The 64,025-nt window shown below is 35.6% G+C and overlaps 9 protein-coding genes and 2 pseudogenes across 10 annotated transcripts; 8 read left to right on the top strand and 3 right to left on the bottom strand.

The window, feature by feature from the left end:
• Positions 1–7,923: 7,923 nt before the first annotated feature.
• On the top strand, positions 7,924–11,287 carry LOC145603474 (IQ domain-containing protein IQM2-like). The gene is made up of 8 exons (XM_081659384.1): positions 7,924–8,028; positions 8,452–9,057; positions 9,160–9,225; positions 9,304–9,392; positions 9,505–9,592; positions 9,705–9,941; positions 10,035–10,136; positions 10,247–11,287. The coding sequence occupies exons 2-8, from the start codon at positions 8,518–8,520 to the stop codon at positions 11,009–11,011; spliced, it is 1,887 nt and encodes a 628-aa protein (XP_081515510.1). The 5' UTR covers positions 7,924–8,028; positions 8,452–8,517; the 3' UTR covers positions 11,012–11,287.
• Positions 11,288–15,991: 4,704 nt separating this feature from the next.
• On the top strand, positions 15,992–19,558 carry LOC145603471 (G-type lectin S-receptor-like serine/threonine-protein kinase SD3-1). The gene is made up of 2 exons (XM_081659381.1): positions 15,992–19,315; positions 19,421–19,558. Exon 1 carries the CDS (start codon positions 16,117–16,119, stop codon positions 18,604–18,606), a length of 2,490 nt encoding a protein of 829 aa, XP_081515507.1. The 5' UTR covers positions 15,992–16,116; the 3' UTR covers positions 18,607–19,315; positions 19,421–19,558.
• LOC145603477 (protochlorophyllide-dependent translocon component 52, chloroplastic-like) lies at positions 19,368–22,709 on the top strand. The gene is made up of 7 exons (XM_081659389.1): positions 19,368–19,917; positions 20,060–20,247; positions 20,338–20,428; positions 20,523–20,699; positions 21,192–21,383; positions 21,678–21,865; positions 22,297–22,709. The coding sequence occupies exons 1-7, from the start codon at positions 19,390–19,392 to the stop codon at positions 22,550–22,552; spliced, it is 1,620 nt and encodes a 539-aa protein (XP_081515515.1). The 5' UTR covers positions 19,368–19,389; the 3' UTR covers positions 22,553–22,709.
• Positions 22,710–23,201: 492 nt separating this feature from the next.
• Positions 23,202–26,010, top strand: LOC145603476 (protochlorophyllide-dependent translocon component 52, chloroplastic-like). Its single transcript, XM_081659388.1, has 7 exons — positions 23,202–23,836; positions 23,988–24,175; positions 24,415–24,504; positions 24,656–24,842; positions 25,078–25,278; positions 25,378–25,568; positions 25,659–26,010. Exons 1-7 carry the CDS (start codon positions 23,291–23,293, stop codon positions 25,912–25,914), a joined length of 1,659 nt encoding a protein of 552 aa, XP_081515514.1. The 5' UTR covers positions 23,202–23,290; the 3' UTR covers positions 25,915–26,010.
• Positions 26,011–26,267: 257 nt separating this feature from the next.
• Positions 26,268–28,810, top strand: LOC145603475 (protochlorophyllide-dependent translocon component 52, chloroplastic-like). 2 transcript variants are annotated; one of them, XM_081659386.1, is made up of 6 exons: positions 26,268–26,881; positions 27,047–27,234; positions 27,418–27,688; positions 27,769–27,969; positions 28,065–28,255; positions 28,350–28,810. In XM_081659386.1, exons 1-6 carry the CDS (start codon positions 26,309–26,311, stop codon positions 28,603–28,605), a joined length of 1,680 nt encoding a protein of 559 aa, XP_081515512.1. In that variant the 5' UTR covers positions 26,268–26,308; the 3' UTR covers positions 28,606–28,810. The 2 variants fall into 2 exon arrangements, with proteins under 2 accessions (XP_081515512.1, XP_081515511.1); XM_081659385.1 differs by having other exon boundaries at positions 27,766–27,969.
• Positions 28,811–29,364: 554 nt separating this feature from the next.
• On the bottom strand, positions 29,365–31,305 carry LOC145606168 (putative ETHYLENE INSENSITIVE 3-like 4 protein pseudogene; annotated as a pseudogene).
• Positions 31,306–31,970: 665 nt separating this feature from the next.
• LOC145605193 (UMP-CMP kinase 3-like) lies at positions 31,971–34,545 on the bottom strand. Its single transcript, XM_081661231.1, has 8 exons — positions 34,358–34,545; positions 33,989–34,099; positions 33,693–33,741; positions 33,469–33,586; positions 32,953–33,109; positions 32,622–32,702; positions 32,427–32,534; positions 31,971–32,332 (listed from the first exon to the last, which is right to left on the bottom strand). The coding sequence occupies exons 1-8, from the start codon at positions 34,400–34,402 to the stop codon at positions 32,216–32,218; spliced, it is 786 nt and encodes a 261-aa protein (XP_081517357.1). The 5' UTR covers positions 34,403–34,545; the 3' UTR covers positions 31,971–32,215.
• Positions 34,546–38,123: 3,578 nt separating this feature from the next.
• LOC145606167 (uncharacterized) lies at positions 38,124–39,072 on the top strand. Its single transcript, XM_081662218.1, has 2 exons — positions 38,124–38,884; positions 39,054–39,072. The coding sequence occupies exons 1-2, from the start codon at positions 38,124–38,126 to the stop codon at positions 39,070–39,072; spliced, it is 780 nt and encodes a 259-aa protein (XP_081518344.1).
• A 2,883-nt stretch (positions 39,073–41,955) lies between these two features.
• On the top strand, positions 41,956–51,778 carry LOC145603585 (uncharacterized). The gene is made up of 20 exons (XM_081659513.1): positions 41,956–43,335; positions 43,514–43,717; positions 43,948–44,052; positions 44,183–44,248; positions 44,327–44,491; positions 44,896–44,970; positions 45,059–45,213; positions 45,464–45,599; positions 45,673–45,742; positions 45,852–45,979; positions 46,061–46,117; positions 46,511–46,696; positions 46,803–46,895; positions 47,834–47,919; positions 48,221–48,287; positions 48,368–48,434; positions 48,533–48,669; positions 49,091–49,182; positions 49,270–49,336; positions 50,927–51,778. Exons 1-20 carry the CDS (start codon positions 42,082–42,084, stop codon positions 51,089–51,091), a joined length of 3,375 nt encoding a protein of 1,124 aa, XP_081515639.1. The 5' UTR covers positions 41,956–42,081; the 3' UTR covers positions 51,092–51,778.
• Positions 51,779–53,014: 1,236 nt separating this feature from the next.
• On the top strand, positions 53,015–54,171 carry LOC145606319 (ethylene-responsive transcription factor ERN1 pseudogene; annotated as a pseudogene).
• A 543-nt stretch (positions 54,172–54,714) lies between these two features.
• Positions 54,715–57,044, bottom strand: LOC145603450 (tubulin alpha-5 chain-like). Its single transcript, XM_081659361.1, has 5 exons — positions 56,502–57,044; positions 56,205–56,419; positions 55,930–56,129; positions 55,346–55,854; positions 54,715–55,261 (listed from the first exon to the last, which is right to left on the bottom strand). The coding sequence occupies exons 1-5, from the start codon at positions 56,612–56,614 to the stop codon at positions 54,949–54,951; spliced, it is 1,350 nt and encodes a 449-aa protein (XP_081515487.1). The 5' UTR covers positions 56,615–57,044; the 3' UTR covers positions 54,715–54,948.
• Positions 57,045–64,025: the final 6,981 nt, after the last annotated feature.

The raw sequence follows: 64,025 nt of genomic DNA, 5'->3' as shown, positions 1-64,025 counted from the left end.
GTGATAAGAGGGTGGAAAAAATGGCGTGATAGTGGCAAGGGAATTGGAGGCGATGCTTGTCAAAACATAGCGGCCATATGCCCATATATTATAGGATTTATAGAATTATAGTTGTACTTGTACAACACCTAGTAAGAAAAAATAGGACATTAACCTTTAATGGATGAAGCTAGCAAGGGAGTGTTACGTGATTTATCTAAAAAATAAAATAAAAACACACCTTTTTGTACAAACACAAAGTTTATTGCTAGAGACCTAGAGTAGTTGCACTAGTTTAACAACTTCATTTTGGTCTTAAACTATATACTGGCTCCATTTCATTTTTTCAACGGCACGTAATTCATTTTGATAATACCTTTTTTTTTTCATATACTCCATATTTAAGAAATTTTGTAAGACATTCACTAATAAAATAAGAAGAACATGTAGACAAGAAGAGAGTAATGTATATACTATACACATTATAAACAATATACTACTCGTACTCCGTATAATGGAGATCGTAGTTGACATTTTGACAAAGATACAAATAGAACAACTCATTATTATAGCCCCAAAGTAGACTATTATTATGTAGATTATAAACTTTAAAAAATTGATGAACTCTACAAAAACATTATGAATAATGGAAAGAAAGCCATTTAATTTTCTGTATTGCTAAGAATTATGGAGATGAATAATAATGGTGCTAATTAGGAGACTAAAGATGAAGATAATTAAAAAAAAAAAAAAACATATGGCATTTGACATGCTGCTCCCTGGTTTGGTCGCATGAAGATTAATTAAGATGCAAGTAGTACATGCATGCAGAATACGGAATAGTCCGTATGTATTAATATCTGACAAACACCAAGGACGTACAACTAGTACTAATAAGTACTCCCTTAAAACATGCTTTGACTTTTTTCTTTTACGCTAATCATTTATTATACCAGTACCATCCTACCCTTGTGGGAACGCGATACCGTCTACAACACTAGCCAAATTATTTTACAATTAGATTCAAACACCTCTTTTTTTTTCTTCTTTTTATTAATATTTATAGAAGAAAAAAAAAAGTTATAAATCCACCTCCTATAATAGTAATTACAAGTACATCGACGTTATTTGTATGACTTATCAAATCAGATTATTAATTTGACCTTGTTTAGCAAATGTGTTTTGTTGGCTTTAGAATGTATACTTTTGCATATGTATGTCAATAATCAAATCATCAAGTGATAAAATTCAAACAATTTTCTCCAAATTATAGAGTATGGAGTAGTAATTAGCTAAACCTAATGAATAAACAAAGCTAAGTAAAGTAGGATTTTCCTACTAATATATAATGTAGGAACTATGAACAAGATTAAGCATAGGAGGGAACGTGGGTGAATTGTCCTAAGAAACGTGGCGAACATATAACCACAATTGTACGGTAACAATGTACCCTATTACATAATCCTCATCTACTACGGAGTACTTAGGGTCTTAGCTACTCTTGCATCAATAATTAATTTGAAATTAATTGCTCTAATTAAGTTAGGAGTCTTTATTTATGTGCATGGAGATCCGAGAGATGACAGTTGTACTTGACTGTGTTTTGTCTGATTTTCTTAATTAGGTTTTTCAATTTTTATCTTTATTTTTTTCCTCGAGAAATGAAAGTCTCTCTATTATTATTCCATTAATTAAGTATAAATGAGCAATGGCAAGGACAGCTAGTCCTTCATATGATTTGATGATCTCTCATGATTCATGATGGATGTAGGGACGATTTCGTACTATACGGTTTGACTTTCATCCTTTTTTCTCTCTTATTAGATCGACTTACTACTACGTTTTAGACAATCAAAATGCGCTGGTTTCATCATGCTTCTATTTCTTATATATGCACGTGCCAAATGCATGCATCTTACTGGCTCTTCCTAACTACTAATTAGGTTTAACACTATATACAAGTATTTGCCAATCATTAATCATATCATATCATATCATGCTTTAGTTTATATAGCTTAAGTTTAGTATATGTCTTAATTAATGGTTGTTAGAATCCTCATCCAACTTAATTAAATTAATTACATTAAGCCAAGTTAATGGTGCAATATTATTTAGCATATGATTGGAGATTTACCTTTTTTTTTAATATTACAGTTTTCTAGCTAGCTACTTTTTCTATTTGATTTTCTATCAACAATTTTAGATTGGTATGTTTTCCTAAACTTATATTATTGGCTTATCATGTGGTACTGGAATTTTAAATAGTATTGCGTGTTTATTTTAAATATAACCATTATGCCTCAACTTGGTCTTTGTATTGTCTATCTAGCTTAGCTTCAAACATTAATTTGATACAGTTCATTGCTCAATTTCGCAAATTACTAACTCATAATTGAAATAGAGGGTTATTGTAAAGCTTAATTAAACCAATTAAGATAGATGAAGAGTGTGCGTACACAAGCAGGTTATCGATCGATTGATTCAGATAATGCAGATGTATAAATGAGAATATAATGTACACCATAATTAATTAAAGTCTACAAATTGCAAACCAGTATATAGTACTAATACAGCTTTACCAATGAAAATCAACCACGTACATTAATTGGTGTATGTTGGCACTAAAATTAATTTACATGTTTACGTATATGACTATATCTTCATACATACATTTGTTATTTATATAAAATTGTGTCATAGTTATCATAGAAATTAAATCTTATTTAGCAAAGGTCGTATCTACGTAGTACTATATATAAAAACTTAGAATTACTCTAAAATAATAATTGATTAAGCAACATAACAATAAATAAATCCGGGTTACGTTGCAAGTTAAGATTCTGATATCTAAAAAGATCATAAAAACATAATTATAAAATGGATCTTATTCTTTGGTATATGCTGTGTTATGTATGATGGGAGCCAAAAGATTAAGTACATGTGTCAAGTTCTAGAAGCATAGACATAATACGCTGTATTACAATATATACTCCGTACATAATGAGTTTTATTGCATGCATTAAACCCAGGGCATCACGACACTTTGTGGTTGATAAACTCTGTCCAGTTTTAGTTCATCTCCTTTGCTATACGTTATTTTGAACGTACAAGTGTACTACTGACATCAAATTATATGCACCAGATTTTGTTCTATTTTGTGGAATATAACACCCTATTTTGCTTGCCTAATCTTGTTCCACAATGAGTAAGTTTAGGAGTTGAATTGATTAGATACATGCATGCCTATTGGCTATTGCAACTTAATTGATTATTTTATCTTATTCATTTTATAAAGTGATACCTATTACAAAGTTAGTAGAACTTTGGGTCAAAAAAGTTAGTAGAACTGGCTACCTTTTCAATATACTAGGGCAGCTAACGCGCGCGCGCATAGCTAGTCATATCTAGTTACTCTTTCGGCTTGGTCTTAAAATCACAAATTTAGTTATTGGCAAAATTAGTGACAAAAAAATATGTACACAACTATGTTTATGAGTATAAATATCCAAGACAGCTAACATTAATGCATGAAAGCAAATAGTACGTAATTAAATATTTCAGAGGGTATAATTGTCCAAACACCATTCATTAAAAAAACTTGTACATATTAATGAGGGTATATATGTAAATGCACATTTTAAAGGGTATAATTGGCATTACACTATTCATAAGAGTAAGTTTCTACTTTTTATAAGGTAGGGATATGTACTACTTGATACATAATGATCTTCGTAATATATGACACGATAATGTCATTATATTCCTGTGTATATTGTTGTGATGGCCAAATAGCTTAGCTAGTTAAAACTTTTGAGAGTATTACTCAAAACTTTCATTTATATTATTTGCCTATATGACTCTCAGATCTATAGTAGGGGAAGAATTCTTGCAATGGTTGCACAAACTCATCACCGTACCAACTTGGGACTTAAATGTAAATATAATTAAGTGCATGCGTTGTCTGTAATCTCTAATTGCGGCTTAATTATGATTATATACAATGCAAACACCCACAAAATTAGTTTCTATATATGTTACAATCTCATTAAACCTCTCATATTTTAGTACTACGTATTTTAATTGCTAGTACCCAATGTGGAAAAAAAAAACACAATAATGTAAGTAGATATTTGTATTACTATTTTTGAAAATATAATTAAAGAAAATAATGAATTTGTAGTTTGAGTGCATTTTAGTTGATGTCGTGGTTATGAAATAATGATTGGTGGGTGTCGGTTTATGTAATATATAATTGTATAGTTGAATTATTAAAGATTAAAATCATACATACACACTAATTAATCAATAAAAAAAAAGTATGAAATGAATGTCAAAGTAAGAGCTAAAAAAAATGTGATAAAAGAGTTTAGTAGACTAGTCGGAGTATAATAATGTGTGAAACAAGGCAAGGTGAAGAACTAAATCAAAGTCCTAGTAGTAGTAATAAGACTAATAACTAAGTACCTCTAAACTGTGGAATTCATATTACTTTCCGACCAAAAAATGGTTTCGACGGTGGTTTAATTTGTTTGGTTATAAAAAAAGAGATTGTACATTTGTACTGCACTACTTATCTGGCATTACGCGCTGGTATGGTCATGGTCATGGTCACCTCTCGTGCATGCAATGCGTACGTGTCATCACAGATCGATCACTAGTAAATGTAATAGTAATTGTAATTCACCTCCTTCTCATGGTACACTACGGATTTGTCCGTACTTGTACTATATTTTTGTATCTTTTACGAGTATAAATTAAGTACTTCTCATGTGATAATTATTTTTGATAGCCTATTATTCGTTCATGTCATATGTTTAAATTGTATATACGCTATCAATGTTGTTGAACCTATAGCTAAAGCCTAAAGATATACTATGTACATTGTTTATATGTAATTATCTTGATGACCTTAGATTTAAAAGTGTACATCGAGAGTATATACTGTTTTTATTTAAGTGCATTGACAATTGAGACACTTAAATAAAAATTGTGTGTTAAATTGAATTTTGTACATATATTTATACTCAACATATATATAACCAAGCTACCTTAGCTTAGTGGGAAAATAACTTTATGACTTTAATTTGATGTCACAAGCTTGAACTCCACTAGTTATATTTGTTTGGGAGTGAGAATCACGTATCTGCCCCTGTACTTTCAAGTGTTAACTTGAGTGAACTCACATATTTTACATTGAGCGATTAATTTGTGTAGTGATTTGTTAATTACATATTTATAAATTAATATTCATGTAGTTCGTTTAAAATATATAATATGGTTATGTATATAGCCTTATGAGTTTCGTAATTTCTAATTTTTTTTTTTTTTTTTTTTTTGTAATAAGTACTATATTTCCATTGAAGTTTTTGAAAGTTGCATAATTTATATATAAGAAAAATCACAATTATGAATATATATATATTTTTATATCTCTACTCATCACATAAAGGGCTTATTTTTTTTTCAATCTCTCTTAAAAAAATAAAGTACATCCCTATATGTTGCACTTATTATATTTTTTGACAGGGCACTTATTATAAGAAACAGAAGTATAAGAAACAAAAGAAAAAGTATATCAATACATTCCTAAAAACAACCGTGTTGCTTAGCTAATCTCCCAAACCCCTAAGTAAGTAGAAGCCTAATAAAGAAATCAATTAAATGAAACAACAATTTACGAAGTTTGAATGGTTCATTGTTGATATGAGTAGTTTAGAATACTTCGTATAAGGAGAGTGGGCCACAATGCGAACATACACCTACATTTAACACTTTACACTGTCCTTTTTGTTGCCATTAGCGCATCATCTACAACTTTGTTTAATAATTTAATTTTTGTTATAAAAGATATTAAAAAGAGTATATTCAATTTCTCAAAAAAAAAAAAAAAAGAGTATATTCAAGTCAACCTTTAGTACGGGTCACTATACTCAGGAACATTACAAGAAGTTTCAACAATAATCTCTTTTTGCCGCTTAACCGGAGTTTTCAACATTCTATCTAATCCACAATTAATTTAGAGCTTGTTTGGCATCGTTTTTGTTTTTCAGTTTTCTGCTTTTTTTTAAAAACAAAACCAAAAACAGGAAACATAAAAAAGGTATTTCTACTTTTCTGTTGTCAGTTTTCAAAATTACCACAAGTTCAATAAATTAGATAATTTTTTTATTCATTATATGAAATATATCATATGATTTTAAAAAACGAAAAACCAAAAAATAGAAAACCACAATAATACCAAACAAACCCTTACTAATTACTTTTGTGTACGTTCTCTTTTGTGTACGTTAGCTAATACCTCATCATCCAGTCAATTTTTTAATTAAGGAATATTAGTCTTTTTCTAAGTTAATGACCCCACGCTTAGAAGTTTGGATGATATTCTTCTATAATTTTGTTTAATTTTGCGTTGAATTTGTGAATTTTCTGCTGTAGTTAGTCTAGCTTAGTCATGTAACCCCAAAAACATTCATTAGAAAGTTTCTTTGTACGTGTAGTAACTTGCAAGTTAAGCTAATTAAGAAATCGTTTACTTGAATTGGTTTACCCCATAAGATATTAAATCCATGACATAAGGGGTTATGAAATGGTCAAATATAATATTTTATATACTTAATTTTTTTTTTTTTTTTTTTCTAAATTGACCACTAAATTCATGCTACAAATGACTTGTATTTACTTGAGTATGATGTTACACAAGGTCAACATGAGACTTGGTAAATTTTTAATTTCTATTTTCAAGTTTGGATTTCACAAGTCAAGTACATACCATCTATCCAAATAGAGAATGTAATCTAACTATGAATTGTGCGTAGAAGTAAAAGGAGAACGTTATTCATAAGATGAGGCTTATCTCCTATACTCTTCACCTCAATTAAATAATATTTAATTATTCTTATTTTACGATTTTATAAGATTAGAAATTTTATTTACATGGGAGTTGAAGTTATTTTATGATTTATATTTTTTATCAAATAAAAGAAACTAGAGAATCAAAATATGGTGGTGTTTACTTTGTGGGCTAGACCATACATTTGAATATGGTGAATTGGGCTTTACCACATTCTAATGGTTGAATGGAGCATTCTGTAAATATCAAAATCACGAACTGATGCGGCAGGTCTCACTCTTGCATTGCATTATACATTTATACTAGTAATACATGCATTGATGGGAAGTACATTAACACTCCACAGTCCACATAATAATAAGAAATTGGAAGAAGGTACTCCGTACAAGACTGGAGCAAAATTTACTGCTCAGTACAGCCGTGACAAATGACTTGAGTCCCAAATATATAGGTCCAAACAAACAAACCCTTATTAATTACACTAGGATCTACTTATTGGATCTAGCTGGCTCTTTCATTTTTTTAATTTAAAATTTCAATCCTTAGTTCTGACTGAGAGGCTCTAGCTTTTGTCTTTTGAGTCTTTCTACTAGTATATAAACAATAGAGTAATTTTGTGGGGATGTAGAGGGATCCATTAAGATAAATAATATAGACGAGATTGAGTCACAATTTTTGAATATCACATCTACACATTAACTACTTAATTTATATCGCATTCATAATTTATCATTATATCTCCCAAACGTGTACGTATTAAAAGATTTAGATCGAAAAATGAAGTTACTGCAAAAGTTGATGAGGCAAAGGTACTAAAAATGAGAAATACAAGAATATAAGAAGTACACCGACAAATGAAAAATTAGGAAAATAAAGAAAGAAAGAAGAATACACAAAACACTAGTTTGAAAAAATGGGTGCGTCAAAAAAAAAAAGTGTAGGGGTTGTTTCATTTGTATGTTTAAGTTGAGAAGTTTAAAGTCTGCTCCACGTGGTTGCTGACTGCCCTCTTTCTATTGAGCCTCCCAATTCCCAAATCCCCCCACTATATATACTTGTGCTACCCACCTCTTTTATTTTGCGTTCTTAATTTTCACACAACTTAACTTGGGCTTATACCCATTTCCATTCTTTCTACCAGAACTCAAAAACACTCAACCAAATTCAATTATTTGTTACTATACCTTTTTCATTTCCAGGTAAATCTTCAATCTTTTCTTCATTCCAATTAGTCTGTCTTGAATAATAATAGTCTATACATTTTCCTGATCCATTTCTTGTGTTGTGTTTGAATTTCTGGATCCATTTTCCTGTATTTTAATGGTTAATAGTGGGTTTGTTTGAGTAATTGCATTCCCTTTGCCAGAATGAAAATAAAATATAGAATGTACAAGTCATGGGGTCATGGCTGGTGGCTTTTTGACTGCATATACTCCTAACTATATTCACCCTCAAATCTGTACTCTACTTTGTAGGTCCCCGTAAAAGGTTTCATCTAAATTATTATACAGAGTAGTCAATTTTTGAATGAAATAGGAATTATGAATAATGGAATATAGCATTGCATATTGCAACAACAATCTGAAACTGATTCTGATTCATTGAATCCGAAATATGTGCAGGAATTAATACTGATATATTGTAAAAAAAAATCAAGTGTGGATTGGAACATAAGAAATAACTGTCGGATGGGCATATCATTTTCACTTTCATGTCCGTTTGCCACTGACGACGATATCGAAAGCATCATTGTCAAATCTGTGAGTTTGGGTGATGATCAAGTCAAGACCCCTGAAAGGTCTATTAGTTTCAAAGGTGGAGATGATTCCGAACCTCTGCTTCTTAAGAAATCATTTGGTTCTGGAAAAATGATTATTGAAGGTTCTTTTAGCTTCAAACAAAGAAAATCTGATACATTGATCTCAGTCATTCCTAATTCTCCTTTAAAGGAATCCCAACTGCTCAAATCGAATGATGTGTATCCACAATCACCAGTTGCTCATCATATCGGTAGTCCCAAAGACGAGGCTGCTGTCAAGTTGCAGAAAGTCTATAAAAGCTTTCGCACCAGGAGGAAGCTTGCAGATTGTGCTGTCCTTGTGGAGCAAAGCTGGTGGAAGCTGTTAGATTTTGCAGAGCTCAAGCGTAGTTCTATTTCCTTTTTCGATGTTGAACACCATGAGACTGCCATCTCGCGCTGGTCTAGAGCAAAAACTAGAGCTGCCAAGGTACTAACATCAACTTTTGTAATTTTTTATTTTTTACCGCGCTTGTATATATGTTTATTTCTTCTTGAATAAAAACTCACACTGTTTCTTTTGAAACTGCAGGTTGGTAAAGGTTTGTTAAAGAATAGCAAAGCTCAGAAGCTAGCTTTACAACATTGGTTAGAAGCGGTAAGTCTAATGCTACTGATTACTTCCTACTCTTTAATATTGGTATCTTGATACTAAATTAGTGCTTTTATGTAACAGATTGACCCTCGACATCGTTATGGACATAATCTGCATTTCTATTATTCCAAATGGCTTGAATCTCAGAGCAGAGAACCCTTCTTTTATTGGTAAGTTTGATTTGAATACTTTGCATATTTACTGAATTAGCATAATTAATTAGCTGCACTATTCCATGATAAAATAATCGTTTTCTGATAGATGTCGTATTGTTTGGTACAGGCTTGATATTGGGGAAGGGAGAGAGGTCAGTACAGAGAGATGCTCAAGGATAAAACTTCAGCAGCAGTGCATCAAATATCTTGGCCCGGTAAGCAATATGTCTGCACCCTTAGCTTTCTTTTAATTTGTTATACTAAGTTTTTAGTAGTAAAGTATATGATTATATAGGGGCAGTATCCTTACTGAATTTGTTATTTCAGATGGAAAGAAAGGCCTATGAAGTTATCATTGAGAACGGGAAATTCGTCCACAAACAAAGTGGGGAACTTCTTGACACCTCATCTGATCCCAATGCCAAATGGATATTTGTGCTGAGTACATCCAAGAACTTGTATGTTGGAAAGAAGAAGAAAGGCACATTTCAGCACTCTAGCTTCCTCGCTGGAGGTGCTACATTGGCTGCTGGGAGATTAGTCTTGGAGAATGGCATGTTAAAGGTAACACTCATAATCTAAATGTACTTTGTAAACATTTCATATTATCTGTTAAACATGGTTACTGATGGCCATAGCCTCTTTGCTCTTGAACAGGCAGTATGGCCTCACAGCGGTCACTATAGGCCGACTCCAGAAAACTTTCAAGAATTTCTATCCTTCCTTAGTGAATATGATGTGGATCTTACAGATGTTAAGGTAATGGCTCTATTGTTTGCAATTTTGATTTTATCTCATTAAGGAAATGCGAATTAAAAAAAATAATCAAATATCATGTGTATTAATATGTTCTCTATTTGTCTGTTCAGTTTGATCCAGTAGACGAGGATGAGCAAAAACTAGTGAAGCAAAGAAGCAGTCTCCACTGGAGAAACAACTCTGAAGAAGAACTGGTTGCGGAAAATACAGTTGAAATGAACAATGTCAATCTGGATAGCAGTACTGCAGCAACATCTGATGTATTAGAACAGGAAACTGCAGTTGCAATTGCTCATCCCAGTCGAAATCATTCTGTCCGCTTCAATAGAAAATTAACCAATCTTGAAATACCTAGAAGAGATGAATTGATCCTAACCATGCAGAGTGAACATCTGGCCACAAAACCTAGTGTACATAATCAAATTGAGGACAATGGTTATGATTCAGCCACGGAAGAAGGATCAGCCTCTGACCAGGATGACCAAGTGGAATCACAAGGCATTTTGGTCGAAGAAAAAGAGGAGGAAGAAGAAGTTATCCCAGCAGAATCAATCCTGCAGAGAATCAATTCTCATAAAGGAATGAAGTCATATCAGCTCGGGAAGCAACTGTCTTGTAGATGGACGACAGGAGCAGGGCCTCGGATTGGGTGTGTGAGGGATTACCCATCAGGCCTTCAGTCCCGAGCTCTAGAGCAAGTGAATTTGTCTCCAAGGAGTGCTTGTTCACTAACAAAATCATTGTTCTCTCCTGGTTGTGGAACCGGATCATTTCCAAAGGCATCAACACCGATACCCATAGTATCACGAAGAGGTCTTGGGCACTGCCAAATGCAGTTGTCACCCCTGTGCAAAGGAGGAAAACGTACATTGTAGCTGTTACTAGAGAATTAGGAGGTAGCACTGACCAACCAATATTCTTTGTTCTTTATTCTTTATTCTTTCTGTACCTTGTGTATAGAATTGAAGATAGTAGATTGATAACATCATTAGGCATTCTTTTCATTTTTTACCTTGAGTTATACACATTATAGTTCATCTTATGAACCCAATGACAAGTTTTGTAGATTTCATTGGGTTTATACCATACTTATACAGATGGAGAATGTAAAAAATTGAAAAGAATATACAAAACAAAAGATTATTTTCTCAGTTATCTTGGTTTTCTTGAGCTGGTACTAAAAAAAAAAAAAATCAAATGCCATTCAATTTCAGCTTCTGTTGCCTTGACATTTTGCCAATTCCATTGTAAAAATCAGGGTTATATTGTATTGATTGATTCTGTAACTCAACTACATTGCAAAATATTACAGTAAAATGATAACAATTGAAGCACAACATTTCGGTATGGCCAGTTAGTTTAGGGGTGACTTGTTATGTTGTTGCGTAAATTATATACTTGTATTATAATCAGGAGTGACATACTAAGTTGTTTAGGTGTGACTTGGGGCACGTCTCACCATAAGACTTAAAGTGACCATAGTTATTACTATAGCAGGTGAAGTGTGAAAACAAGCTGGAGAAACTAATATGAGGAACGCGGATAGACCTGGTCTATTTGATGAATTGTTAATTGATAAATTTGCTGGGTTTGGTTTGGTTATACTACTTTACTTTACCAGAGATACTAGTTGCTAAAGACTGAATAATTTTTGGTCCTTCTACTCTGTGTCTACTGCCTTTTCTTCTGTCATACAACTTGATTTATTTGTATATTTCCATACATTAATTATTATTTCATCATATAATTAACTCAGTCAACCAAACCCTTGTGGACTGGTGGTTGGTGTCTTGGTGAATGTTAGGGGTAAAGAGCAAAGTTTACGAAAACGAGTACTCGAAAACCCATAATTATTGTAATCTGAGTATTAAGGTTGTGTTAGTAAGTAATCAAGTTGATTATAATAAATAGTAGTTTATAGAAAAGCGAGAAAAGGTACGTACTAATCATAGGGAAGTCCGGAGACAGAACATGGCAACGAGCAAGACAAAGGAAGAAGTGTTCACATTGAATGATACAACAAGTAGACATGTGAGAGTCTAGATATCTGATGAGCTACTACAATTCATGCATTTTGAGAATGTTACTCTCAAAACTATGTATGTTTTGTGTTTTTAGGTCTGCAGACATGAGTACGCTAACAAGTACAAGCAAAAACACCAGAAAACCAGAATCTTTATTCTGTTTTCGACTTAAAGCATGCATTACAACAACTTAACAAATATGTTTTTAAGTGGTTGCATTTATGTCAATTAGGTGATGCCATTTATTTATTTATAATTAAAAGATTATCAACAACAACTACTTCTGAAATTATCAATCATAATAATATGCATATCATCGGGTCAATTTGTGTGTGATGCCTTTAGTCAGCTCTGCATCAGATTTTGTTCTAATCACCTATGTAAGCATGATCAATAAATTTGTTATAATAAAGAGTATATTGATTTGATAATTAGGCAACACAGATTAGTTGTGTATGGTTTTAGGAAGTTTCCTTGTACTAATCAGAAAACTCGGATAAAAGAAAGAAATTTTTGTATTAGACCTACGGTTTCATGCATGTACAATAGCTCAAGCGAGCAAGTTACTTTTAAGGCATCACATATATGTAAGACATTAAGGAAGTTTTGGTGTGTCTAGGAATTACATATTTAAACTTATCTATATCTTGATTCTTAGTTAGGATCCTAGTGCGTGGTTTACTTATTCCCCAAGTACTAATATATACTAGTATAATACATTTCTGCAAGATAATCAAGTCAATATTATTTTCCAAAATTTTGTCATGGTCAAAAAGAAAAGGAACAACCTAAACTTGGGAGACACGGAGTAGAAATGTAGAATTTGGTGAAATAATAGTCAAATAAACACCAATTGATCTGAAATGCATGGCGAATTGAATGTCTTGTTCCAAACATGTGAGTGTGAGTGGTTGTTAATATTAAGTATTAAGTATTTTACCTGGTGAATTTGATAGAGCTGAGTTACTGGATTGCAGTCTGCAAGATATTATAGAATCAGCATATTACAGATTTACAGTAGTACGTATGTATCATGTATAATGTAAGTGATACCAAATAAAAGAAAGTTCTAAGAAACTCAGCTGCATCTTAATATGGGCAAAGGGTGATGGTCTCCAGATCTTGCAATTGCAAATATAGTTGTCACTAGCTTACTTAGACAGGATAAGATTCACTGACTACTTATTAGTGTGAGCCCAGGATTCAGTTTTCATTTTTTTTTTTTTAAATATTTTCTTCATATATTATTAAATTATGTACCAATTATTGTACTTAGATTATTGATAATGATTAGAATATACGAGTATGTACGTACTAAGATGACAAGTTAACCAAAATACTACGTACTAGCACCAAACAATTATACTGTAAATTAATACTATAAGTGGCTGGAATGATTTTGACGCCTCCACTAATTGAAAAATTAAGAAGAAAAGTATGATTCTTAGCTTCTAGGAAGCCATATGTCGTAGTTGTTGCAAAAAGAGGCATGAATATCTAGTTTTGTTACACAACCATCAAACTTGAGTAGAGAGCAGTGGCAATGTGACATTATTATTGGTTGTTGCTATGTCGGATAGTTTTGGCTTTTATTTTTCTTAATAATATTTGATTTTATTAGTTACGTAATCACAAGATAAGACAAGTAAAATGAGACGAAGAGAGTAGTTATAGTATAAAGATGTTAGATTTATGAATTCGAAGTTGACCAGAGATGGATGTTTTGATTAATGGTAGGGCATAGATGGTGTGTTGATTGAGTGGTGGAGATGTGGAATGGTGATGGTGTGGAACAAAATTCAAGAATCCTGAGTTGTAAATGCAAGTAAATCTTCAGTAATAAATATTTCTATTTGCGCATGTATCGTACGAGTATTTGCATAGCTCCATATATTACTGTAATCAATAATTTAAATATGATATCGAGGGGAAAGTGAAGATTATTGTTCCCCACCACGTACAACTTTTTTATGTGTGTGTGTTTGGAGTAATCATTTATTTAACTAAATTCAATACTTAAATCATGAATTCATCTGACTTTAATATTTCGAGGATTCATGTGTAAATCTTTACTTAGGATTCTTTCCCAGGTGTTTGTAGTTCTTGCACTACTGCCAAACCAAATTTGTTCACCAACATCCATCCATTCATTCATTTTTTTTAACTATAAATTGTCTTGAGATGCGTCAAAATCTTGGAAAATTATATGTACAGCTCATTTTATTTGTTTGTTTAATGTGAAGTCGATATTCCATTCATTTCAAAGGATCAAAGCAAGAGTGATTTGAGGAAGAAATACCATTAATTCTTTATCTAATTCATTTGTTTAATCCAATTCTTTTAAAAAATTCTTTATCTTATAATAATTCCTTACGATTGGAAACAAAAGCCATGTTAAAGTTAAACTCGAAGGCCCATAAAAGTTAGAAAGAAGCGTGGTCATGGTATTTACTATTTAGCACATGCAACCCTGATCCATAAAAGTTACTAGAAGGCCCAAAATCTTTCTATTGTAGTAACTTCATTTCTTCAAATAAATAGTTTTTCAACCAAAATATTACAGTATCACTTTATTGTGGAGCTAATAAGTTTGCTGACTGTATTTCTCATGTATACACATGCATCATACATTCATACACGCTACAATTAGAATTGAACATGCATATACTTATTAAACTTAATGTGCAATTTTTTTCCCCGTTCAAATATTATGTGCATATTTTTTTGGACAAAAGTGCTTTTTTTTTTTTGCAAGGAATTTAAATTTCAAGAGAAAATAATTATTTCTACTCAAAGACAAAACTTTGCACATGCATTAATCTCATAAAAATAAAAAAATGCATAAACATATTTCTCAGATATGTGGCATTTTGGCAGGGCCATAGGGTCCAAACTTTTGAACATGGGACAACATTGAAGGTCATAAATCATAATGCAAGTAGATCATTGCGTTTGAAATTGTTTTGGGTAGCAAGGTTAAGTAGTACTGTAGATGGGAAATCATGTGTTGTGAAATTATTAGATACCTTATCATATGAAGTTCTGTTGCTATTATTGTAATATGTACAGTCCACACAAATACATAGCTACATACACAAACACAATGACTTGCAAATACTTTCTTCCCTTCGTTATTAGTTACAACATGATCAATTTTACACTTTTAACATACTAGCTTTTATAGTATATATTTGTTTAATGTTTTATTACAAACAATCCATGTCCATTTTTCCGATCAATTCATTTTCACTCACAAATCTTTCGCTATGCATATAGATACATTAAATATACATGGAAATGATATAAGCCTATAACCATGTCGAGTATTGCCTGAATAAAATAAAGGTACATACCATATTGTGTTACTTACTTACTTGTATCATCAATCTTTTAACTAAAGAAGTTAAAATTAAAAAAAGAAAAAAAAATAGGCACATAACATTATCATTTCCCTGCCAAGCCATGTCTACTCAATTATTTGATAATTGTAGTTGAAGAAAGTGTACAAATGTTTGCTTTGGAGTTTTGTAGGTTTGATCAAGTATTTATTAGTGTTTTTGGTTAGTCTCAGACAAAACCCAAACTGGAATAAGGACGGCCCATACAGATCCAATTGCCACGTGATTAACAGGCCCATTTGTGGATTTTAAATTAGCCTTTAGATACATAATTAATACTTTATTTACTACAGCAATTAACAAAAGTACATAGGATTAAGATGAAAATCATAGTGTTTGAGAGCGACAATCCCTTAAAAAGTAGAGCACTAGTAACAAAATAAAGATAAAATAAAGGTTTTCAAAAAGCTCTCATTTTCTACCTCAAAAGGATGTCAACTTTGTTTGTTGCTCTGCTAACTCATTTCCCAGATATTCATTTCATTTCAAACTTCAAATGACAAAAATTAAACTGCTTCTTTTCCTTCCTTAATTTCTTGTCACTGTAAACTAAACAAAATGTTGGCAATCTGGGCAAATCAGCTCAACCATGGAACACCTGTTAAGCGTATTCAAGGTAAGAGCAACAAAGTTGAGTCATTTATTAGTTTATATGCTTCTGTGGCTCTATTTTTAGATGTATATATTTTGCTGGGTTTTACTATTTCTGGGTTTTGTGAGGAAGTGGGTACGGCTTCAGTACCTCTAGGTTTTGAGGTTTCTGGGTTTGATAAAACTGCTACTTGGGTTTCTCAAAATGGAGTTTTTGCATTTGGATTTTTAGAGGGTGGATATTTGACAAATATTAATGATGATAATAATGATGGAGTTTATGTTGGAATTAGGTATAACTTAGGCAACAAAGTAGCTAATTTACCTGTTTGGACTGTTGGTGGGGGTCTTAGGGTATCTGACAATTCTACATTCAGGGTTTCTGAGGATGGTAGGCTGGTATTATTTGAGAATACCAATGGTTTAATTCTTTGGAGCAGCAATACTTCCAAATTGGGTGTTCAAAAAGCCAGTCTTTTGGATAATGGTAATCTAGTCTTGCTGAACAGTCAGGATGAAGTGGTTTGGCAGAGTTTTAATAGCCCTATTAGTAGTCTACTTCCTGGCCAATATTTCCATTTTCCTCAATCTCTTAGAGCGCCTTCCACAAAATCGATATCGAGCTATTACAATTTAGTGATTCGCCCTTCTGGTGAGCTTGCTTTGGTGTGGGAGAGCAATGTGACTTATTGGAAGAGTGGTGGTGCTTTGAGCTCCCCCTCTCCTATTAGTACTAATGCAGCAAGATTTGATTCTGATGGTCTTTTGGGAGTCTTTGATGTTACTAACAAAAGCATTTGGTCTATAACAAGCAAAGATTTCCAAGACTCTTCTGTGAGTCTGAGGCATCTTAGAATTGATACTGATGGAAACTTGAGGATATACTCATGGTTCAATGAGCTTAAGACGTGGAAGGTGGGGTGGCAAGCAGTTGAAAACCAATGTGATGTGTTTGGCTCTTGTGGACTGTATAGCCTGTGTGGTTTCAATGCTAGCGGACCTGTTTGTAATTGCTTACATGAGGGTACCATAGACGGGGGTAGTGGCTCTACAGGTAGTGACTTGAGTATTTCTGGCTGCAAAAAGTTGGTGGATTTAAGTAACTGTAAAATGCGCACAAGCATGATGGTTTTGAAACACACAGCCCTTTATGGTCTTTATCCTCCACATGACTTTGATGTTATGTTAAACGAGGACAATTGCAAGGCGTATTGCTCTAATGATACTTCTTGCATAGCTGCAACCTCCAAAAATGATGGTTCAGGCCTTTGTACAGTTAAAAGAACTAGCTTTATTAGTGGGTACAATGATCCCTCTTTAGCTGCCGTCTCATTCTTGAAAGTTTGTTTGGTTCCTCAGGCAGTTTCAGCTCGAAATGCCAATCCTCAAGGTGAAGGAAAAGCGAATCCATTATTTTCCAGAAGAATCATTGCCCATGCAAGTGTTGGTAAATTTGTGACTGCTCTTGGTTTGATTGGGTTTGCTACTGCTTTGGTGACTCTCACATTGGAAATTCTTGTTTGGTTTGTTTATCATGGACGAAAAGATACTGCGATAACAAGAATTTCCTTTGACAAAGATGCTAAGAAGAACCCCCAATACAGTGCTCTGGTAAGGTTATCATTCGAAGAAATGAAGGAGCTGACTTCAGACTTTGCAATTCAACTTGGCCCCTCTATATTCCAAGGCATACTTCCCAACCAAAATCCCATTATTGTAAAATCACTGATTAATGTTGTTGTATCAGAGAAAGAATTTCGAGCAGCAGTTTCTATATTGGGTGGAACTCATCACCGGAATCTTGTTGCTGTAAAGGGTTTTTGTTGTGATCAGATGTATAAATATCTTATCTATGAGTTTGTACCATGTGGTTCTTTAGATAAGTGGTTATTTGATAGTGAGAGAAATACAAATGAGCTACATTTGCAGGAGAGGCTTGACATTGCTCTTGGTGTGGCTCGGGGTCTTGCCTATCTACATTTGGAGTGTCAAAGTTGTGTTGCTCATGGAAATTTGAAGCTGGAGAATGTTATGCTGGATCAAAATTTGGTGCCAAAGCTGATGGATTTTGGACTTCAGGGCATTTTTCAGGACGAAGCAAGCTCTTCGTCAGAGTCAGCATCTGAGAGGGACATATATAAGTTTGGATATATATTGCTTCAGATTGCAAGGATCAAGAGGGATCCTCCACAAAATGATGATGTTAACCATTTGATGAGCGAGATAGTGGAAACACAAAGATTGGAAGGACGGGAGTGGTATGAGAGCGTAGAAAGAGTAGTAAGGATAGCACTTTGGTGTGTGCAAACTCAACCATTTTTACGGCCTTCAATTGGTGAAGTTGTAAAGGTATTGGAAGGTACACTTTCTGTAGATAGACCTCCCTCAAATTTTGCCTTCAGATCGGGGCAACAGATAGAAGCGGAGGAGAACAATGAAATTCAAGAACTACCTTAGTTGAAGAGGCTGAATTTTTGCTAGGAGTCTGACTTTTTGTAGGCTTTTTTAGTCAAGGAAGTCTGGTGTCTTGGAGTTTGACATGTTTATTTTAACAAGATTGAACTTCAGTGAGCAACCATTACCATTAATTGTTTAACCAATGCAGTATTCTGTAAAGCTAAATGAATTTTGAATAGATGCATACTGTCATTTAGTAAAGTGAGTCTTTTTGTTTAAGCGCAAAAATGGAGTTGTATTTTCCATTATAAGTTAGTATTTTGATATTTCCTTGGAGTCTGACACTCCATCATGTATAATGTTTTTTTTTTTTAATTAAGCACTGTAAGCATTCCGCGATTAGGGAGTTAGCAGAGGTTACTAAACAATAACTGTCACAAAAGTTGTAACAAATTCACCAAAACAGAGTATCACACTAATGGAATCTAATTGTAATAACCACCTTGATTGTTGTTTGTTAAATAATTATAATAATGTGTTACTGCATTAGTAAAATTAGTTCAGTTAGTGAAAAATTGTTAAAGTTTCTTATTTATTTATTTTTTTTTTAAAAAAAAATAAAAATAAAAATTAGTATACTTAATCAGTTCACTAATGAAGTTTCTTGTTTTTTAAAAAATTTATTTTTTTAATACCCTTGAAACGTGTAATTGAGTGGCCTGTGTTCACTGAAAATGGGTGGAAGCAAAGCAGACAAGAGTTGAAGAAGGTGCGTATTAATTTGATTTTAATATAAATTAATTTTCTACTATGATAATTTCTTGAAAACTTGGGATTTGGAGGATGGCTTCTACCCTTAATTTGGTAACCACAGGTATCGTGAACCAAACCCAATTCGGAATCCCAGCATCATTATCAAAAGGGTCACCAATATTGAAGGTTTCATTACCAAAATTGAGTGATTCATCATCAAGATTCAAGCTTTACAGCGCCACATCTTCTTCAATCTCTGCAACACCAACAATTGAAGAAGAAGAAGAAGAAGAAGGCAAGAACCCAGTTGAATTTCAGAATGCAGAAGAAGGTAAATTCGATTGGTATTCAGAGTGGTATGCAATAGCCCCTGTATGTGATCTTGATAAGAGGGTCCCACATGGAAAGAGAGTCATTGGTCTTGATTTGGTTGTTTGGTGGGACCCAAATCACAAAGCCTGGAATGTGTTTGATGATTGTTGCCCACATAGGTTGGCTCCTTTGTCTCAAGGTAGGATTGATCAATGGGGAAGATTGCAGTGTGTCTATCATGGATGGTGTTTTAATGGTTCTGGTCAGTGCAACCTCATCCCTCAAGCTCCTTCTGACGGTCCTCCGGTTAACTTTCTTCCCCTTAATTAATTACTCGTAATCGTTGTTATTGTTATTATTATTATTATTATTGCACTTTTTTATTGATGAATTATGTATCTAGCAATATTAGTACGAGTAATTTGTTGATTGCTATAAAATTTTACAGGTTCACAGTTCCAAGAAAGCATGTGTAGCATCTTACCCTTGTACAGTCCAAAATGATATTCTTTGGTTTTGGCCAAATAGTGAACCTCAGTATAAAAACATTCTTACAAAGAAACAACCTCCTTATATTGCAGAACTTGATGATCCATCATATTCCAAGTCCATGGGAACTAGGGATATTTCTTACGGGTATGCATAATCGTAATGCCAATGCCAATTCGTGTCACGTAGAGCATTTAATTTTAATGGTGCTGATTTATGTTGTGCCTGCCTTGTCAGATATGAGGTTTTGGTTGAAAACCTTATGGATCCCGCTCATGTTCCTTATGCACACTATGGAATAATGCGAATTCCAACTGACAAAAACAGATAAGCACATCTATGCATCACATATATGTTTAGCTATATTATTCCTATACCTATGTATGTAGCTTCAGGGATTTACATTCAGGCTTATTTTCACACCCAAAGCAGATAGAGAAGGCGGGAGACCTTTGGACATCAATGTTCTAGAACTTAACAAAACTGGATTCCATGCTCAGCAAGAGAACGGCATCAGCAAGTTTATTCCACCATGTGTCTTTTTTGTTCTTCCAAAGTCAACAACAAATCAAGGCCAATCATCATCCAGTCCTGAAATGGTAATCAGTTGTTGTACCACTGATTGTTCGTTAGAGTTTTGCAGCTGACAAGTTTCTTTATTCCTTTCATCGCAAGGATATGGATTTTCATATAGTGCTACAGAGTACTATCTTAACTTAGGTATTGCTAGGGCTATGGTTAAGCAGTTAAAAGTAGCAAAACTGGATGCTGGAAGCCTGAAGCCATCTTTCACCACACACATAATTTTACAGCTTAATTTTGAATATCAGTCTTATCTTTCCTTTTTTTTTTTTTTTTTTTTTTGGTGTATTGTATATGATTATTTATGTGTCATTCATTACACGAACTAATTCATAGTGTCAGTATGAATCACCCTCTTGACCTGCCTTAACCCTAAAGGGCCTAAACTAGTTATATATAAATCTCCCTAAGCCCCCACTGACTGCAGAATACCAGTTGGATTTATATGCTTCACTCTAGTCTTCTATGATTTTTTTATGAAGTGTATTTTTCCATTTCCAATTCTCCAGAAGTCGGAAGGGAAGCAGAGAAGATTTCTTTTGATTTTTTTCTGCATTCCTGTCAGTCCTGGAAAAAGTCGATTCATATGGGCATTTCCTCGGAACTTTGCAGTCTGGATTGATCAGATTGTTCCAAGATGGGTGTTTCATATAGGGCAAAATCTTATACTGGATTCAGACTTGTATCTTTTGCATGTGGAGGTAATTTTTTCTTCCTTGCCTAAATGATATGTTGAAATGAAGTTGAGCTTCTCGGACTTGTTGAAATGTCTTTATTTGCTAGATAAACATTGTGGCATGCAAATAAAAAGAATGCTCTGAATCAATATTTTTGTGGTGCTTTTCTCCCATCTAACCTTACAGTTTCACAAAGTTGAGTCTGTTTTGTATGTAACCTGCATAAATCTTTTAGAAAATCTTTTCCTGCATTAATATGTTTCACGAAGTAGTGATCTCTTAGGAAATCTTTTCAATTGTCTGGTTCTTTTCCTGCAGGAGTACAAGATAATGGAAATTGGACCTACCAATTGGCAAAAAGCCTGCTTTGTTCCTACCAAATCAGATGCCCTTGTAGTTGCCTTCAGAAAATGGCTAAAGAAGTACTCTGGAGGTCAAGTTGATTGGAGACTGAAATTTGATGGATCACTCCCTCCAACACCTCCTCGTGAGCAGCTTATGGATAGGTGAGTAGTCGCATCGAGTGTGTTATTTAAACACTTAAACATATGATCTTTATTAGTTACACTTTCCCTGTTCCCTCTCCATTACAATTATGACTTGTGAAGGCCTTTGGATAATCTACTCAATCATATTTCACCATGGTTCACTTTGTCTGTGTTGTATACCTTGAATTATTGCATGAACACCTGCTTGCTGAGCCATAGCTTGACAGTTTTGGTGCTGGCAGATTTATACTTGAAGTATGCAAAATATCAACTTTGTTTTTTTTTTTTTTTTTTTTTTTTTTTTTGTTAGTCTCTTCCCCACACGGTGGTTGAATTGGGCCGCATGCCAAATTCATATTTGTCATCTTGCTAGCAGTCTTTGAAATAGATCCAAGGTGCCTATGCTGTCTTTAACAGTTTAATAGATATAGTTGCTGAAAATGTTTCAGGTACTGGACTCATGTGGTGAACTGCACCAGCTGTAGTGCTGCATATAAGGGGCTCAATATTGTTGAAACTATGCTTCAAATCATGTCTGTTGCTCTAATTGGGGTTGCTGCAGTGACCGGGCAGGGAGCATTAACCACTTTTCAGAGAAGTGCTCTATTATTGGCTGCATTGATATGTTTTTCAGTGTCAAAATGGTTGTCTCATTTCATATACAAGAATTTCCATTATCATGATTATAACCACGCTCTGAGATGAGCAGCCCTCAGGCCATTTGATGTAAGCTGTTGCTTGTAATTGGATGCTTTGTAGAGGGAATTTAGAATAACATATTTTTAACTTAGCTCTCCCATAAATGGCTGTTGAAATGCCTTATTGGTATATAAGTTTGAACATCAGGTGCTGAACTATTTTACTTGTTGAGCTCTTTCTTTCTAATATGTCTTTCGCAGAACCCCATTGCAACAGAAAATTCTGGAGCAAATGTCATAATGTCTTCTGATCTTCAATCACTGGTGATCAGTATAAGTACATCAAACTAGATGAATGCATGTGTTTTTTTTTTTGTTTCTTTTTTTGTTTTGAAAGGATGAATGCATATGTTAATGAAGATGAATGCAGTCAATTTCATGCTGTACAACAAACATAAAACAATCACAATGCTGACTTTGTACTTGAGCTTGTTTCCTCGAGTCACACGCCCAACTTCACCAAGCTTATTTGGTTGAATCAATTACAAAGTATTAAATAGCCTTGAGGAAGTGAGGAACACATGCTTCTTATTTACTTATATGAAATATTGAGGTGATGGGCCCAGGCTATTGTAACATTTTCTCTTAGCTTCATTCCAGCCACAAGTTGTACCATCAAAATTTTTGGTCCACTGATAAATTGAATTCCTACTTTCCTGGTACTCCTTGCACATTCTAAGATCACTCTGCTTAAGAAAGTGAGATTTTCGTCTCATCTTTTATCTTTTTCTACAAATATTAAGCCATGGCTCATCTCAGCCTGTTGTCAACAAGCATCCCAAACTTTACTGCTTCTCCAATCAATATTTCAAGTAGGAAAAGTACTTGTCAGTTGCTTTCGCCATCAGATTCTACTTGGCTTCCTTATCATCAGTACAACAGAATAAGTAACAAGTTCAGTATTACCACTAAGAGGTCCAAGACTGTATCTGCCTATAGCACTATTAAATCACCAGATCAACAGGAATTTGAGCTTGAAAATGAAGCTGCAATGAGATCAGGAGACAAGTTTAGATGGTACGATCAGTGGTGTCCAGTAATGCCGGTATGTGATTTGGATAAAAGGAAGCCTCATGGTAAAAGGGTGTTGGGTCTTGATGTGGTGGTTTGGTGGGATAGGACTAAATCTGAGTGGAAAGTTTTTGAAGATTTATGTCCTCATCGCTTGGCTCCTCTATCTCAAGGCCGCATTGATCAGTCTGGAAGGCTTCAGTGTGTGTACCATGGCTGGTGTTTTGATGCCTCTGGTCGTTGTAAACTTATACCACAAGCTCCTCCTGATGGCCCCCAGGTAATTTTACAACACTTATTTTTTTCCCCCTACAGAAAGTGTATATATGCCAATTTTTTATTTTATTTTTATTTTATTTATTTTTTATTTATTTTATTTTTTTTTATCATTTTAATATGCTACTACTAATTGAAGTGGAATATGCACGTAGGTACATTCATTCACAAAAGCATGTGTAGCTGTTTATCCAAGCACGGTGCAGAACGGCATTGTTTGGTTTTGGCCGAATTCTGATCCTGAATTTAAGGACGTTCTTCAGAAGAAAAAGCCTCCCTTTTTTCCTGAGCTTGATGATCCCTCTTACTCCCATTTAATATCTAACAGAGATATCAACTATGGGTACGATAAACAAATTGGCACTAAGATAACATGATCACATTTAGTATCAGTATGAGTTAAGACCGAGTTAATTATTGCTAAGACTTATAGGCACAAGTGTACAGCTCAGTGTTGTAACTTGTAAAACTTCTCCCTATTAATGAGTTTCTGGCAAATATTAAATTGTGCAAGTGCTATCTCACATTCTTACTCAGTTGTTCATGACTGTTATCATCAACACCCACTTATTTCACTTGCAGGTATGAATTTCTCATTGAAAATCTTATGGACCCTGCTCATGTTCCTTACGCACACTATGGTATACTGGAAGCAACACCTCCTGATCTCAGATAAGTATTCAGATATATTCTCCTTTTTATTCAGTGTAAAAATCCTTTTACTCTTCAATTTGTAGGCAATGCATTTTACTATAGTACTATTTTAGCAATTATTATCATATTATACTTGCCTAACACTGTATATGTACCTTTCTGTAAACAATGTTGATAAAGAAGGTGGGAAACCACTTAACATGGGAGTGAAACACTTGGACATCAATGGTTTCTCAACGAAGCTAGATTGGGGTGGAACGAGCAGGTTCTTTGCACCTTACGTTTATTATGTTTACCCAAATCCATCTCCTTACAATGGCAATGGACCTTTGTCATCAGTAGTAGTGGCTGACGAGGTAAATTTAATTCCCCCATTATGCTTGCCACTATTGTAATTAAAATCTCTTTCCATTTTACATTTTAAATAGTAAACACAGACAAATTGCTAGATCAGAGGAGATATAGAGAACAAGCCTTTTGGTATACTTAATTATCCAGTGTTAAGAGTTAGATGGCATTGGCATTACTCTCAGATATTGTGCTTAGCTTTGCATTACACATGATATTTCTGATATTGTGACTGGTTGTCAGGACTCATCACCGGCTGATCCATCCCATAAAAGAGCTATTCTGATATTTCTGTGTGTTCCCATCAGTCCAGGAAAAAGCCGATTGATATGGTCATTTCCAAGAAATTTTGAGGTTTGGATGGATCAAATCATCCCTAGATGGGTGTTCCATCTCAAGGAAAACTTGGTTCTTGATTCTGATCTGTATCTTCTTCACTTAGAGGTATTTAATTTTGCCACTTCTTAGATGTGGCCTTTCTAGCTGCACAATGTTTATCAGATATACTACTGTCGGTTCTCCTAAACTTTTCTCATCTGTTAGGAACGGAAAACAAAGGAGCTTGGCCCAATTAATTGGCATAAAGTTTGTTATGTACCAACAAAGGCAGATTCTCTTGTTGTCGCGTTTAGAAGGTGGTTCAACGAGTATTCAGAAGGTCAAGTGGATTGGGGTTCCAAATTCAATGGAGGTGCTCTTCCCCCAACTCCTCCACGGGAAGAGTTAATGGACAGGTAAACTAAAATATATGCATTATCTGGTTGCTGTTGATCAGGATAAATCAGTCAATGCAACAAATACATGGTACTAATGTTTTGTATCAGGTATTGGACTCATGTGGTGAACTGTTCGAGCTGTAATGCTGCGTATAAATGGTTGAATGTAGCAGAGTTAGCGCTGCAGGTGATGGCATTAGGCCTAATTGGCGTTGTTGGACTAACCAAGCAGGGTATGATGACCACGGTTCAGCGGAGTGGTGTGTTCCTGATGGCCATCCTGTGCTTTGCAACTTCAAAATGGTTGTCTGTTTTCATTTACAAAAATTTCCGCTATCATGATTATAACCATGCAGTTGAATGAGCATCTATCTTTGTAACAATATATGTAGAGTAATTATTGTATGAACGATTTAAATCTTTCAGTTTACTTGATAAATTTTAAAAAGTAGTTGTACAAGATTGTCAAATTTAACTAATTAATGAAAGCAGTCTTTAAGGGAAATTAAATAACGTAGTAAGAGGAAAAAAAAAAAGCAAAGAAGAAAACTAGTACTCCGTATTATTATGCTTGTCCTAGTTGTAAGTCATAATACAGAGTAGTATAATGTGTGAACACAATTGAAACACGTTTGGGAATGTGTGATATCAAGACATGGGCTGATGAGACCATTCAATTACTCTACACATGTGAAGCCACAAATTCATTGATTATCTTTGTTAGTTACAAAAGTGTATAATACAGAAAAGCAGCAACAATGGCTGCTCACTCCACAATTACAATACTGCCAACACGAATCCAAACACTCAATCAAAACCTCTGCTTCACCACAACAACAACAACAACAACTACTACTACTCGTCAGTTGGTTCCACCACTTGCAGATTCTACTTGCTTTTTATCTTGTACCAGCAATCATCGTCAATTCAGCAGGAGAAACAGGATAATTAATTACTCAAATGCTCCCAATAGTACCAGTACCCCTACACCTATGATATCCACCAACGATGAAGTCGAAGACGAGGTCGAGGCCGAGGTCGAGGAGGAGTTTGATTGGTATGCACAGTGGTATCCTGTCATGCCCGTCTCTGACTTAGATAAAAGGAAGCCCCATGCTAAAAGGGTCATTGGTCTTGATATTGTTGTTTGGTGGGATAAAACTCAATCTCAATGGAAGGTTTTTAATGATTTATGTCCTCATCGTTTGGCTCCTTTATCTGAAGGTCGTATTGATCAATGGGGAAGGCTTCAGTGTGTATATCATGGTTGGTGTTTTGATGCTTCCGGTCAATGTAAACTCATTCCCCAAGCTCCCACTGATGCCCCTCCGGTAACTTTACTATTAGATTCTATATACTTGTTCATATTACACTATTAATGCGACAATTTAGTATCTACTTGTATATGGTGAATATATATATTCTTTATATCAGACACTAGTCTATGTTACCATTAATCTATAACAGTCTGATTAAAGTGAAATAATAATGTGCAGGTGCACACATCAAAGAAAGCTTGTGTTGCTGTATATCCAACCACAGTTCAAAATAACATGGTTTGGTTTTGGCCAAATTCTGATCCCCAATTTAAGGACATTCTTCTCAAGAAAAAGCCTCCCTATTTACCAGAGCTTGATGATCCTTCTTACTCCGGTCTATTAGCTAACAGAGAGATCAATTATGGGTATTTAAACAAACCTTTTTTTTTTGGTCTGACATTTCAAGTGTATATATTCTTGCTCAATAATCTCAACTTGCTGTTGTGACTTTTGATATGTTTTTTTTTTTTTTTTTTAAATATTATTGTTCCTTAAAATTTTATGATTTATGTTTTTGACAGTTCATAGATTGTTTCTCTTGCTTGCAGGTATGAGGTTCTTACTGAAAATCTTATGGACCCGTCTCATGTTCCGTACGCACACTATGGTATACTGAAAACACCCGCTCCCAAAGTAAAGGCTGATAGAGAAGGCGGAAGACCTCTTAACTTGAGTGTAAAGGACATGGACATGAATGGATTCTCTACAAAACAAGACTGGGGTTCTGGCAAGTTCTTGGCACCTTGTATCTACTATGCTTATTCAGATCCACCTACTGACAATGCCAACCGATCAGTCTCATCAGCAGGGGATAATGAGGTAGGTTGTTTAAGATTAGGAATTCTTGCTAATATTATACAAGTATTAAGACATCGATCAAATTGGGTGACTCTTAGCAGGTTTCCTCTGTGGCAGTGTCATCCCAGAAAAAGATTACTCTCATATTCATCTGTATTCCCGTCAGTCCAGGCAAAAGCCGATTGATATGGTCATTTCCTAGGAATTTTGCTCTTTGGATGGACCGAATCATCCCAAGATGGGTCTTCCATCTAAATCAAAACTTGGTTTTTGATTCCGATCTTTATCTTCTTCACGTTCAGGTACACTTTCTTTGTAACTTTTCAAGGATTTACTTCAGTATACTGCTGTAATTTTGATGCTATCCTGCTACTAAGTTTTCCTCATCACCATATAGGAACGAAAAATAATGGAGTTTGGTCCAACCAATTGGCATAAAACCTGTTTTGTACCAACAAAGTCAGATGCTCTTGTTGTTGGGTATAGAAGGTGGTTGAATAAATATTCAAAAGGCCAAGTGAACTGGGGTTCCAAGTTCAATGGAGGAGCTCTTCCCCCAACCCCTCCACGCGAAGAGTTAATGGACAGGTGTGTATAGTTGTATACTACCGAGCTCAACTCTAAGCACGAGTGCCACTATATTACTAAATTGGCTAACAAGTGTGTGCAATTAATGTTTCAGGTACTGGACTCATGTAGTGAACTGTTCCAGCTGTAATGCAGCTTATAAAGGATTAAACATAGCTGAGACGGCGCTTCAGGTGATAGCTTTTGTTCTGATTGGGGTGGTGGGACTAACTAAGCAAGGAATGATGACCACTATTCAACGGAATGCTGCATTCACGGTGGCTATCCTATGCTTTGTAGCCTCAAAATGGTTGTCTCACTTCATTTACAAAAATTTTCACTTTCACGACTATAACCATGCTCTAAAATGAGCATTTAATATCATTACAGTACTGCTGCCAATACTATGTTACTGTATACATTGTACGGATTACTCTATAAGATGGATACAAATCGCAATGTAAGCGCTTGCTTTTTGTAACTGAATTTCAAACAACCACCGCAAGTAGTACTGCAAGTTAATATTGAGAGTGTACATTTGACAAACATATACTGTATATAAATTTTATTAGCTAATACTCCCTCCGTCCCATAATTACAGGCAAATAACTCTAAAAAGTACGGTTTTTAAGGAGGATGGAAAAAGTAGAGGAATTTTGTATGGAAAAACTAAAAAGTGTAGAATGTTGATAAAAAGTAGAGAATATTGTATGAAAAAGTTAAAAAGTAAGTAATGATTTTTTGGGTATATGTGTATTTTGTATGAAAAAGTGAAAAAGTAAGTAATGATTCTTTAGGTATGTGTGTAATTTGTATGGAAAAGGTAAAAAGTAAATAATGATTGGGGTGTTATTTTTAGTAATAGGAGGAACATTTTGGGACACCCAAAATAGTATATTTGCCTGTAATTATGGGACGGAGGGAGTATTATGTTATTACCAAATATCTGTTTGAATTCTCTTCCGTATATTGAAATGGAAACCCAAGAACACCAAACACTCACAAGTATATGTAAAAGAAGGGCTACAATATTATAATACTAGTAAATGGCATACTTAGTTTGAATCAAGAACAAAGCAGTGTGATATTAATTAAAAAGGATTTGCAGACGACAAAAAGGAAGATGGTCTTCAGTCTGTGTCATCATCTGGTTCTTGATATGGCAGATCCCAGATAGAAGTCTCTTGAGCATTTTCAAGGAGGGACAAGTTTTTTCTTTCAAGTTGAAAGGTGGCATCCAAATCCAGATGTGGAGCATCACCAATTTCCCAGTATCGTGTTTGTTCTTGTGGGTGACACTGCATGTAAGTTCTCTCGTGATCTTCAGCTGCTGCCAATGTGATATCAGCATTACTCATGACTTCTGATTCTTCACATGCTCGAAGAACATGGCCGTCCCAGGTCCAAGGAGAAAGAGGAAATGTTGAATCGCCACTTGAATCAGACATTTGAAAATCTAACGGTAAGGAGGCTGTTTTGTGTTGCAAGTTATGGCAACTGTCGTAATCTGCAATTAGACTTGCATAAGCAGATTCAAATCCTGGACTCATACTTGGTAAAAAATCACATTCGTCTCTTCTACTGTATTTGTCCATAAACCCCAATTCTGCTTCCTCACTTTGTAAGTTGTACACCATTTCTGTATCTTGATGATTGAGAGTACCTGCAGCCTTCCTCTTGTTGTGCTGAAGCTCGTTACTGCGCGCCAAACTCACTTGACCAGCTCTATCACCATCACCATCGCCTTCTTTATCTGTTATGTGGAGACATTGGTTGGTGAGCTGTAGGAGAGCCTCTTCTTGATCCACAACCTTAGACCAGGTAGCAGTATCCTTGGCAGTCATCTTAGCCTGAAGGCACTTAGACTTCTTCACCAGCCGCGTCATACGGTTCAAGTCAGTGGACATGTGCTTGATCACTGCAGATAAAACACTCACCTTCCAAGCCTTCTTAAGGTCATGGGGCTTCCTATAAGGAGGAGGGCCTTGCTCTACGGAGAGCAGGCCCTGCTCTCCCCACCAAACCTCGTCTCCTGTAGGCCACCAAGGAGGGGGTAAACCCCTCTCAAGAGGAAACCTTCTTTGAGCAGGGATACAGTGCTGCATAAGTGCAGATAAGAGGGAGCCTAGAGTGGTATCTTGAAGGTCCTGCAACATATGCAAAAAGGATGAGGAATTCTCATCATTAAGCACACCTGCTGCACAATCTGCAATGACAGGAATCAAGTGCTGCAACGCTTGGGGTGCGCTTTGGTCGAATTTGACAGTCTCCCTCCACCACTCCCGGAGGCTGTCAGATGACCCGGTCACAGGCTTCCCTTTCTCTGGGATGATACCATACACAAAGCCTTGTGCTTTGCAGACTTCCATGAGTTTAACCATGTACTTTAAGATGGCGTCTTGAGATCTCAGCATCTTCTTACGCCTCGATTTTTCTTCTCTGGCTGCAGCTGTGGTTGATTCGTTAATAATTTCACTCTCGCCAATTTCATCATCATCTATTGCTGCAACTGCCGCAGTGTCTGCTTCGGCCTCTGAGGCGTGCTTCTGTGATTTGAGCTTCTTCATACGCACCTGATCCTTCCACATCCGTTTCTTGAGATCAGCATAGCTAAGCTCTTCTGGTTCACTTTCTGACATCTCTCCGGAGCTCATTGGATACATTAAATCAGATATCTCTACCATTACTACTTGTGATTCTGTATGCACTACCTAACTAGTAGCTATATGAGTACTGTATTTAAGTAAAACACTCAATTGGCTTTATTGAGATTTCAAAGAAAAACAAAACAAGATACCCCAAGTAAAGTAAAGTAGTACTAGTAATATGGATTCAGTCTACCGTAAAAATAAAAAGAGCTTTCCTCCCGGATTCGGAACCGGGACCAAGAAGTGTGAAGAAATGAGCAACAGAAGAGGTGCAAAATTTGAGGGAAAAGCAAGGAGTCATTGAGGGGTTGAGTTAACAAAAAAGAGGCGAAATAGGGAAGATATATATATTAGTGAGAAAGAAGAAGATGAAAGCCCATAGTTTTGAGGATGAGCAGAGTCCACAGAAGCAGGGGTGTTTGTTTTGTTGGTGATTTAAGCGGACAGACATAACACCACAGACACAGACACAGACACAGACAGAAACATATATACAAAGTTTCAGTGCGCCGAGTAACACAACAAATCAAATTTCACAAGTCAGTGCTGACGCTAATCCTATGCATGCATTCTCATTACTCACTTTCCCTTTCCTATTCCTTCTCTGCATGACTTACACGTACTACTATCTCCTTCATTTCAGCTTCTCTTGCCATTTATTTTAAAATATCATGTCTTGGGAATTTATTGTATAACAAACATTATATTTTATTATATGCTGTAACCGAACAGGGTCTTACATTCTCCATATTTGATTACCACCTTTGTCCATTTTTGCATACCTTACTTCTTAAACATAAAACAGCTCACAAGTTTCTGACTTTCTGCCATTACCAATTACCGATTACCAAAAGCTGCCAAATATCTTTACTGTTGATACAACAAAATATTAGAAAAGTTAATGTCATTAAGATATATTATTGTGTAAGATCCAACTTCACATGAATAACCACAAGATTCAATTGAGGGAATGTCTTACATATGTGATTGTTTTCTTTATGACAAATGTATACTCAATCTTTTCTTACCAAAATTGTTCATACTTATTATACCTCACTTTATTTGCAGCTGATTCTGAACAACTTGAGCTCACACACATTCAGCTCATACTGTGAGCTGAATTTCCTTCATATTGATCGTTATATATGTTCATATAGCCGACATAAGACAGGAAATACAATGTACAAGTGCATATACGAAACTGTAATTTTCAGAAGAGAGCAAGTATTTCCTAAATTAAAGTCAGAGATACACTATATGTACAAGGGATAGGTTAAGTATACAAAACAAGATAAGAAAAATCAAATTTGTCCCCATCATTTTAGTACACTAATTATGCTGTTTGTACATATGCTCTCCCAGTCTCAGTCCCATGCTTCACTAACCCAAGCTCAGAAAATACATCCTCCACTGATCTGAACACCTCTTCAACGGGTCTCTCAGCATTAATCTGATATATAAACAGGAAGCAGACAAAAGTTATCAGTTATAACATAAAAGGTCATACTGGTATCTAAACAGCTTGCTGCTGTCAAGCAGTTTACCTTTCGGACCTTCCCCTTTTTGGCGAAGTAATCAATCACAGGCAGCGTGGATTCTTTGTAAACTTTTAGACGCTTCCTTATTGTGTCCATGTTATCATCCACCCTTCCCTATGTAAACAATCAAAAACACGTAATGCCTACTGCTGAGCATATAACAACAACTTGACACTTTCACAGACCATGGAAACATCATACCTGATTTCTATGCAGAACACGCCTGATCATCTCCTCTTCAGAACAATCAAACACTAATACAATAGTTGGCTGTATCCCCAACTGTATTGGTAATTTAAAAACTGAATCAGTACAGCTAACAACATTATGTAAGAAGTAGAGGCCCTGTAACTAAGAAGATCAATGAAATACTATAAAAATGCTAAACGATTTGCAGTTTAATGATCATGCAATTCGACAACAATGCATCACAATCAACCTCCAGTCTAATGATCAAGCAATGCAACCATGTATTACAATAAAGTAATCAACCTCCAGTCTAATGATCAAGCAATGCAACTAAGTACTGTACCATTTTCTCAGCAGCCACACGATTTTCTTCATTGCGAGGGAAGCCGTCAATAAGAAATTTTCTGTTTTCACTCCTCTGCATTGCCTGTTGCAGAAGGTTGGCAACAACCTCAGATGGCACCAATTTTCCTTCCTTCTTGAATTCCTGAATCATTTTTCTGGTGGGAAGGATCTCAAATGAAAATTATTACCATGAAGCAAAAGCACAGCAAAATTATGTACAATAAAAGCTAACAACCTCTAATCTATTGCAGAAAGACAAATTTCTTTACTATCATGAATATTGTTTCCATGAAGCATAAACACAGCAAAATAGTGTGTAATAAAAGTTAACAACCTCTAATCTATTGCAGAAAGACAAATTGCTTCACTATCATGAATATTTTTTGCCATGAAGCATTAACACAGCAAAATAATGTATAATACAAGTTAACAACCTTCAATCTACCGCAGAAAGACAAATTCTTTATTATTATTCCAAGAGCACGTAATATAATCAAATAACTAAGGCACTAACCCAGTTTCAGATCCACTCTTGACTTCAGTTTCTAGGAGTTCTCCAGCACTGAGATGAGTAAAACCAAAGTGTTGTACAATTTTAGAGCATTGGGTTCCCTTTCCACACCCAGGACCGCCTAGCAGTTAGGATTATATCAGCATCAACAAGTAAGTGACAGGAACACGAGCAGCACAGCCATAAACAACACACATACAAGGTCTTAATATTGAAAAAGAAGTTACCTAGAACATATACAATAATGTCACGGTTCTGTAGGTTTCCAATTGAATCCTGCCAACCATATTGATTGATGAAGAGAGGAGTTTATACTAAAATAAGGGCAGAATTCATGGTTAAGTCAAAGAAGAGCACATTAATCTATAGAGCACTACTGCAACTGGAGGCTAGGGTTTTCTTACTGTTATCCAGCAAGTTTAACACACATTCAAAACTTAAACTTGAAACCCTGATCAAGTAGAGTTTGCGAAAGTAGTTAAAAAGGAAGCAGCAAATGAAGGTGATCTGATACAACAAGTACCTGCTTGTGCTTGTGCTTGTGCTTCTGCTTCTGCTTCTGCTTCTGCTTCTTGTTGCTGTAGTGAGGAAAGCAGTGAATACAAGGTGAGCATTTCTTAGGACAATGAGACGCCTACACATATATGATTAGTAAAGAATAGATTAGCATGGAAACATGGAGCATAAAAGTGGGATGTACACTATAACTAGTTTAGTACAGCATATATAGGTGATTGATTGTTTGAAAAGAATCAAACATGGAGCATTAAAGAAGTTAGTGTAAGGGGCAACAAAAGGCAATAAGAATGGGGTTCCTAGTTGATCAAAGTTGCAATAAGAAATTAAAGTGAAAATTGGAAAGGGCAGAAGTGAGAAGGTGAAGAAGATGAACCTGGTTAGGAGGAGGAGGAGGAGGAGGAGGAGGATGAGATTCCATGCTAAACCACACCTGGAATAAATTAATTTAATTTGATGGGGGGATTAGATTAGATATTTAGATTAGATTAGATTAGATTAGATTAATGTGAAGATGAAGACAAAGATGACTTCCGGAAGCTGCCCCTTTTCCCTGGAATATATCAAGCAAAAATCTCTGCTTTCTCTTTCATTTTTATTCTCCCCAATTGCCAATTGCTGCTTATTCACCTTACTTTTTTTCCCCACCTACGCTACAGTTGTTCTTATTCCCCCATTCCTTGGAACATTTTATAAAACTTCCTGAATATATTTTCCAACTTTAAAGCATCTCTACTGTACTGTATTTTGTTTGTCCATCTAAACTTGCCTAATACGGATACGGAATTACGGAGCAATCTACTCCGTATTTGGTTATTTTTCATGAACAACCTCCCATTCTTATAAGAGTGAAAATTTTTAATTATAATTATGATTTATGAATAATTAATTTTTATCAATCTGAATTCATAAAGTAAATACTTCGTACATGTTTTGGAAAAAAAAATGATAGAAATTATGAAAAATTGAAATACCGTAATAATGTAATAATGTACTTTCGATATGAAATTAATCATACAATTGTAGTTTAAAATTTTAAGCTTTATCGATCAACTTTACCCGTCAGGCTTCAAGTTAGATTTTCAATACATTAACTCTTTTTTATTCCTAAATTGAATGATCTTGATATATAAAAGTAAAATAAGTACAAAATATAAAAGTTTAAAATTCCATTTATCTCCTTGACTACATCACTTTCTCCGACCAATTCAAGTGATTCAGATTCATACCACAACAGATCAAACACACACAAATATGGACAACCAATGATATGATTCTCTATCTATTATTACTCTATATTATTATATATACTAAAAGCAAATCTAAAACGACACTTGTCATTATCTTGTGGAAAATTTTCCCGCCTTTTTCACTTCTTTTATTTTTTTTTTATTATTTTTATATATATATTTTTTTTTGCAAAATCTTTAAGTAAACTATTTATATATTATGTATTTTCTTTCCAGTTTAATTATATTCCATATACACCTAAAAGAAATATTTCTAAATATCTGCTATATACTTTATATTGTGTAATATTATTGTCAAAAATATTTAACAATCGTGCATTGCACGGGATTTGAACCTAGTTCTTTAACTAAAAAGCTTATTTTTTTCTTTAATCACAATAGTTAATTTTGATCTATCGATCAAGGTGAATAGATCAGAAACGGTGAATAATAAATCGATAAATGCCTCATTAGTGAATGAAAGTTGAAAAGTAAACTAAAAAGTAAATTAGGGAGAAGAAATTCTTAATGGGTGGTTCCTGCAGGCGGATGCACGATCCGCATTGTGCATCCGCTGCGGAATGTACATTATGTTGTATCATAATGTACATGGTTGTAGAAAGAACATATTGTTCAATTCTAGAGTACATGGTTGTAGAAAGAACATACTGTTCAATTCTAATGTACACGTGTTATATTGAGCTTCTTTTTTGTAAAAATGCAAAAAGATAAATAGTAATTATTTTTTACCATGTAGTAATTTCAAATCATTTTAAACTATACTCTCTCTCTAGAATTTTTCTCTCTCTACAAGATTTCTCTCCCAAAAAAGAAAAATTGAAAACCACTTCAAGTTCATCAAACCTTAATAAAGAAAACGTTAATTTCAAACTTCTTGGTGCAAAATTGTTCAAGATGGCTGACGAAAACAAAAGGTAAGTACAATTTCGACATGCATAGTTGTTCAATTTGAGTTCGATTGGTAGTTTTTTTTGCAAATTCTTGGTGTAAATTTGTGATTTATGTGGTTTTGGTGTTGCAATGAGAAACTATATGAAGTTCTTGAAGAAAACCGACCAATTATTACATTTTAAATAGAGCTGTTCATGGGCGGGACGGCCCGCTAAGCCCGCCCAACCCGGCCCGTATAAAAGGCGAGCTTGGACAACCTTTTGAAAAAAATTGGATATTTGGGCGGGTTAGGCCCGGCCCGTTAATATAAATGGACGGGTATGGACAAGAAAATATATATTGCGGGCTAGCCCGCCCGGCCCGTTTACTAATTTAATAGTAAAAATATTATTTTAATAATTTTATTTAGTTACTAATTATGAATTTATGATAGACTTTGTGTATTTTAGAAAATAAATACAAAGAGACTATATTGAACTATAAGCTTTTATTAGTTACAATTACTTATTTTTATTTTATATTTAATCATTAACACTTATTAAATAAGTTTTTTCTTCCATTATATATCATACTTTCAACCTTTTTGTTAATTTCTATTATCATTTGTGAACAATAAATTTTAAGACAACTCTACCAAAATAATTTTAGCAAAGGTAAATAATAAAAAAGATGAATTAGTACTATAAAAATAAAAACAAAATTTAAGGCCCGTTAGCCCGCGGGCAAGCCCGACCCATTTAATAAGCGGGTATGGAGAAAGTATCAAGCCTGCATAAAAGGGTCCGGGTTTGCTATATAAAGCCCGTTGGACAAAAAAATAAGCATAACCCCGGCCCGCTACCCGCCCAAGCCCGCAAATGATCACCTCTAATTTTAAAAAAGAAAGCAAATAAATTAGCAAATTCAGTAAAAGTTGTAGATCTAAGTAATACAATGTACATTAAAATACAGTAAAATGTTCTTTTTCATATTTTATAAAGCGGATGAACATATTATAGAAACATAATGAACATATCTATATAGTTACAATGAAAAGAACATACTATTAAAATACAATGAACATATACCTTAAGTGAAAAGAACCTAAGATACTATTAAAATATAATGAACATATACCTAGAGTGAAAAGAACATGCGTGCTATTTAATAATGTTCTTTATCTTCATGTTATTTGATTGTCAGTATAATTAATTGTTTGTGACATAAAATTAATTGTTTATTTTAAAATGTTCTTTAAATTTTATTTTTAGATTATGGTGGTTGAATACAAATAATATTCATTACATTATATTATCATGTTCTTTATTAATATTACAGATGTTTTTTAGATATATATAAAGTACCAAAAGCTATATGTTCTTTACAAAATAACTATATGTTCATTACAAAACAATTATATGTGATATTCTTTATAAGATAAATATATGTTCTTTACAAAACAACTAAATGTTCTTTACTGGACAACTATATGTTCATTCCGCCTTTTTTTAAAACAAAACTGGATCGTGCATCCGCCTGTAGGGAGAAAATTTCAAGAAATTCTCGGACACAAAATTTAAAAGGTTTTAGTGACAAAAATTAACAATGTACTTGCAAAAAAAAGGCTGAGTAACAAAAATAAAAAATACAATGATACGGAGTAAGTGATTATTGTCGGCAAATCTCAATTTAGTACATGATTATCATAGATTTATAGTGATGGCTTAACTTCATCTATGGGACATTGGGACCCAAAAACTTGTACTTAACTCACACTCAATTGAGAGCTCAAGTTGTTTCATTTCTACTCAACAGCTTCGGAGAGGACCAAGATTTACAGACTTACTCAATTCTACAGCTAACTGTAAGTTTTCACCTTCAATCTCCATGATTTTCTCCCTCTAGATTCTAGATTCTAGATCCAAAATCCAATCTTTTAATGCTTTTTGCAATTTCAATTTGGTTTACAAACCCTAGATCAAATCAATTAAATTAGGGAGAAAGATTTGATCTTGAAAGAAAATGAAAGAGCCACTGAATTCAGCAGAACCCCCCATAGCCCAAAAGCTAATAAAGCAAATCAGCAATGTATGTTTCTCTGTATTTGTATTTGCAGTATTAATAATCACTGTTATTGCAATCACTTACCAACCCCCAGATCCATGGCTTCAATCTGCTCCTGCTCTTACTAACCTCTTCACTCAGGTTGAGAATGCCACTTTCAAAGATGACTCTTCCGTCCTTAAAACTGGCGAGGATTTCTCCCTTCCTCCTGCTCTTGCTCCTTCTTCTGTTTCGCAACCTATTACTGAGACTGTCATTGCTAATCATGAGCATAATCTTACTTCTAACGCCACCCTTGGTCCGGCAGCTTGTGCTGAGGACCTGAAAGACGGGGTTAATTGTTCTGATCCTCGTGTTTTGATCGCTATTGAGCGCTTTAATTTGAGGTTGTTTAAGTCCATTGTCTTCTTGGAGTATTCTACTCCTGTTAATGGTTCTAAGCCTAATCAGTGTGATGTGGCTTGGAAGTTTAGGAATAGAAAGGAGAAGTCTTGGAGGAAATACAGGGATTTTCGTCGTTTTAGGATTGGTCTTGGGGATGATTGTTCCTATAAGGTTATTGGTGCTAGTGGCTGGCATTCTGGTGTTAATGCTAGGCGCCCTAGACCACGTCCCACGCCTGCCAATCGTAATCCTAAGGTGGGTGTTCCCTACCGGGACAGTGAGATCAATGATACCATACCCAAGATTAACTCGGATACAAATTTTAGGAGAGGGAGGTACTTGTATTATTCCCGTGGTGGGGATTATTGCAATAAACATAATCAAATGAGATCTTGTTTGGTTCAGATTAATGTGTGTTTTAAATATATAATCTTCTTAAATTTTATAACATGAAATTTGGACAAGTATAATATAGTAAAAATAAGGTCATATTACCTTTTGCAGGGATCGTCATGCAACATAAATGCTTTACAATCTGTAATATTAGTTCATTGAAGTTGTAAGGATGTAGTGTAATCAATTTGAATAAAGAAAAAGCCTAATTTGTACAAACTGATGGATATAAATAAAGAATAAGCCTAATTTGCACCAGTGAAAGTCACTATATGACTCTCAACGTTCATGGAGAACAATTGTGGGAGATTTTGAGGCTAATGGGGTTTTATAGGGGATTTTTATAGAAAAAAAAAACCTTGTAAATGAGAGTGATTGTTGCTCATTATCTCGGTAGATTAGTGTGGTTTGGTTTGAATAAATTTGGGTGATCTATTGTCAAATAGAGGTGGTTATTGGACAGGGTAGTCCAATGATAATAGGGTCAGGGCCAAGCTTATAGGGCTTTTAATGGACAGGGCTATTAATGGACAGAGCCTTATTGGGTAGGGTCAATATAGGGCCAACATATTTTTCAAATTTAGTTGATAAAGAAAATACATAATGTAAAAATAATTATATAGATTAATTTGTATTCATATGTATTTAATAATGGCTTTGTCCAATATTTATTTTAATTGATATTTTGTAGGCCCGCCCATTATCGGCCCGCGACCCGCATTGGCCCGACCCTATATTGACCCTATAAAATGTGACCCTCTTTGACCCTGACCCGCAACCGACCCGCACCGACCCTGACCCGACCCGCCCAATAACCAGGTCTATTGTCAAATAGCTATCTCTCGTATGTACGTATGAGTTATGACTAATTTTATCCAATGAGCAATATACTTGTATATACAATACTAGGTTATTCCCATGCGATGCACAGTTAGTTTTTTTTATTTTTTTGGTAATTTATGTTCTGTTGTATTATATTGTATATAAAGATTATAATTAAATATAAAAATAATTTACATTTAAGGATGTTTATGAACCACATTATTTACAATTAATAATTGAAATAGACAAAAGAAAATTATTTAAGGAATGCATGTTAATGAAATCTGATGAAAAAAAATACATAGTTTATAATTAGCACCAATGTCATCAAAATTATTATTTTAGCTTCCAACAATTAACAGTTTGTATAGTAGTTTGTAGAAGAATCTATTTTATTTTTTCGTCAAAATTCATTAACATGAGTACATGACACAGTTTTCAAATTAATAAAAAAAAGAGAAGTTCAACTTTAAAAATAAAAAATAAAGATGAAGTCATTAAAGCATTTAGGTGGGAATTTTTTTATTATAAAGCAAAATGTGTACAAATTTAGAGAAAGATGATGTCAGCATGTTTTGTTTATGTTGACTCGAATGAACAATACAAGAGGGGGGTGTTGTATTGTGGAGGAACTAGGGTAATTTTTGCGGAATTCTTAAAGAAACTTAAACAAAAACTTTAAAGTGCAAGAGAGATTTTACGTGGAAAACTTATTGGCCCTAATCAAGAAGAAAAACCACGACCACAAGGGATTTTAAACACAATTCTTAATAATAAATAGGGCAAACAACCTATTACAAATTAAGACTCTAAACTCAAGTTCATCTACGAACTTAAGTTCCCCCTCAACTGATCCCTCAATCAGTTGAGCTCTCAAATCTCTCTCTTTCTCCTTGCTTCACTCAAAGCAATCTAAACACTCTCGAGTTTACCCAAACTCTTCCCCAATACAACTCGAATTAAAACTCTAAGATGCTAAGTACAAAGACACTCAAGGACTTAAGTGGATTTTTGACTCTTTTCGAAAAGCTTAGAAAATTGTAATGCTCAAGTGTACTTTTCAAAACAGAAAACTAATCCTATTTATACAGGAGGAAATCAGTTGAAAAAATCCCACGACTGCCTTCACTCCCACTTCACCACAACTTCCATGAAATAAGGAAGTGCAGTTCGTGGAGGCTTGGGCAACAAGCAGAAGCACGTAATAAGGAAGTGGTTCCTTTATTTTCTCAACCTCCTTGACTCAGTAAAACGTTTTTTCAAGAGTAGTTTTACCAAGTCAGATTTTCCAAAATATTAGGATAGAATTAAAACAGAAAATCTTTAAATAAATAGAATAGTTTAAAAGATAATTTTCCGAAAATAAAATAGAATCTTTTTAAATAAGGAAAATAAAATCTTTATAAACTGAAATTAAATCCACTTAAAATCCTATCAATTAGCAAAGTACTTAACATATATACAAGAAGCCTAAAATAAATAATAAAGTTACAATAGACTTCTTGGAACTCAGTGAAGCTTCGACTCTGGAGCTTCAGTTCCTCACTCAAGGAACTTGGCTTCTGATTGTCTTTTATGCTTGTCCACAGCTCATCCTTAGACCTTGTTCCATGCTCCATTCTGACTCTAGAACTTCGTTGCATATAAAACCTGTCAATATATCAAAGCTAATAGACAAAAGTTAAAGCCCTTATGGGTTTGCTTAGGTTCCTTGAGTCATCATCAAAACTTAAGATCAACAGTTTAGTATAACTTAATACTCCGTAGATTCTATTGCTTTTAAAAAAAGATAATGACCCATATAATCTGTAATATAAATATATAATAGTGATGATTCCGAAAAGAAAAGAACAAGAAGATTAAAGTAAAGAAGAGAAAAATATAACTAAGGAGTGAAATAAAGACAATAATGAGTAGGAATTAGGAAAATAATAACAGATGAATAAAAAAAATTAAGATAGGACAGTGGGGTGGGTTGATGAGCTGGAAAATATAGAGGTGTGTTTTGATTTCCCTCCAAAAACAAAAGGCAAAGAACTGGAGAAGAAAAAGGCAGAGAGAGTGAAAAAAATGAATGATTGAGTGTGAACCAATGAGGTGTAACATGGCCCTACCAATTTATATCTAATAAAAATAAAAATAATTATAGAAATACCCACCCATTTATGCTTAAAACCCTTTTTCTCTCTAATCCCCAAATATCAATCTTCATCGGCCTCCTTCTGTTTTTCCCTTTCCACTCTCCTCTCCTTTCCTGCCTCCCTCCATCCTCATCCCCTGCTCAGAGAGAAGAGAGTGTGAGCTTAAAACCCTAGAAATGGAGGGCGAGTCAACTCAGATCCCCCAAGCCCAACTGGCGGCGCTTCTCGGGCCTGAGCCGGCCCCCTTTGAGAGCCTCATTTCTCACCTGATGTCTTCCTCCAACGAACACCGATCCCAGGCTGAATTAGCCTTCAATCTCTGCAAGGAAACCGATCCTAATTCACTCACCCTCAAACTCGCTCATTTGCTTCAGTTCTCTCCTCACCTCGAAGCTCGCGCCATGTCCACCATCCTTCTTCGTAAGCTCTTCACTCGCGATTCCATGTCTTCCTCCGATTCTTCTTCCTCTTATGTATGGCCTCGTCTCTCGCCCTCTTCCCAATCCTCCATCAAGTCCATCCTCCTCGCCTGCCTCCAACGCGATGACGCCAAAACCATCTCCAAGAAGCTTTGCGACACCATTTCCGAGCTCGCTTCCGGTATTCTTCCCGACAATGGCTGGCCCGAGCTTCTCCCTTTTATGTTCCAGTGCGTTTCCTCCGATTCTCCCAATTTGCAGGAGTCCGCTTTCTTAATCTTCGCTCAGCTCTCTCAGTTTATCGGCGACACTCTGGTGCCTTTCATTAAGGACCTTCACGCCGTCTTTTTGAACACTCTCTCCAATTCTCCTAGCTCCGATGTTCGAATCGCCGCTTTGAATGCTGTTATTAATTTCATCCAGTGTCTCGAGACTTCCGGTGATAGGGATAGGTTTCAGGACCTGCTGCCGGCGATGATGAGGACCTTGACTGAGGCCTTGAATTCCAGTCAAGAGGCTACGGCTCAGGAGGCGCTCGAGCTGTTGATTGAGCTGGCTGGGGCTGAACCTAGGTTTTTGAGAAGGCAGCTTGTGGATGTGGTCGGCTCTATGTTACAAATTGCCGAGGCTGAGCAATTGGAGGAAGGAACCAGACATTTGGCTGTTGAGTTTGTCATCACCCTCGCCGAGGCTAGGGAGCGTGCCCCCGGGATGATGAGGAAGTTGCCACAGTTTATTAGTAGGCTGTTTGAGATACTGATGAAGATGCTGTTGGATATTGAGGATGATCCTGCTTGGCATAGTGCTGAGATTGAGGATGAGGATGCAGGTGAGACTGGCAATTACAGTGTTGGACAGGAATGTCTTGACCGTCTCGCCATTGCTCTTGGCGGTAACTCTATTGTTCCGGTGGCATCCCAGCTGTTGCCTGCTTATTTATCTGCTCCTGAGTGGCAGAAGCATCATGCTGCGCTCATTGCTCTTGCTCAGATTGCCGAGGGTTGCGCTAAGGTAATGATGCTGTCTGTCTAAGTTATGCTTGTTATTATGTTATCTATGCATCTGATTGAATGCGGCCTTATGGTTTCTAGTATATAGAATCATCTATCATAACTATCACAAGACATGTTTGCTATTTCTTGTTACTTGTATTGTTTTACAATATATATTGTTTAATTTGATGTTCTAGGTGATGGTTAAAAATTTGGAAGAAGTAGTGAATATGGTTTTGACTTCGTTCCAAGATCCTCATCCGCGAGTAAGGTGGGCAGCAATCAATGCAATTGGGCAGTTGTCTACTGACCTGGGTCCAGATTTGCAAATGCAGTATCACCAGAGAGTTCTTCCAGCATTGGCTGGCGCTATGGATGACTTTCAAAATCCTCGAGTACAGGTTGGTTAGTTGCATTGATTTGTATGCTTAATTTTGGTCTCTGAGAATTACTCTCAATATCTAAGGCACTCTTGAGTAATCACCTTGTAAATTATTTCACAAACTACATGCCAACTGAGGGAGTTTGGCATATTCAAGCTACTACTTTCTACTTTGTATATTTATGGAGTAGAATAACATACATGCATGAAGATTTACTGTTCTGCATTTAAACTATCAACATTATGCAGGCACATGCTGCTTCAGCTGTTCTTAATTTCAGCGAGAACTGCACTCCAGATATCTTAACTCCTTACATGGATGGGGTGGTGAGCAAATTACTCGTTCTGTTACAGGTAAATACAACTTATGCATTTATTTCCTTTCCATTTTTCCTCTGTATATAATAATAGCTTATACGTTGCAAAGCTTCTTGGTTATTTTGATTTTTACTGTGTTTATGTGAACAATTGCACATCAATTCAGAATGGAAAACAATTGGTTCAAGAGGGAGCCTTGACTGCATTGGCATCAGTTGCTGATTCTTCTCAGGTGCTTCTGCAACTAAAGTTTGTTTGATTAGATTATATTGCTATGGAGAACAAGATTTTAACATGAAGAAATTTGCAGGAGCATTTCCAAAAATATTATGATGCTGTCATGCCTTACTTGAAGGCTATCCTTGTTAATGCAACAGACAAATCTAACCGGATGCTTCGAGCAAAAGCAATGGAATGCATTAGTTTGGTTGGTATGGCTGTTGGCAAGGAGAAGTTTAGGGATGATGCTAAACAGGTTTGTTAAGTCATATTAGGCTTTATTACTTTTTACAGTCAGATAAGTTGAGGCTGGTATGGTTGTGATATCTCCACAGCAATTAGTTCATGTTGCATATTATGGAGTTTTAATTGTTCTTACAAAAGCATATGGCACTCTTTTTAGCTGTGTCTTCATTTCTGTTTAAGTTCTGATATTGGCAATTTTTTATTCTTCCTAGTATAAATGAAAAAAAAAAAATAATAAAAAAAAAAATCTGATATAGTAGCAAGCTCTTTATCCTTGTCATATAATTTGATGTCAAATTTTCAATTGCAGCACTACCAATTACACTTTTCTTGTCAACTGAGGCTTAGTTCTTTGTCTTGGTGTTAACGTCATTTTGATGCTTATAAATAATCTGCATTCGATTTGTCTACCAGGTCATGGAGGTGCTTATGTCACTGCAAGGATCCCAAATGGAAGCTGATGATCCTACAACAAGTTACATGCTACAGGTAAAGTTTGCTTCTTAAAGCACATTTTATTGCACTTGCTTTATAGAAGACTCCTAATGTAACTTTTGGGTGCTCAATTATTTTGTAGGCTTGGGCTCGATTATGCAAATGCCTAGGGCAGGATTTCCTTCCTTATATGAGTGTTGTTATGCCTCCTCTTCTTCAGTCTGCTCAGCTTAAACCTGATGTGACAATCACCTCTGCTGACTCAGATAATGATATTGAAGACTCCGATGATGAAAGGTACCTTGCTCTTGTCGAATGAAGTTTTTCTGTTTATTTTACAGTTTAAACTTTATAATAACTTGTGACTTTCCTCCCCTCTATTTTTATCTACAATTCCCTTAAAAGAAGTAATTAAATTACCATTCTATTTTAATAAAAAGTGTGGGCCCATGCTATGATTTGGGGTTCAATATTTTTTTAAATCACTTTGAATTTTTCCTCTTCCATTTCCCAATAATTTATGTATATTTATTCATGTGTTTTGTAGCATGGAGACCATAACACTTGGAGACAAGAGGATAGGGATCAAGACTAGTGTCTTGGAGGAGAAAGCAACTGCATGCAACATGCTATGTTGTTATGCGGATGAATTGAAGGAAGGGTTTTATCCTTGGATTGATCAGGTTAGTCTCTATTTTCTACAAAATAAAAATTCTTTATTGAGAGGACATACTGACTATAATTGTTTCTATGCAGGTGGCACCAACTCTTGTTCCTCTCTTAAAATTTTATTTCCATGAAGAAGTTCGAAGAGCTGCCGTTTCTAGTATGTAGTTATCTTGGTTCCTGGATTTACACCTTCTGACAGACATCTGTGATAGTTTTTGGAAGGTATTTTCCGAGCTCTTACTATCAAACATTTGTCTCTTTTACAGTTATGCCCGAACTATTGCTCTCTGCAAAACTAGCTGTGGAGAAAGGGCTTGCTCAAGGTCGCAATGAATCCTATGTCAAGCAATTGTCTGACTACATAGTACCAGCCTTAGTAGAGGCCCTGCACAAGGTAGTTGTTCTTAGCTGTGGTTGTTTCTGTGTTCATAATGCTCGGAATCTATGTGATCCCTAATTTCCCAATAATTTGCAGGAGCCTGATGTTGAAATTAGTGCTAGCATGTTGGATGCATTAAATGAGTGTATACAGGTAAGCTATCTGCTCAACGTTTTTTTGAAAGCTAAGTCAGTGTTGTCTCTGAAGCTATGTTCTGAATGTAACTTTGGTTTTGGTATCCCAAAATCCTGATCAACATACAGCTCACCATTCTTGTACAGTACTAAATATGAGTCATCATCAACTTTTCAACATGCATATGGATCATAATATACATGATTCCTCCCTCACCACTCAGCACATTCTGATAGAAAGACGGCCATTGTCTTCAATTAGAGTGATTATATAAAATTAAACTAGGGACAAAATAAAAGGCTGGGATGACTATCGTACATATGAACCAAGTGTTTCTTAAGATCATGTCACACTTTCCTTCTGCATCTGTGCTGTTTAAAATGCTTCTAATCCATCTCGTTTCTTCTCCAGGTTTCTGGGACCCTTTTGGATGAAGGTCAAGTCAGAGCAATTGTGGATGAAATTAAGCAGGTCCTCACTGCTAGCTCCAGTAGAAAAAGAGAGAGATCAGAGAGGGCTAAAGCAGAGGACTTTGATGCTGAAGAGAGTGAGTTACTTAAAGAGGAAAATGAGCAGGAGGAGGAGCTATTTGACCAAGTATGTGGCAGTGCTCTTTATTTGTTTCAGTATTTCTGTATCTGTTTCTTTTATGGCTCTTTCTCCATGTACATCACAAATAAGGAGAGTTTTGTCTGTGATTTAGGTCGGTGAAATCTTGGGAACATTAATCAAAACATTCAAGGCCTCCTTCTTAGCTTTCTTTGATGAGCTGACATCGTACCTGACTCCTATGTGGGTAAGTTTCTTGCTGAATATCCAGATTTTTTTTATCTAAGAAAGCTGTTAGTGTCTATCCCATTTTGTGAGAGATCATGGTTTGTGTGGCTAAAGTTGAACTGCTTTTAAACCACGTGGCTCAATATCAATTAACATATTGCTCATGTGCATTCATTCATCAATTCATGTTTTTGTTTTCTTTCTTCTGACTAATGACTTCTCTCTCTGGCAAACTTATGTGTTTGAGTCTTTGAGATTAAAATCGCTACTGAATTGATAAATACTTTCTTGATATGATTGGCGTACAAGACTGAGCCTACCACAAATAGACTAAAAAAATGAATGTTGAAAGGGGGAAAAAAACTGAAACCTGATTGTGCTTGAACCCTAATTAATAGAATTCAATTGGTCCATTTCTGATTAAAATTTACATTTTGGGTCAAACCATGTGTAGAACGAGTATATCACTGCATATAAAGTTGCATAATTTGAAGGTACTGCTGTTGGCACTTGACTCATGTTTAATTAGTATTAGTATTTGAGAGGTTGCTGGTGGGGTCTTGTGGTTTAAAGTCATTGTCTATATATTAGCTAAGTATTTTAATGGCAGTGACTAGTTTTGTCAACATAGAGAAGTCTTTTAAAGTCTTATTCAAGACCTTTTAAGGCCTTGTTTTTTATAATCTCAAGTCCTTGACTCTTTTTGACAAGCTCAGATAAATTCACTAAAACTATTCTTCAATCCTCAAACAAATCCTTTTTTTTTTTTTTTTTTTTTTTTTCCCCAGTTGTGATCTATTACGCTACTTTGGAATCTATTGTTCTTGTCAAGCCTGAGCATATTATTACTCAATTTATAAAGTATAGCTGGCCTATCCGTACCCATTTGACACCTGTAATTTAGGAGGTGAAGAGAAAAGGTAAGAATGCATCTCAAGATTTCTGCATTGTATGTAGGGTAAAGACAAGACAGCAGGAGAAAGAAGGATAGCAATATGTATATTTGATGATGTTGCTGAGCAGTGTCGTGAAGCTGCTCTCAAGTAAGTCTAGCATCTGAACCTTTTGTGGCCAAAGTTACGAAAGTTGACTGTAAACTGTCACAACTACAAATATTAATATGTAACACCGTTTCATGTGTAATCTTGTACTCTTGCTAGATAACTGTCAAATGTGTATTTTAAAAATATCTTTCACGAGTTTCACATATACATTATATAGATATTAATGGTCAAAGGTGTGCATTGGAGCCTGAAAAAGCATAGTGTAACTATTTTATAATACGGAGAAGTATGACATCCCATTATTCTGTCAGATATTCTAATTATTGTTTTTGTGGGGCAGATACTATGACACATACTTGCCTTTCTTGTTTGAAGCCTGCAATGATGAACATCCAGATGTTCGACAGGTGTGTGCTGCATGCATTCTTGTTTGAACCATACTTAACTATGTCATTTGTTCTCACTTCACGCACACGACTTTATTCAGGCTGCTGTCTATGGACTCGGCGTGTGTGCAGAGTTTGGCGGTTCAGTTTTCAAGCCACTTGTGGGGGGTAGATTTCCATCTACTTTCTTACCTTTGATGTGCGTATCCCTTAAACTGGAATTTAATTTTTTTTCTTTTTTTTTTTTGGGTAAATTTATCAAACAGAGGCTCTCTCAAGGCTAAATGCTGTCATCCAGCATCCTCATGCCCTTCAGCCTGAAAATATAATGGCATATGATAATGCAGTATCAGCTCTGGGAAAGATATGTCAATATCATAGGGATAGTATTGATTCATCACAGGTTAGTTTTGTTAGATTTTCCAATTAGGCAGCCTTTTTTTTTCTATTTTTTATTTTTTTTATTAGTGTAATGGACTAATGGTGTATGTTTAGCATGCTTGTAGTAATGACATACATGTTTTGTGCATGTGGCGTGGAAGGTTGAAAACAAGCATGTACTTCATTAAATCAAAACTTAAGAAGCATCATATATTTAATTATCATATTCTTGGGTTATTGTGCATGGTATAAGCAAGTTTTTGTGTCATGTTTTTTGTTTCATGGCATTTTTGGTTTTGCAATTTACTATTTGCTTCATATGTCATTTAATCTACCTCTCAATTTGATGCTGGGACAGTGTCTTGTTTAATATGGGCATATGACATTGTAATCAATTATAGATCCTGGGATTTCTTCTGAGGTTTCCCTCTGGTCTTCTGCAGGTTATTCCTGCATGGCTAAGCTGTTTGCCCATTAAAGGAGACTTAATTGAGGCCAAAGTTGTTCATGATCAGCTTTGTTGTATGGTTGAAAGGTGAGCGTTAGTTGGAGCTCTGCTACCTTGTCTTTGCACTCCTGGTCAATAACAAAAGTCTTAAATGTTACATTTGATTGCCTTTAGGTCTGATGTGGAACTCTTGGGACCCAACAATCAACATGTACCTAAGATATTTCTGGTCTTTGCAGAGGTACGTCTCTGTTCTAAATTCTACCATATGAGTTCTTTTCTCACCAAGGTCTTTCTGTAACTGTAATCTTCGACATATTGAATTTTGTTAAAATCACTCTGCTGGTCATCAGAGTGTTACGTAATCATAATAATTTAATTGTTTCGAATCCATATAGCGACTGACTGAGAGTGAATGTCTTCAATAGGGTGTGCTGACTGGTAACCATGATAAACAAACGTGGTTCGTAAAAAATCTCAACACAAAAAACCTAGGAAGATACTATTAGCTGCCACTCTTAAGCTCCAAGTTCTATTCAGATCCTCTCTATGCAGATTTCTTGAAGAAACCTTTATAATAATGTGCTTACTATAGCAGTTTCTTAAAGAAACTTCTTCAGATCTCCTTTTCCTTTTTGTTTTACGAAGAGTCGAAGAGGCTGAATAAGCTGCTTCTTCATTAGCCTTTTGTCTTTTATGTCCAGCCGTGTCCTGAGTTGGATCATGGCATAGGTTAGTGGAATCTTTTCTCAGCTTTGCAATGCTAGTTTTTCTCGGATCTGGTGTCAGGCTTGAGCACAGCCTTGTGTTGTCCCTTGATTGCCACCATGAGTGGTATTGTTTAGGAGGCGCTACCAGATCTGCATTACTATGTTCTCCTTGCTGTCTCTTCAGCTTGAGACATCGATTCAGAATGTTTGTGTGCTATCTTTAATCCCCCCTTCTGTTTCTTGCCTTCTGCTCTATAATTTCTTCTGTTCAAAGGTTTGTCTGTCTGTTGATTGTCCTTTGTTTGCTGAATTCCTATTGTCCATTTGGCCGTTTAGTGAATTCCTATACTCCTATTCTTTTAATTAATTTTCTTTGCATTTTTTTTTTCTTTTCTTTTCTTTTTCTAAAAAATGTCCAATTCTTTATATTGTATGATTCTTTATGGCGATTCATGTTAGCCGACCCCAGATCATTGTTGTTGTTGTTTCTTGTTCTTTTTTTATTTTAAATTATAGTACCTAGTTTGGTTCAGTTTGTTTTATTTTTTTCTTAGATCAGTTTTAGGTGGTTCTAGTATTTAGTTTGCGGTTTTGTCTGGTAGAGTTTGCATTAGTATTAAATGTAGCATATTTTTTCTGCCTCCCGTCAAGGGTTATAAGAAAGTTGTCTTCGATTGAGCATGGGGTTGGACAATTGGTGCAGTGTGTCGTGGTGGAACTAGAATAGGTTTCTTTGTTGCTCCTTTCTCTCTTAATCTGTTTCACCCTAAGGTTCTGGTATTCATTTACGAGGATGCTTAGGTTTGAACTTTATTCTCAAGCTCACCTTGTTTCTATCCTAATGCAATGTGTATAATAAGAGGATGTGATGACTTGGGTAGGAATGTCTTCATAGGGTATAATGACTAGTCATCTTCTCTTTCTGTATGAATGTATTGGTCCATGCTAAACTTTGTACAAGCATCTGTTAAGTATATGTTCACAGCTTATGTGTATCATCATCAAATTATAATCAAAATTGTATGACCTCGGTGATAGTTGTAAGCGGTTTTTATTTGGATGGTGTATAATACGTTGCACAGTAGTAGCCAATTTTCAAACCAAAATTGTTGTTTGTTTAGGTTCTTTGTGCTGGTAAAGATTTAGCGACAGAGCAAACTGCCAGCAGAATGGTTAATCTGTTGAGGCATCTCCAGCAAACTTTACCACCAGCTACATTGGCTTCAACATGGTCTTCATTGCAACCACAGCAGCAAATTACTTTGCAGTCGATCCTTTCATCCTAGGTTTCCAGTTGAGGAAGATTTCAATCATCACAACTTGATTTCTGTTGTTTTGCATGCAATAGCTACATATTCTTTGTCAACATGCATCACCTCTTCATTCATTTGTGAATGTCACATTTGCTCAGGCATCTCTTGGTGGTCGAGGGTCCACAAGGTGCTTTTATAGATATAAAGCATAGTTATAGTGTTGTATAGTGAAAGGTGAAGAAATTATACATCGGTCTCTGGATTAAAGAAGTTTTGGGATGATATTGCATTGGGAGGTTTCAAGAATCATCAAAGGAGGTGATTCTTGATGCAGTTTTGGCCAACATATTACTTAAATTTTAATTCGTTAAGAAGTATTCTCGATTGTAATTTGTAATTTTTTTTTTGGGGAAGTTTGAATAATTAGTGTGCTGAAAAGAGTGTTCTTGTTTGCAGTCTGGAAATTTTGGGTGCAATTGAATAATGGTGACTTGTTAATTCTGCTGCACCTTGGATTTTTTTGGAAAATTAATTCTTTGGTTTGAACAAGTTTGGAGAATGGGTTAAAATAAAGGAAGAGAGATTCATGGGCATTTTATTGCATGATTTGCATGCATGCATGAATAGGCTAGGGAATTGTAAACTAATAATCTTGTGTTTATTTCATGGTTTTAGAACTAATCAATTATAATTGAAAAAGTAGTTATATTATCAATGTTATCACAAGAATAACTCATATCCAAATACCTATTAATGACTCGCACCTTAGCCTTCTACAGATTTGGTCGGTCACCGGACATATAGTTATTGTTTATTGATTTTGTTTCTATTATAATAATAGTAATAAGACTAAATTAATCAATTTAGGGAGACCAAATTGCGTGCCACCACGATAATAATCGCTTTGACCCAGTTTTGTAAATTGAATACGAATATGAATATTGGCTCTTTCTTAGTCGGGTCCCCCACTCCACCACCCCCCACCTCTTCTACAAATTTATAACTCCATACCTATCACCGTATTTTTTCTATTTTTCTTTAAAATATCATTTTTAAATATTTAAAAAGAAATAAGCTAGTTTACATACATCGACTACTATTATGATATTATAATTTATTTGATACGCGTAATTTTTTTAAACCAAAAAGCCTTTTTGCCTCGTCACATATTACAAGATGATGATTCTTTTCTCTTCTGGTAGCAGATCACAGATCATGCAGCTGTAATTGAGCATGTCTCCCTCTATAGTTCTATGAGATCAGTTTCTCTCAAAAATCAGCCTTCTTTGAATAATAGACTAATTAGCTTAAAACTACTGAGTAATTTCTTAATTCTGTTGGTACCTTGCATTTGGGTTTGACCTAAAATCTAAATAATAATAAAGTTTTTTCTTTCCCATTTTGTGGTCATTGCTAAGGACCATAAGGTTTAACTGCTAACTGCTATTAGCGGGTCAATGGGAAAAACAACTAAGTTATTTTACTACGAAATATCTCATGCTGCAAAATTATTAAGCCCTCTCCCTAGACCCTGATGATAAACCATAAACCCAATAAACAGTCCCTGAAATCCTTTGGGCGCACATTTGACACACAGGATTGTGAGATGTACTGCTACCTACTTGGTTACACGAATGAAATTCTGGCTACTAATTAAGCTAGTACGTACTATCATTAACAAACGTGAAGCAGTCAAACAAAGAATGTCTGTCTGTGTAATGATAATAAAATTAAATGACTATCAGCTCAAAAGAAGAGGGAGAGCACGAAGTCTTTTTATTCTAAAGAAAGAGAAAATTATGATTTGTTTACTCATTCCATTGACTCTTAATAACCTCTAAAATTACATATTATGAACAAGGAATGCAAAAGACGAGGCACCCACTATCATCTTGATTATTGTGTTTGTATATAAACCATTTTGCCTTTGTTTCTTCTCCAAGTCTTAATCTTGCTACTTGCATTTTTCTTTTGCCCTCATTTCAGAAATCAATAATTCTTTTTTGCAAATGGAATTTCAATTCCAGCAGTTACAGCATAAAGAGAGCAAACTGAAACAGACATGTAATAAGGTGAAGAGCAGCAGCAAAACTCCCACCAAGAATAAGTTTGTGGGTGTCAGGCAGAGACCGTCAGGGAAATGGGTTGCAGAAATAAAAAACACTACTCAGAAGATAAGGATTTGGCTAGGCACCTTTGACACAGCTGAGGAGGCTGCTCGGGCTTATGATGAAGCCGCTTGCCTCCTTCGTGGTTCCAACACACGAACCAATTTTGTCAATACTCCATCCTCAACCAATGCCAACTCTGCTCTCTCTCGTAGAATCAGAAACCTAGTCAATCAGAAAAAGAGCTTGATCAGAAACAACAACCAGTCACCTCCAACTCCTCCAATTATCACATCAAACATGAAAGCAGCTGATAATGTTGCCAATGCTAGCTTGGTTCTCAGCCAAGCCGTCAGTTTTACAGGTCAATTACCGGATGAAAATGCATATAGGCCAGATATAAGTGGACAATTTGATTGCTCGTGGGCATTTCCCCAGCAGTTCCCTCCTCCGATTCCTGATTATGATTTGGAAATGTTCACAAAACAGCTCACCTTCACAACATCGATCGAAGCAGGAGGGATAATGAGCAATGCCAATGAGGTAGCTATGCTAGAATTTGAGCGCATGAAGGTAGAGAGGCAAATATCAGCATCACTCTATGCAATGAATGGAGTGAATGATTACCTGCAGAGTGTTTTCAATGTGTGCGACTCAAAAGATGATCCTGCTACACCTAGCTGGGACCCTCCCATGCTCTATCATAATTTTTGCCTTGGTTAAATGTTTGGTTGTTTTTCCTACATTGTACCAGTTTTCTCTTTAATTCATGGATTTTTTCCTGTTATATATGTATAGCTACTGGGAAACATAGGAAGACAGCGTCTCCCTAACTATGACAGCAAGCACTGTTGATCATCTAAAACCAGGTTCATTGCTTGTTTGCTTCCTTCTAGTTTAGAAATTAGAATTTAATTTCTTCAAAGAAAGGGAGTCGCAATTAGGGAATTTGTGAATTTTACAGTAGATCCAAATGTATTATGTTCTCATTTATGGATGGGCTGATATTTTTATCTTTTCTCACTGTTATCCCCCCCCCCCCCTGGTTTCCAAACATTCTCATCTCATGGTTGCGCGGGGAGTTACACAGCATTCTCACAGGAACAGAACGGTACCTGGATTTAAACTAGGCTTTTAGGTAATCACAACTTCACATTATCGTCAGGAAGCAAGTTAGCAAACATAGTACTTAGAAGTTGCTATCTTGTCTGAAGCATGTTCAGCTACCCTTACCAAAACTTACCTTGACCAAAGCAGCTGTAAATGAGAGAACATCAAATTAAGTGTGTCATGCATCAGAAAGCTTACATTCAACAGCCTCCATAAAAAAGAAAGCTTACATGCTGAAAAGCTAAACCCTTTGCACTACAGAGTTGAAACCTAGGAGTAAGTGAAAAGATTAGTTAGAATAGAACAGAATTAAACACTTTGCAGGAGAACAAACATGATTTATATTGGCTTAATACTGCAATGGATGAATTAAGAAAGCCTGATGAATATGTTAGGATATACTCACATAAAAGAACATGAGGTGGGAGGAAGTAAATCTAGAGAAACAACTACTAGCAGTATAAATGATGACTTCGTTATGTTACAGATACTACATTTGAGCAAAATCATTCAATTAAACAAGACAGACATGTATCCACTACAGGAGACAATATTCTAAAATCTCATTGCATGAAGCACAAAAAGATCAACACTTTAAAGAATTCAAAGTGGACACAGTGAGTAGGGCATTCAACGAACACATCCTCTCCATGATTATCATGGAAATTCACATTAGTACTCTTCCTCTTCATCCTCGTCATCCACTCCTTCAGCTCCAACTTCTTCATAATCTTTCTCAAGAGCAGCCAGATCTTCACGAGCTTCAGAAAACTCTCCCTCTTCCATGCCTTCACCAACATACCAGTGAACAAATGCTCTCTTGGCATACATGAGATCAAATTTTTGGTCAATCCGTGAGAAAACTTCTGCTACAGCAGTGTTGTTGCTGATCATACACACAGCTCGTTGCACCTTGGCAAGATCACCTCCTGGTACAACTGTTGGAGGCTCATAGTTGATACCGCATTTGAAGCCAGTTGGACACCTGCATAGAAACAAAAAAGGAGTAAAAACTCTGTTTATTTAAAAATTGATGTTAATCTTGAAGCATAACGACCTTAGGCCTTACCAGTCAACAAACTGAACAGTTCTTTTGGTTTTGATGGTAACAACAGCGGCATTAACATCCTTAGGCACAACATCTCCCCTGTACATGAGGCAGCAGGCCATGTACTTTCCATGCCTTGGATCACACTTAGCCATCATGCTTGAGGGCTCAAAGACGGCGTTGGTAATCTCAGGGATGGAAAGCTGCTCGTGATATGCTTTCTCAGCGGAGATAACAGGGGCATAAGACGAAAGCATGAAGTGAATCCGGGGGTATGGGACCAAATTGGTCTGAAATTCAGTAATGTCAACATTGATGGCTCCATCAAACCTTAAGGAAGTAGTCAAGGAAGAAATGATCTGAGAAATAAGACGGTTCAAGTTGGTATAGGTAGGCCTTTCAATATCCAAGGATTTACGACAGATATCATAGATAGCTTCATTATCCAAAAGCACAGAAACGTCAGTGTGTTCGAGCAGGGCATGGGTGGAGAGGACACTGTTATAAGGTTCAACAACTGCGGTTGAAACCTGAAATCAAATGGTTAAAATACAACAGTGGTAGTTTATGTAGGTACTGTATTGAAAAATGGAAAGTAATGGAACCTGAGGTGAAGGATAAATGGTGAAGCCGAGCTTAGACTTCTTTCCATAATCAACAGATAAGCGTTCCAACAACAAAGAACCTAAACCAGAACCGGTACCGCCACCGACAGCATTAAAGACCAAGAAGCCTTGTAAACCAGTGCAGTTGTCAGCCAATTTCCGGATTCGGTCAAGACACAAGTCCACAATTTCTTTGCCAACTGCAATTGTAATAGGAGTAGATTAAGATTAAGAATTATGAAACCAAATAATAAAAAGGTGTGATGAGAAATAACCAGTATAGTGGCCCCTAGCAAAGTTATTAGCAGCATCCTCCTTTCCAGAAATAAGCTGCTCAGGATGAAAAAGCTGACGATAGGTGCCGGTTCGAACCTCGTCGATGACAGTGGGTTCGAGATCGACAAAGATGGCTCGAGGGACATGTTTACCAGCGCTGGTCTCGCTAAAGAATGTGTTAAAAGCATCATGCCCAACACCGACTGTGCTATCACTGCATTAAACAACAACAGATTTCGTCAATTCCAATATAGCATAATATGGATCCTCATCCAATTAAGTGTAAATTCAAATACCTGGGCATCAAACCATCTGGTTGAATGCCATGTTCAAGGCAATAAAGCTCCCAACATGAATTACCAACTTGAATACCAGCTTGACCTATGTGTATGCTTATTATCTCTCTCATCTTTTTCTATTTTCTATTTTCTATTTTCAACCAATTCAATCACTCCAGATCCCTCTTCTATAATTCTACTCTGCCTTTGCCCCTTTGCCTTTCAGATATTTTATTTCCCACTTGATTCATTATAACACCTACTCATCCTTTCTTTTTATCATTTTTTTTATTTTTTATTTTTATATTGTCACAAACCCAACCGACGGACGTTGGATCTTTTTACGACTATTTTGGTTTTGGCTATTCTTTTTTTTCCTATCAGATTCAGATCTTACAACCCATAGCCTTCTCCATTTTGCACTCTTCTATATCTATCCGTTTCACTACCAATTGATTGTTGGTGTAGTGCTGATTGGAAGGACTACACTTGGTAGGAAGGACCCGTGGAAGGGACTGAAACCTAACCACCCATAACTGATCTCCAAATTCGAATTAACCCAAAGGGTGAACTGGATAGCACACCAAAAAAGAAAAAAAAAATCTTTGTTTCCCTACCTAACATTGCAACATAGTTTTTTTTTTTTTTTTTTTGGCTAAAATTTACACTTACTACTAATTCATTTACTATACCTAAAGTTAGCTAACTACAAAGTATTAAATATGAGCAATCCTATATTCCTATCGCTATAATTTGCATTTCTTATTTATATACTTGTATATATTTAGCAACTTACTTATCGTAGTCCTTATTGCCTAGAAGATTGTGTCAACTACAAGTCTACAAGTGTTATCATTTTTAATATAATAAAGGGATTAACTTTATTAATCAATACACGTATGTTTATATACAACCATCTCAACAAATAAATATGTGTCACACTCTTTTATTTGTACATCAAAACAATCATTGTAGTAAATCTTCAACTCTCATTTAGGGTATGTTATTTACTCATATCACTTCATTTAGTGCTTATTATGTGGGGTACACCTACATCTATATATTCATTTTATTAAAAACAAAACTCTCTAATATCCTATGAAGAGACCCCCCAAAAAAAAAAAAAAAAAAAACAGTGAAGTAGGATGAAAGAGTAGGACCCGGGCGCCATGTGGCGCCAGCAATGAATGGGCCCCGCTGCTCACAAATACAAATCAATCTCAAAAGAATTGGGCCAACCCACTGTAACTTTCACTACAAGGACCTTTCATCTTACCTTGGATGTACTGCGTTCACTAACAATATTTAGCTTTTATTTCATCAATTTATTTTTCTTGAACTAATATTAAATATTTTTTTTTTGAAAAAAAAAAGAAGAAAGATTGGCAAGTTGATGCCTTAAGTAGGATAACATCACAACATCCACTGGGCAGCTTAGTTGTCTTGTAACCTGTGCGCCTAAATTTAATTAAAGTAGTACGTACATCTAGAGGTGTCAATTCGGATAACCGAATGGAGTTCGGGTCGGGTCTGCTCGGGTCGGATATGTTCGGATCAAAATTATCCTTTTAACTCGGATCGGGTCAAATTCGGGTCATGGTCTATCGAGTCCGGGTCGGATATGGGTCGGGTCAACTCCAGATCGGTTCACTTTCGGTTCGGATAAATTTGGATCAGGTTTAAAACGGGTTTAACCGGATAACTTCGGGTCAGATGAATTTGGGTCGGGTTGATTACGGTTCGGATGATTTCGGTTCGGTCAAGTTCGGTTTGACTAAGATAAGGTTGATCCGTTGATTCATTAAATGGTCAGTTTCGATTCAATTCCTTTTTGTGTTTGGTTGGATTTTGGTCGAGCTGACCAAATTCATATCCAAATAAGGTTATTTTTAATCTAGAGATATTATTGAGTTTTTACCTTATTATTGGTTCAATATGATTATTAATTATGAAGCACGAAGTTTTAGTTTTCTCATTTGATCAAGTTATGTATAATTTTTATCTTAAAGGAAAATTGAGATTGAATAATTATCGATAACTTATCATACCTATATAAGTGAGACCGAGCTAGTGATATATTGATGAGTAATAATAGTTACATATGGTGATATATACAAAATAGAATATCAATTTTTTAAGGTTATTACAAGGTTACAACTCTTCATTAATTGTACAATCTTGCGAGGTTATGAGTTCTGTACTATTAGTTTAGTTTATTACTAATTCAATTTGTATAAGATATTTGTTAGAGTTGTTAGAATTACTTTATTACTAATTCAATTTTTATATTAAAAACTTGACATTATACATAGTGATAGTTAATTGCATTCTTTTTATTTGAGCATAAATTATTGCATATGTACGTAGTGTGTGTATAACCGTACGATGTATAATGCCTATAATTCTAGGATAATGCACAGTTGTAGAGGAAGTAGTAATGAAGGAATGTTATGTATTTGTAAATACATAACAACGATTAAAATATTCTAAAAACACATGGTAGAGAGAGATAGGAAGAGAGAGCTCTTTATATGGACCCCACCTACTTTTTAGTCAGATTGTCTCACGTGATGGGTTTGTAGTAAACTTAAGACTCCAGACTATTTCTTTGTAGTAAAAAAGTTAACTTATTAATAATTAGTAAATATATAGTATAAGAACTTGAATAAAAAGGTCAATAATCAATTATGGTCGGGTTAAATTCGGGTCGGGTAAAAATCAAATCGAGTTAAAATCGGGTCGGGTTAATATCAGTTCGGGTCAAAACAGATCGTATCTGATCGGTTATTTGTCGGGTCAATTTCGGATCGGGTTGAGCTCGAGTCGGGTCAAATCGGTTCGGGTTGAGTTCAGGTTGGGTCAAATCGGATTCGGGTTGAGTTCAGGTCGGATCAAATCGGTGCCGGGTTAAGTTCAGATCGGGTTGAGTTCAGGTCGGATCAAATCGGTGCCGGGTTAAGTTCAGATCGGGTCAAGTTCGGATTCGGGTTGAGTTCAGTTCGGTTACAGTTCGGGTTTGGGTCTTGAATTTCTCGGATCAATCGGATCGGTTATAGTTCGAAACGGATAATTTTTTTCGGGTCGGTTCGGGTTTGACACCTCTGGATACAACTCTACAACATAGCTAACATACATGATGATACTAATCATATTGTTCTATTCCCACAATCAGCGATTAGAAAAATGATGATCGATCTGCTTTTATTAATTAATAATACACTAATACTCCTTTTAGATACAAGTAATACTATTTTATCATTGCCCATATTCTCTCATGCACGTGTGGTTCTTGCTTAATTATATTTAGTATCTTAGGATTATGAATGAGTAATTACTGCAATGCCTTAATTAGTATAGTATGTTATTGATTGACTACATACTAATACTAAACAGTGATTATGATTAGTGATTAGTGTCTATTGTCTAATAATTTGATAAGTGCATGTGAGGCATGTGATTTGGTATATACTTGTATTTTACAGCTTACATAAGTTGGCACTGACCATTAATTAACAAGTGGGACTCACATACTTAATACTGTCATTTAAAAGCAATTGCAAATTTGCAAGTGGGCAGGCACTCTTAAGGTGCATGTTCATTATTTCAGTAGATGATAACAAAAGGCCCGATAAGCAACCTCAAAGGGCCCAAAATGAACACCAAATGGCTTCATGCCTTTAATGGGCTAAACCATTTACCATAAAAGAAGCATATGATGGGTGTATGCCTATAATACATGAAATCGGAGCGATTTACAAGGTGTCGAGAGCTGGTGTTGAATTTCACGGAACACTATGGGATGAATCCTGGGATCATATAATATTGTGTGGACCCATATATGACCGGCGACGTAAAGGCCCCGTGAAAGCTTATAGCCAATATAAGAGGCATGTACGAAAACAGGTAAAATGATCATTTGAAGGCAAATTGGATGGTTCCACCCACCCAATTAAACTCTTAGAGGGTATTAGGGACCATGGTAAATATTTTGGCAATTTTTATTTCCGGACGAAAAAATATTAAAAAATTACAAAATTAAAGGCTATATAATCCACAGTTTTTGAGGAATTTTTGAGGTTTCGGAGCCCGATGGCGAAAAGATGAAAAATGTTGAGACCCTAAAGCTGTCAAAAACTGACCCGACCCGAAGACCCGACCTTAATCAACAATGATCTGAAACCAGCCTGTACTCAAACAATGGGTTAGATTATAGCCTTCAATTTTGCCACTTTTCACCACCGAGCCCCAAAACCTCAAAATTTACTTTAAAAAGCGTGGATTATAGCCTTTAATTTTGTAATTTTTTGACCTTTTTTTCGCCCGGAACTAAATATTGTCAAGATGTTTACCAAGGTCCCTAATACCCTTCAAGAGTCCAATTGAGTCGGTGGGACCATCCAATATGCCGTTAAACGGTCATTTTACCCGTTCACAACTTGTAGCGATTTCGTAAACTCAAGCCTACCACGGACGTTTATGACAATATATAATGATCATATGTGGTTTCAAACGGCATTATATGACTTCAAGATGTATCCCTTACGGTTCCAAGGCTTTTCGCAACCAGGCCCCGAAACCTCAAAGTTCCACAAAAAGCGTGGATTATAGCTTTCAATTTTGTAATTTTTTTGACCTTTTTTCACCCGGAAATAAAAATTTATGCGATGTTTACCATGATCCCTAATATCGTCCGGGAACCAATTGAGTCGGTAGAAACATCCAGTATGCCCTTAGAAGGACATTTTACCCGTTCACAACTTGTAGTGATTTCGTAAACTCAAGCTTACCACGGACGTTTATGACAACATATAATGATCATATATGGTTTCAAACGGCATTACATGACTCCAAGATATATCCCCTAGGGCCTCAACACTTTTCGCCACCGGGCCCCGAAACCTCAAAATTTCCTCAAAAAGCGTGGATTAGCCTTCGATTTTGTAATTTTTTTTACATTTTTCGCCCGGAAATAAAAATTGTCGAGATGTTTACCATGGTCCCTAATATCCTCTGGGAGTCCAATTGGGTTGGTGGAACCCTCCAATATGTCCTGAAACGGTCATTTTACCCGTTCGCAACTTGCACCGATTTCGTAAACTGAAGCCTACTACGGACTTTTATGACAACATATAGTGATCATATATGGTTTGAAACGGCATTATATGACCTCGAGTTGTATCCCTTTGGGTCTATAGGCTTTTCGATACCGGCCTCATAACCTCAAAATTTCCTCAAAAAGCTTGGATTATAATGATGTTAACCATGATCCCTAATATCCTCCGGGAGTCAAATTGGGTCGGTAGAACCATCCAATATGCCCTTAAACGATCATTTTACCCGTTCACAACTTGAAGTGATTTCGTAAACTCAAGCTTACCACGGACGTTTATGACAACATATAATGATCATATGTGGTTTTAAACTAAATTATATGACCCCGAGATGTAGCCCTTAGGGTCTCAAGGCTTTTCGCCACCGGGCCCCAAAACCTCAAAATTTCCTCAAGAAGCATGGATTATAGCCTTCAATTTTGTAATTTTTTTACCTTTATTCGCTCGAAACTAAAAATTGTCAAGATGTTCACCATGGTCCCTAATACCCTCCGAGAGTACAATTGGATCGGTGGAACCATCCATTATGCCCTTAAACGGTCATTTTACCCGTTCACAACTTGAAGTGATTTGGTACACTAAAGCCTACCACGGACGTTTATGACAACATATAATGATCATATGTGGTTTCAAACAAAATTATATGACCCCGAGATGTATCCCTTAGGGTCTCAAGACTTTTCGCCACCGGGCCCCGAAACCTCAAAATTTCCTCAAAAAGCGTGGATTATAGTCTTCAATTTTGTATTTTTTGACCTTTTTACACCCGGCACTAAAAATTGGCAAAATGTTTACCATGGTCCCTAATACCCTCCAAGAGTCCAATTGAGTCGGTGAAACCATCCAATATGCCCTTAAACGGTCATTTTACCCATTCACAACTTGGAGTGATTTCGTAAACTCAAGCCTACCACGGATGTTTATGACAACATATAATGATCATATGTGGTTTCAAACGGCATTATATGACCCCGAGATGTATCCCTTAGGGTTTCAAGGCTTTTTGCCACCGGGACCCGAAACCTCAAAATTTCTCATAAAGCGTGGATTATAGCCTTCAATTTTTTATTTTGTTGACCTTTTTTCATCCGAAAATAAAAATTGCCGAGATGTTAACCATGGTCCCTAGTATCCTCTGGGAGTCAAATTGGGTCGGTAGAAACATCCAGTATGCCCTTAGAAGGACATTTTACCCGTTCACAACTTGTAGTGATTTCGTAAACTCAAACTTACCACGGACGTTTATGACAACATATAATGATCATATATGGTTTTAAACGGCATTATATGACACAACTAGATATATCCCCTGGGGTCTCAACACTTTTGCTACCACGCCCCGAAATCTCAAAAAGCGTGAATTATAGCCTTCAATTTTGTAATTTTTTAACCTTTTTTCGCCCAGAAATAAAAATTGTCGAGATGTTTACCATGGTCCCTAATATCCTCCGGGAGTCCAATTGGGTCGGTGGAACCATCCAATATGTCCTGAAACGGTCATTTTACCCATTCGCAACTTGCACCGATTTCGTAAACTGAAGCCTACTACGGACGTTTATGACAACATATAATATATATAGTTTCAAACGGCATTATATGACTCTGAAATGTATCCGTTAGGGTCTCTAGGCTTTTTTTTAATAAAATTGAAAAATACAGAAATTATGACACTTATGATTACGCGAAAAGAATACTAGGAAAAAAAAGGGGAAACTGATTTTGGCACACCCTAAATTGATTTTGGCACACCCCTATGTGAGAGCACAGTTTTCTATGCTCTTCTCACATAGGGGTGTGCCAAAATCAATTTAGGGTGTGCCAAAATCATTTTCCAAAAAAAGGGGTAAGAGTTCCAAGTGTGTGGATGGTGTTGTGTAAGTAAAAGAGAAGGAAGAGGTGTAGAATAGTTGAGGTGTGAGATTATTGTTGGGTGGGTGGGGCTGAGGCCTCAGCTTCCCAATCTGTCCGCATACCAGATAGCCAGATGATACAGTACGGAGTAATAAACTAATAAGCCATTCTCATTCTCATTCTCATCTCTTTCTTTTGGCATCTAAATTTGATGACAGACATAAAAGGCTCGATTTTTAGCAGAAACAGAATAGCAGCAAATATGATAGGAGCCGGGTGTTTTCATTGAGCATTTTCTTTTAGTGTTTTCTCAATCACTGCTACAATATTCTTGCTGCCTTATATATGACAGCTCTCACATTTAACCTAGGGATTTGGCCTCTTAGGACCACTAGGAACCTTACAGCACATTACAGAACAAAACAAATGACTGCTAGCCTATGACAGCACTAACAGACAAATCATATTCTACCTACTACAACATATATTACTACTCTCTATTTCATCACTCCCCCTCAAGCTTAGAGTGAGGAATGTGACTGAACTCCAAGCTTGGACAAAAGTTGATTCATCTGTTCCA

The sequence above is a fragment of the Chenopodium album genome, chromosome 22, assembly GCF_948465745.1.
Source record: "Chenopodium album chromosome 22, dcCheAlbu1.1, whole genome shotgun sequence".
Lineage (NCBI taxonomy): Eukaryota > Viridiplantae > Streptophyta > Magnoliopsida > Caryophyllales > Amaranthaceae > Chenopodium > Chenopodium album.
Note: the sequence above shows the minus strand (reverse complement) of the source record. Positions and strands in the feature narration are given on the sequence as shown.

Excerpts from the sequence above, each read along its gene's own strand:
- LOC145603450 (XM_081659361.1), bottom strand. The coding sequence starts at position 56,614 with ATGAGAGAGATAATAAGCATACACATAGGTCAAGCTGGTATTCAAGTT. Across the intron at positions 56,130-56,204 it reads TGCTAGGGGCCACTATACTG|TTGGCAAAGAAATTGTGGAC; the intron begins GTTATTTCTCAT and ends TTACAATTGCAG. Across the intron at positions 55,262-55,345 it reads ACTGTTCAGTTTGTTGACTG|GTGTCCAACTGGCTTCAAAT; the intron begins GTAAGGCCTAAG and ends GTTTCTATGCAG.
- LOC145606167 (XM_081662218.1), top strand. The coding sequence starts at position 38,124 with ATGAAAGAGCCACTGAATTCAGCAGAACCCCCCATAGCCCAAAAGCTA.
- LOC145603477 (XM_081659389.1), top strand. The coding sequence starts at position 19,390 with ATGGCTTCTACCCTTAATTTGGTAACCACAGGTATCGTGAACCAAACC. Across the intron at positions 20,429-20,522 it reads TTCCAACTGACAAAAACAGA|CCCAAAGCAGATAGAGAAGG; the intron begins TAAGCACATCTA and ends CTTATTTTCACA. Across the intron at positions 21,384-21,677 it reads TGTATCTTTTGCATGTGGAG|GAGTACAAGATAATGGAAAT; the intron begins GTAATTTTTTCT and ends CTTTTCCTGCAG.
- LOC145603474 (XM_081659384.1), top strand. The coding sequence starts at position 8,518 with ATGGGCATATCATTTTCACTTTCATGTCCGTTTGCCACTGACGACGAT. Across the intron at positions 9,226-9,303 it reads TACAACATTGGTTAGAAGCG|ATTGACCCTCGACATCGTTA; the intron begins GTAAGTCTAATG and ends TTTATGTAACAG. Across the intron at positions 9,942-10,034 it reads TGGAGAATGGCATGTTAAAG|GCAGTATGGCCTCACAGCGG; the intron begins GTAACACTCATA and ends GCTCTTGAACAG.
- LOC145603476 (XM_081659388.1), top strand. The coding sequence starts at position 23,291 with ATGGCTCATCTCAGCCTGTTGTCAACAAGCATCCCAAACTTTACTGCT. Across the intron at positions 24,176-24,414 it reads AACAGAGATATCAACTATGG|GTATGAATTTCTCATTGAAA; the intron begins GTACGATAAACA and ends TTTCACTTGCAG. Across the intron at positions 24,505-24,655 it reads GCAACACCTCCTGATCTCAG|TGTTGATAAAGAAGGTGGGA; the intron begins ATAAGTATTCAG and ends TTCTGTAAACAA.
- LOC145603471 (XM_081659381.1), top strand. The coding sequence starts at position 16,117 with ATGTTGGCAATCTGGGCAAATCAGCTCAACCATGGAACACCTGTTAAG.
- LOC145605193 (XM_081661231.1), bottom strand. The coding sequence starts at position 34,402 with ATGGAATCTCATCCTCCTCCTCCTCCTCCTCCTCCTCCTAACCAG. Across the intron at positions 32,703-32,952 it reads GTGTGGCTGCTGAGAAAATG|TTGGGGATACAGCCAACTAT; the intron begins GTACAGTACTTA and ends TTACCAATACAG. Across the intron at positions 32,535-32,621 it reads GTGTTCTGCATAGAAATCAG|GGAAGGGTGGATGATAACAT; the intron begins GTATGATGTTTC and ends TTGTTTACATAG.
- LOC145603475 (XM_081659385.1), top strand. The coding sequence starts at position 26,309 with ATGGCTGCTCACTCCACAATTACAATACTGCCAACACGAATCCAAACA. Across the intron at positions 27,235-27,417 it reads AACAGAGAGATCAATTATGG|GTATGAGGTTCTTACTGAAA; the intron begins GTATTTAAACAA and ends TCTTGCTTGCAG. Across the intron at positions 27,970-28,064 it reads TTTATCTTCTTCACGTTCAG|GAACGAAAAATAATGGAGTT; the intron begins GTACACTTTCTT and ends ATCACCATATAG.
- LOC145603585 (XM_081659513.1), top strand. The coding sequence starts at position 42,082 with ATGGAGGGCGAGTCAACTCAGATCCCCCAAGCCCAACTGGCGGCGCTT. Across the intron at positions 45,214-45,463 it reads GAAGACTCCGATGATGAAAG|CATGGAGACCATAACACTTG; the intron begins GTACCTTGCTCT and ends TGTGTTTTGTAG. Across the intron at positions 46,118-46,510 it reads CATTAAATGAGTGTATACAG|GTTTCTGGGACCCTTTTGGA; the intron begins GTAAGCTATCTG and ends TTTCTTCTCCAG.